The following is a 72,089-nucleotide window of genomic DNA, read 5'->3' as shown; positions in this document are numbered from 1 at the left end:
AACAACTAATGTAATAAGAAAAGACTCTAAAAAGGTGTATCAACAAGATGCACTCCCGACCCCTCTAGTAGCTCCAAACGATATGCAACCGGACCAATACGCTATAACACCCAAAACGGACCGAAGTAGCGATGTGCTAACTTTTGGTTTCGCATTGGACGCAAGGTCACCTGTCGATACGGTTGCACCCTTACAAACACCCAACTGCCAATGTCGAACTCCTACTCTCTATGACTATGATCATAAACTTGCTTCATGCAGTTTTGAGCAAATTTAAGATGGGCACGCAACCTCTTCAATGTGGCATCTCTATCCATCAAAGCTAAGTCCACCTCCGTCCGATCTGCAAATGCCACTGGATCATAAGCATATAATGTCAGAGCCGTGCGTCCATACACCACCTTAAATGGAGTCATGCCAATGCTGCTATGGTAGGCGGTATTGCAAGACCACTCTACCTATGGTAAGAACGCTAACAAAGCACCTCAAGTACTACTCAATGCCTCGATTGACCACCTCGGTTTGGCCATCCGTCTGTGGATGGTAAGGCAAACTAAAGTTCAATAGAGTCCCCTACAATATGAAAAACTCCATCCAAAAGTTGCTTATAAATACACAATCATGATTCGAGACAATCGTGCGTGGCATGCCATGTAACCAAGCAACATCTCTAACAAAAATTTCAGCCACTGACTTGACTGAAAATGGATGTGACAATGCTGAAAAGTGTGCATACTTGCTCAATCTGTCAACCACCACAAAGATAACAGAATAATCACGTACCAGCGGAAGACCCTCTATGAAATCCATAGAAATATCTTTCCAAACACGGTCCGGTATAGGTAAAGGCTGAAGTAATCTGGCCGGTTTTAATGTGGTTGCCTTAGCCTTTTGACAGACTTCATAAGCATGGACAAAACTCCTCACATCACGTCTCAATCCTTGCCACGTGCAAGTCTGTGATATCCTCCTATAAGTCCTCAAGACACCTTCAAGACCAGCCTCTGGAGTTTGGTGGAAGTGCTCCAATAATTTCTGTCGCAACTCATCATTTGCGGGCACCCGGATGCATTCGCGGTCTAGCAGCAAACCACCTCAGTTCTCCAACTCTGGATGGCACTCCGGATCGTCTATCACCTCTTGTAACAATCTCAAAATATCTGGGTGAGATGTACATGCATACCTCAGCTCATCAAGAAAAGGAAAAGTGGGAGAAGAATAGGCTGCAAGCTCGGCGGTGTCGGTTTGGCGTGATAATGCATCCGCCGCTCTATTTTCTGTTCCTTTCTTGTATTGAATTTCATAATCATACCCCAGTAATTTTGTGATCTATCTCTACTATGCTGGAGTGTGTATACGCTGTCCCATAAAGTATGGAAGGCTCCTTTGATTGGTTCGGATAATGAATCGCCTACCAATCAAATAAGACCTCCACTTTGTCACCGCATGCAGAATTGCCAACATCTCTCTCTCATAAGTCAATAATTGCTGAGATTTTTCAGATAAAGCCTTACTAAGATAGGCAATGGGACGTCCTTCTTGCATTAGTACAGATCTTATGCCAACACCCGACACATCACATTCTACAATGAACTCTTTGGTGAAGTCCGGTAGCGCTAAAATGGGTGTCGTCGTCATTGCTGTTTTTAATTTTTCAAAAGCTGAAGTGGCTTCATCCGTCCATCTAAAATAGTTTTTCTTCAACAAATAAGTGAGAAGAGCAGCAATCTTGCTATATCTGGTGATGAAGCATCGATAATATCCGGTCAGCCCCAAAAATCCTCGTAATCCTGTGGAGTTAATAGGAATAAGCCAAGTGGTCATGCATGCTACCTTTTGTGGATCCGCCGCTACACCTTCTGCTGAGATGATGTGGCCTAAATACTCAACTTGTGGTACTGCCCATAGGCACTTGAACTTCTTGATCTTCAGTTGGTTTTGCTTCAACAAATTCAGCACATTCTCTAAATGCCGCCAATGTGATACGATCTCACCTCTGGCTATGGAGCTCTGATACCGGCTTGATACGATCACGCCTTTTTGGTGAAGGGTCGATCTTTTCCAATTCTTGATCTGGACTAGATCTGGTACGGAACTTTGAAATAAGATCTCGAAATATTCCGCCGTTGGATTGATGTGAAAGTTTTATATGTTGTCACCCTAGAAAAGAGCTTTCCAACAAATCAAGTTTCAAGTGAATCGGAGTTGTGGATCTCGAGATACCATCCGTTTAGTGGACAAACATCAGGATGCTCTGTTTTGGATTCGTGGATGGAGGCACGAGATCCTAGGTAATGATGGTTGGTGGAGGACCGGCGTTAATGTGGTGGCACCGGTGAAAAGTGATGGTGGAAGGGTTGTGGTTGATGGAAGGATTAGGGCAAGTGTGGGATAGATTGGACGAAGGGGGAGAAGAGGGCCACCCCTAAGGGACTAGGGTGATTAGCCGGACGAGGGAGGTTAGAAGCGGCGTTGCCGGGGATTGAGAGAACGGGAGCGAAGAAGACAAAGGAGGCAAGGAAAAACTCAATCTCAATAATCAATAATCAATTTGGTTGCCTACCACATCCTTTTATAGGCTAACCAACAACTCAAATTAACCCTAAAAACACAATTTTCATCGACCGCGTTCGAACTCACTCCACCCGCGTTCGAACGCGACTTACAGAAAACTTATTTTAATTGGAATTAAACACTAAAATATGAAATAAAAATACTCCTAAAGTGAATCCATGCTCGAGACGACGTCGGTGAAGTCCGAATCGTATCAATCCACCACGCTTCCGCAACCTTGTCCTCAATGTTTGAAGTTTGTGAAGCGATCTTTGAACTCTGGCTTAAGTTCCTCCATGGTATGATCTTCTGCATTGGTTCCCCACATATCTGAAGATATAGGAAATGCTGGTGCTGAAAGAGAGGCAAGCTCACTTGTGTCCGGTTGGCGCGAAAGAGCATCGGCCGCTCGATTCTCGATCAGCAAGTTCCAAGTCAAGCTCGGTCCTATCTGTCGCCGCGAGTCTTTCGTAGGCACGCAAGATAGGGGTAGTGCGACCATAACCGCCTCAAAGGGGTTCATCCTCAGTCGAGCTTGGATACTTGTACTCCAACTAACCCAAGGTGGAATTCGGGTCCATCTACATTGAGTCAACTTGGTGTCGGGTGGTCGAACCACTTGACTCAATGTCAGTTCAGCAATAGAAATCTGGTGCATTCGATTGTGCTCGGGAGGTTGAGTTGGTGGATCCGAATTTGGTCCTCCCAATGACTCGAGTTAGGTTTAGCGACAGCCATTTGCAATAGTAGAGCTTGGTCCCCTACACAAGGAAAGCCCACAAGTGGTTGCAATGTTGGCCCCTGGTGCGGTTGATTTCCATCCAGCAACACCCTTCGTCCGTTCCTTCGAAATGTCAGTGTGAGGTTTGAGAAATAAAATGTTACGGGCCCCAAGCTCTGAAGCCATTGAGTCCCCAAAACAATGTCGGCACTTCGCAAGGCCAATGGATAAAGATCCAATGTGAAAGTTTGGCCTTGTACCTTCAATTCCACACCTCCACAAATAAAATCTGCTCGCAATGTGGTGCCATCTCCGATCATCACATCGAACCCTTCCATGGGTTCCGACTCGAGCCCAATCTTCCTAAGGAGCCTCTTGTCAATGAAGTTGTGGGTGGACCCGGTGTCAATCAAGATTCTCACTGTGGTTTTCTTGACTACCCCGTTTACCCGCAAGGTTTTTGGCGCAGCTATCCCCGAATAGGCGTGGAGGGAGATTTCGGCTATCATGTCCTCCACGGGTTGCTCCTCGCCTTCTTCTCCTTGATGTCCAGCCACATCTGCACCTTCAGCTGCAAACTCGTCCTCCGCTTCCTCCAATCCATCGATTAGCATCACCGATCCCATCGCTTTAGCGCAGCGATGCCCGGGTACAAACTTCTCATCACAACGGAAGCATAGGCCCTTGGCTCTTCTTTCTTCTACTTGGGCTGGTGTGAGTGCTCGTCCCGGACCTCTAGGTGCATACTTCACATCTTGGGATGGCTTCAAGGGTGCTCGAGGAGGTATCACCGTAGCAAAGAACCCTTGGTACTACGATAGTATTTCCCGCCGCTATGTTTGGTTGAGCTTGATTGCGGCTTCCTTGGCTCATCCAACTCTGTTTCAAGTGTATCTTCATGGCCCTATGTTTGTCTTCCATAAGCACCGCATCTTCGAAGGCCTCCTTTAAGGTTCTAGGCCTTAAAGCCCTCACATCGGCTTGTATGTCACCCCGCAGCCCGGAGATGAAGGTGCTGCGAAGTTGCTGATCCATCCATGGTGGATGACATCGGCTACTAATCCTCTCAAATTCTTCTTGGTATGACCCAACCGTGGTCTTTTGCACCGTCTTTGAGAGGAGAGCATCAAAGTCTTCATATCCCGATGCTCCAAATCGCCGTGTGATATCGGCGCAAAATTCAGCCCAAGTTTCGATAGCCTCAGTGGCATTGGCTGCTCGAAACCAATGAAGCGCCGCATCCTCAAGGTGGAAGCTCGCAAGCGTCACCTTGTACTCTTCCGCCGTTCCTTGGTATGCAAAGAATTGCTACGCCCTATACAACCAATCGATCGGGTCGCCACCTTTGAACTTGGGGAATTCGAGACGCACGACTTGTCCACGGATGCCATTGTCTCGTTCCGGATCATGTCCTTGTCTAACCGGGGGAGGATGCACCATGAAGGGTTGATGATCCCTCCTTCGGTTTTGATTAACTTGTTGTGGTTCCGGATCGTATTGACCCGCCCACGGATCTTGATCTCCAAGGCGGTCTCCATAGTGGTTCACCCGTCGGATGGGTTCACCTGCAACTGGACCTCGTGTAACCATCCTTGCTTGTCTCTGCCCATAGGGTGGTGGTAGCAGCGGCTCTTGTGGTTGCAAAGGCTGAACCGGTGGCGGTGGGTTCAAGGGGGTCGACTCGCGTTGTGGGGTCGTTGGTGCGTTCCCGTTCGACATTGCTTCTCTTGTCGCACGGATTTCCCGCATCATCTCCCTCATCATCTGGTTGTTGATGGCCATCTGCTCTGAAAGAGACCCCAACACGGCTTGAACGCTAGGTTCTTCTGTATTCTGATTAGATCGGGCGGTTAGCATCACCTATCCCAATGGTTTAGCGCAGCGATATTCGAGTACAAACTTCTCATCACAACGAAAGCATAGGCTTTTGGCTTTTCGTTCCTCCACTTGAGCAGGTGTGAGTGCTCGTCTTAGACCATACATTTAGTTAGGATATTTTCTTACTGCATTATAGCCAAACATCTTCATTGGATGTAATTGCCATTAATTATTAATTGGTATTTTACAAAATGTCACTAATTATTGGTTGCTTTTATCGACCTTTGATAAAATGCCATGAATTATATATACACCAGCATTTAGAAATGCCACTATATATTTAACAGCAATCAATAAAATGTCACTAAATGTTATAGCATATACCAATATTTTTACTAACTGTCAGTAAAAACTTTCACCGACATTCAAGTAGGCTACTACAAATATTGTAGATGCCACTATTTAGAGCTTTTAACAGCATATATTTTATGTTGCTAAATATTATAGAAATGTTGGCAATGCACAACATTGGCATGATTTTAAGCGGCATTTTGGAAAATGCAGGTGTTGATCTATAGTGGCATTTTGGCCACTTTTAGCGGCATTTCTTAACTGCAGGTATAGCCTGCATTTTTTTTGTAGTGAACATACTATCCATTAGATCAAAGGGCTAATTGATATAAGATGACCCTCCTGCCCCTAAATTATTCAAGTTAATATTATAAAGATTTAGAACATTTGAGAAATAGGTGCTCACTCATCGAATTTTGCATTTGGATTATCCTAAAATAAAAATATTAACCTGAAGATTTAAATATTAAGGAATTTCGCCTTTCCTTAATGATAACAATAGTTAATTTATGAAATTCATAGCTAAATTACAAACTTTGTCATTAAAGTATGACATATATTAATCAATAATGACTTTTATATTCAATGTCTTCATTAAAGTAAGTTGGCAAAGAATTTTGATGCATATGCTCAATGTAGTTACGAATATAAAATGTTAACTCACCCTATTATGTCCTTCTCTTCTCTCGTTCTAAACATTTGTATAGCTTGATAGAATATCAACGATAGATTATACATCTCTACAATGTCACTATCTTCAAAGATATCGACAAAAATATCGTAATTGTTTGAAGGGAATAAGTCCTTCAAATTGACTTTAAACTCACTTGAATGGATTCACATTACTTTGGAGAACTTCGACTTCAAATCTAATAATTGCATTGCCTACTTATACTTCTGTGAAGAATACGACTACCATTATAATGCAAAAATCTTCTCTTATTATCCAAAATAAAAGTACCATTATGGTGAAACAAAATCCTCACATTTCAGTCAAATAGATGTTCCATTTTTACAAATATAATAAATAAACAAGGTGAGATAAGATGATGACGACAAATTCTCAAATTGGAATAACATAAGAAGTTATACCAAGTGAATTCCATATGAGGCTATAAAACAAATTAAACAATATAACACATATCTATATTAAACAAATCGCAAATGACTAGGACACTATATACCACACTCTCCATTTTTATTATAAATTGACAAATAATGCAATCAATATAACAACAAAATACTAAAGTATGAAAGAAAATATGTTACCCGAAATTACATTTAACTCATGTAATTATTCAAATACTCATATTTCCCCTCAAAATCATAATCTAATTAACATAAGTTTTTACCAAATAAATTCAAGAAATGCATAAAAATGTTTTAAATGTCAAATCCTATTTCTAGGAAGTATATATCACAAAAGTTTAAATATTTAATGCAATAAATAGTTGACAAATCAAAGATTTAACATTTCAGTTCACATATCATGTTCAAATTTTTTTGTTGATACACTTAAGAAATTTTAAATTGACTTTTGAAAGATGTCATGCTCATTAAAGTCAAGAGAAAATAGATACATAAATATTTTTGTTAGCATATTATAAACTAAGTGGTTTGATCACATAAATTTTGAAAAGAAAATATCTAATTATAGTGTCTTAATCATTCGCTCTAGTAAAGTATTATAATATTAAATAATTCTAAAGTAGACACTAAATTGAAGTCAAATCGAACATAATTCACATACTCCATTTTTAATTCAAAATTACTCACTTTTCTGCCTTTTCTCCCCCTTGTTTTTTATGTCAAATAATAATTTTGATGCAATGACAGTTTTTATACACGAGTTATATAGTCATTTCCTTATAATGATGAAGCATTTTGAAAACATAGATGACTCATAAATGATGTAGATGTGCACATTGTCAAATTGGACACTTTCAAGATAGCTTTAACACTAATCATATGATAAATATTTTTTATTCATCTTTTAACTAGGAGAAATATTAGGAGGTGAAATTAAATTAAAAGGTCAAACAATAAATATCAACCCAATGGCTAAGATATCTAGAGAGCACTCCATTAGATAACGCTCATATAAAGATTGAATTAGAATAACTATAATGGATGTGCATAAAATGTGATAAAAAAATATATATAAGAGTAAGTTAAACACTTACAGATAATATGAAAAATGTTAATACAAGTGACTATGATACTAATAATAACTAAATAATATGGTTACTTTAATTCAATAAATGCATAACAAAATTTAATTTTAATTTTCTTATTCTTTATGGAATTTTATAAATCACACCTTATATTTTTATCTATTTTGTGATTCACATCCCGTCTTTGAGCTAACCCTTACTTTTTTACTTATAATTCTTATTTAACACCCTCCGTTAAGTTAAACGGTACCAGTAAAAAAACATTCCGTTATAATATATGAAATAATTATAAATACATAAATTACCTATGCCTTATTCAAAGAAGTGCGATGCAGGCGTTCGAACGCGTGATCGAACGCGTCTGTCGGTATTTGCGAACGCGATGCAGGCGTTCACAGTGCGTTCGAACGCACCGCGTTCGAACGCGCAATACATTCTTTTCTCCACGTTCACAACCCCGTTCACAAACCGCGTTCGAACTCACTCCACCCGCGTTCGAACGCGACTTACAGAAAACTTATTTTAATGGAAATTAAACACTAAAACATGAAATAAAAACACTCCTAAAGTGAATCCATGCTCGAGACGACGTCGGTTAAGTCTGAATCGTATCAATCCACCACGCTTCCGCAACCTTGTCCTCAAGGTTTGAAGTTTGTGAAGCGATCTTTGAACTCTAGCTTAAGTTCCTCCATGGTATGATCTTCGCATTGGTTCCCCACATATCTCGAAGATATAGGAAATGCCGGTGCCGAAAGAGCGGCAAGCTCACTTGTGTCCTAGGTTGGCGCGAAAGAGCATCGGCGGCTCGATTTTCAATCCCCTTTTTGTAGACTAATTTGTAGTCATACCCAAGGAGTTTCGTGACCCACCGTTGTTGGGCTGGGGTGTGCACACGTTGCTCCATGAAGTAGGGTAAGCTACACTGGTCCATGCGGATAGTAAATCGTTGGCCAATCAAGTAGGGTCGCAATTTGGTGATGGCGTGTAGAATCGCTAGCATTTCGCGCTCGTAGGAAGATAGCTGTCGCGACTGACTTGACAATGCTTTGCTCATATATGCCACGGGTCTGCCCTCTTGCATCAAAACTGCTCCAATACCCTCACCCGAAGCGTCGCACTCCACCACAAAGGGCTTGCCGAAATCTGGTAGTGCTAGAACTAGAGCTGTAGACTTAGCTGTCTTCAAGGCTTCGAAGGCCTCCGTTGCTTTGCCCGTCCATTGAAACCCACCTTTTCTGAGTAAGGAGGTCAGCGGGGCAGCAATTTTGCCATAGTTGGCAACAAATCGCCGGTAGTACCCTGTCAATCCAAGGAATCCCCTCAATTCCCTCTGATTAGTAGGAATCGGCCAATCCACCATATTCTTGATCTTGCTTGGGTCGGCTTCCACTCCTTTTACAGAGATTATATGCCCCAAGTACTCCACTCTTGACTCTCCCCAAAGACACTTGCTCATCTTAACTTTTAGCTGGTTTTGTCGCAAGATATTTAATACCTCCCGCACGTGCCGCAAGTGCTCACTCCAATTCTGCTGTATACTAGAATATCATCAAAGAAGACGAGCACGTACCGACGCAAGAGTGGACGGAAGAGGTCATTCATCAGCCCTTGGAAGGTGGCCGGTGCATTGGTGAGCCCAAACGGCATGACTCGGAACTCATAGTGGCCATCGTGAGTTCGGAACGCCGTTTTGTGTACATCTTCAGGGTCGACTCGGATTTGATGGTATCCCGCTCTTAAGTCAAGTTTGCTGAAGTAGGCCGACCCTGTGAGCTCATCCAGCAACTTCTCGATCACCGGTATTGGATACCGGTCCTTGACAGTAATTGCATTCAAGGCTCGGTAGTCGACGCAAAATCGCCAACTCCGGTCTTTCTTCCGAACCAGCAAAGACCGGCGATGAGTAGGCACTTCTACTCGGTTGAATAATCCCTTGCTCGAGCATTTCCTCCACCAATTTACTGATCTCTTCCTTCTGGACATGCGGGTACCGATAGGGTTGGACATTCGCAAGTTCCGCCCTGGAATGATTTGGATGCGATGGTCATGACGACGGTTCGGCGGTAGTCCTCGGGGTTCCTGAGAGATCCTGAAACTCCCGCAGCAGCTCTTCCATGTCAGAGGCTACTTCCTTTGATGGTGGAGGTTCTGGTTCAACAACAGCCATTTGCAATAGTAGAGCTCGGTCCCCTGCACAAGGAAAACCCACAAGTGGTTGCAATGTCGGCCCTTGCAGCGGTTGATTTCCATCTAGCAGCACCCTTCTTCCATTCCTTCGAAATGTCAGTGTGAGGTTTGAGAAATCAAATGTTACGGGCCCCAAGCTTTGAAGCCATTGAGTCCCCAAAACAATATCGGCACCTTGCAAGGCCAACGGATAAAGGTCCAATGTGAAAGTTTGGCCTTGCACCTTCAATTCCACACCTCCACAAATAAAATCTGCTCGCAGTGTGGTGCCATCTCCGATTGTCACATCGAACCCTTCCATGGGTTCCGACTCGAGCCCAATCTTCCTAAGGAGCCTCTTGTCAATGAAGTTGTGGGTGGACCCGGGTATAAACTTCTCATCACAACGGAAGCATAGGCCCTTGGCTCTTCTTTCTTCTACTTGGGCTGGTGTGAGTGCTCGTCCCGGACCTCTAGGTGCATACTTCACATCTTGGGATGGCTTCAAGGGTGCTCGAGGAGGTATCACTGTAGCAGCAACCCTTGGTACTACGATAGTATTTCCCGTCGCTATGTTTGGTTGAGCTTGATTGCGGCTTCCTTGGCTCATCCAACTCTGTTTCAAGTGTATCTTCATGGCCCTATGTTTGTCTTCCATAAGCACCGCATCTTCGAAGGCCTCCTTTAAGGTTCTAGGCCTTAAAGCCCTCACATCGGCTTGTATGTCACCCCGCAGCCCGGAGATGAAGGTGCTGCGAAGTTGCTGATCCGTCCATGGTGGATGACATCGGCTACTAATCCTCTCAAATTCTTCTTGGTATGACCCAACCGTGGTCTTTTGCACCGTCTTTGAGAGGAGAGCATCAAAGTCTTCATATCCCGATGCTCCAAATCGCCGTGTGATATCGGCGCAAAATTCAGCCCAAGTTTCGATAGCCTCAATGGCATTGGCTGCTCGAAACCAATGAAGCGCCGCATCCTCAAGGTGGAAGCTCGCAAGCGTCACCTTGTACTCTTCCGCCGTTCCTTGGTATGCAAAGAATTGCTCCACTCTATACAACCAATCGATCGGGTCGCCACCTTTGAACTTGGGGAATTCGAGACGCACGACTTGTCCACGGATGCCATTGTCTCATTCCAGATCATGTCCTTGTCTAACCGGGGGAGGATGCACCATGAAGGGTTGATGATCCCTCCTTCGGTTTTGATTAAATTGTTGTGGTTCCGGATCGTATTGACCCGCCCACGGATCTTGATCTCCAAGGCGGTCTCCATAGTGGTTCACCCGTCGGATGGGTTCACCTGCAATTGGACCTGGTGTAACCATCCTTGCTTGCCTCTGCCCATAGGGTGGTGGTAGCAGCGGCTCTTGTGGTTGCAAAGGCTGAACCGGTGGCGGTGGGTTCAAGGGGGTGGACTCGCGTCGTGGGGTCGATGGTGCTTTCCCGTTCGCCCGTAGTTCCCGCATCATCTCCATCATCATCTGGTTGTTGATGGCCAATTGCTCTGAAATAGATCGGGCGGTTCCACGGGTGGAAGTCCTTGCAATCGTTTCTCCCTCCTCTATTGGGAGAATCTCTTCTTCATCATCTCGCCGTGCAGCCATGGATCTGGTTGTTGTCATTGGAAGCGCTTGTCCGAGGAAAGGTGGCTCGATACCAGAATTGATACGATCTTCTCTTTGGGGCTAAGGCTCTGATACCAGCTTGATACGATCTGGCATAGAACTGTGAAATTAGATCCCAAAATATTCCGCCGTCGGATCGACGTGAACTTTTGGTATGTTGTAGCCCCAGCAAAGAGCTTTCCAACAAATCTAGTTTCAGGCGAATCGGAGTTGTGGATCTCGAGATATCGTCCGTTTAGTGGATGAACGTCAGGATGCTTGTTTTGGATTCGTGGATGGAGGCACGAGATCCTAGGTAATGATGGTTGGTGGTGGACCGGCGTTAATGTGGTGGCACCGGTGAAAAGTGATGGTGGAACGGTTGTGGTTGATGGAAGGATTAGGGCAAGTGTTGGATAGATTGGACGAAGGGGGAGAAGAGGGCCACCCCTAAGGGACTAGGGTGATTAGCCGGACGAGGGAGGTTAGAAGCGGCGTCGCCGGGGATTGAGAGAACGGGAGCGAAGAAGACGAAGGAGGCAAGGCAAAACTCAATCTCAATAATCAATAATAATTTTGGTTGCCCTACACATCCTTTTATAGGCTAACCAACAACTCACATTAACCCTAAAACACAATTTTCGCCGACCGCGTTCGAACTCGCCCGACCGCGTTCGAACGCACCGAATTAGCTCTTCTGGATTTGCGAACGCGATGCAGGCGTTCGAACGCGTGATCGAACGTGCCTGTCGGTATTTGCGAACGCGACTTACACCCGCGTTCACAACCCCGTTCACAAACCGCGTTCGAACTCACTCCACCCGCGTTCGAACGCGACTTACAGAAAACTTATTTTAATAGAAATTAAACACTAAAACATGAAATAAAAACACTCCTAAAGTGAATCCATGCTCGAGACGACGTCGGTGAAGTCCGAATCGTATCACAGATATTAGGGTTCCAATGGATTTGAAATGAATTCAATTAGAGATCAGGATGGAAAGTTATTATTAAAATGGTGGAGTAAGGTCAAATAGGGCAGGACGGTAATTAACTATGATTTAACTATGATTTACTGAGCAATATTTAAATTAATCTAAAGGGGAGGAGGAGGCTGACCCGAGGATTGAAGTGAGGGGGTTTTGATTGGCCGCTGACGCTCTAGTGATCCATTGACCACAGTGAGATCTTCGACGACTCGAAAAGAGGAAAGAGAGGAAGAGGTGGAAGAGTGAGAGAAAGAGAGCCTGTGAAAGAAGAAAGTATGAGGGGGTGTGGATTTATATATATAGAGATGAGGGGGAGAGTGAGGGGGGAGTGGAGTCCAGCTCAACTCTGGCATCTGTCCCACCTCTCGCAACTGACTGCGAGAGATGGGGGAGAGGTGGATTGGGTTAGGCGCATGCGCTGCGATTAGAGTGCACACACATGGCGTGTGCGCTATTATTTATTTATTTATTAGTCATGGGTGTTACAACTACTCCCAACAAAATAAAAATTTCGTCCTCGAAATTATGTACTAGAGTTATCTAATAAATATGGATAAGTGGACTGGATCTCCTCCTCAAGCTCCCGTGTAGCTTCCTCTACACCATGATTCCGCCAAAGAACTTTGACCAGTGGTATATTCCTCCTCCGAAGCATCTTCACGTATCTATTAATGATCTGAAGTGGCTGCTCCTCATAAGACGTCCTTTTTTAGCTGAATAGGTTCCTCCTTTAACACATGGGAAGGATCATGCAAATATTTCCTCAATACTAACACATATAAAATATTGTGAATTTGAGACAACTTTAAAGGTAGATCCATGCGATATGCAACTGACCCTATTCACTCCAGTATCTCATAAGGTCCAATGTATCAATGGCTTAATTTGCCCTTCCTCTCTAATTGGACTACTCCTTTCTCGGGCGAGACCTTGAGGAAGAATCTATCCCACCTCCGGCACCTCTCGCAACTGACTACAAGAGATGGGGGAGAGGTGGACTGGGTCAGTGCACGCGCCAAGCGCGTGCGTTGCAGTTAGAGTGCACGTGCATGGCGCCTGTGCTAATTTTTTTAGTCATGGGTGTTACACTTTTTCACCAACCGATGACACCTCTTCCTTGACAAGATCTCGACCAGCTTCTAACCTCTTTCTTTCCTCCTTAATGTCCTTTCTAATCTCTACTCTATAATCTATAACGAAGAAATGAAGCTCAAGCTTGGCTTAGCTTAAGTCGAGCTGAGCTTGAACCAAGCTTGAGCCGCTTATTTATTTTGACACCCCTAGTCCTAGGTAAAAACATTATTAATTTGGAAAAATAGTTTCACATTAGTAAAAAAATAGATAGTGATTAATTGGTACAAAATAAAGTATAGGAAGTAAAGTTATTTTATATCAAAAATACACGATGTAGAATGAGTTTAAGACAAATCCAATTTATGTTTTCAATAGAATATTGGCGTGCCAAATCTTATTCTCCTTGTAGAGACAAGCATCCTCTTTTCATAGTTAGGTAGTCCCCGAATACTAGTTCGTCGAGCCAAGCAGGAATAAGTAGTTACTTGCCTCCACCTTTAGGATCATCTGGAAAATAGAGAAATGCAGCTTAGTTTGTCAAAAACATAGTCCGCCGCAGACAGCTACTCATAATGTAACACCCAAACCCTAAACACGTGCATGGCACGAGCCCATACGGCACATGCGTAGCACCTGACCATTTGGTTGGTTACTAACAATCAAATAAACCTATAACAACATCATAATTTTATCCACAATATCTAAACCAAGAATAACTCAAGTCTAACTGTCGAAAGCATACGAATAACCCTACTTGGGCCCCACACAGGCCACAATATATCATCAAGAGCTTTTCACAATTACATATACACAACAGAGGTATATGCATAATTATACAAGTACAAAGTCACCTGTTAAAATATAAGACAAGGATACAGCTACACTTTGGAGGAGGTCTACTAATACATTAGATAAGATAACTCATCTGGCATATAACACTAATCACACTCTATTTCTCACTCACCAGCAAGACCTTTAAAGGAGAATCCTGCTCCTCTCATTCACCTGGGTTTTTGGGAAAGGAGAAAACAAAAAGAGTCATGAGCTAAAGGCTTAGTGAATAGACCTTACCCCGAATCAGTGATGCCAAACATAGAGTAAATCAAGTACTGGATAATATGAATCAGAAAGAGTATCATGTCATAAATGAGTAAATGAATGTGTCATCAATAATACATAAATGAAATATATATATAACGTGTCATAATTGATAATAATACATAATCATCGACAATGAATAAACAGTCACCACGTCATATGATCATCATAACTTTCTCTCAAATATGATATATGATGCATGTCGACCATGACAATGCTATGATATCAAATGCAATCATATATGATGTATATTGACTACTCAATAATTAGGTATGTCAGATAATAATGAAATCATATGCATTTCTTAACATCACGATCATCACCGACATCCCGGTATAATATCATCATACTAGACCACTGTGCACAGTCAACACCCGGTACTCGGTCTCAACATCATGCCCGAAGGCTCCGAGCATACTCTGACATCGGCAATGAGTATCTCAAATATAACCATACCCTGCCATCCGCTAAGGGTATCAACATCCATCTAGACCGGGCACCCCACATAGTTGATAGAAACCTCGTGAGGATAACTCGCCACATATACCCTGGCGAACGGCATGTGTCCGATTGTCTATGCGCACAAACTCCAAGCACCCCTAACCTTGGCGCCTACTCGGGTATCCTCATGCTTTCTATCAACTATCCTATCAATCATATTTCATGCTTTCCTTCTAAATGTCAGATCACATGCATATATCTAGTACGATAACGAGTCAATATATAACAGGAATTTAGATGGAATAGGAATCAAGAGAAAATGATGCAATGTAGTTTCCAACTATATCGTCAACACATGCATACTCATGCTAATCTATTACATGCATGCTCATGCTACAGATCAACTCGGTAAACAATCATAATAGTAGAATCATCTCTAATCATCTCTATATATATCACCAATGTACTCATATTCCAAATCAGCATAATCGAATGCATGATAAAATATGCTCGACTATAATCATCTCTAGATAAAATCATAAAATCATGTTGGAGACCAAAACATGCATATACATAAATATATAATATAACCTAATTTGAGAAAGGCGTCTAAGAGATAAGACTACTCACCACCACTACAAATACCAAACAACCACTTGTTCACGCTGCTACGATAACAATCAAACCTTGATAGTTAAGTCCACGGGGTCTTGAATAGGGGGGTCGGGAGCGGCGTTAGTGGAGGTGGCAGCGGCAGCGGGTAGAGAGAGAAAAGGGGTGTTTGAGAGAGAGAGAGAGAGAGAGAGAGAGAGAGAGAGAGAGAGAGAGAGAGGGAGATGAAAATGAATCTAAGAGAGAGAGAAAGAGCGAGAGAGAAGCGGTGGGGAGGGGGCGGCGGTAGGGGCCCACCGCGCCAGTTGGCTCGGCCAGGTTGGTCGGGCCGGCGCTTGGGGCGCGTGGCGCCCACGCGCCCATCTCCGCTGCCACTGCATGGCACGAGCTGTTGTGCCATGCAGTGCAGTTTTTTTTTTTTTTTTTTTAACTTGGGCTTGGGTTATTACACATAAGGCAGGACAGTTCACTTGGTCACCGACTATTAGAGTGCATTGTAGGTCTTTATTGGGTCATCCACTCGGATGCAGGTCAAGTGGGCACCCCCAAACCCAGCGTGGCTCAAGACAAACATGAATGACTTGTTTGTCGTGGGGATTGTTAGGGCAATGCAATGGGCCATCCTCTTCTCAAATATTAGTGCTTTTCTTCCAGATATGTGGGAGCCTACCCAAGGGATGTTTGCCTTACAAGTGGTGGTATGGGCGATCAACTTGGGTTTATGGATTACTAGGTTGGGTTGTAGTTGTTCTATAGTATTTTACCTTTTGCAATTTCTTTGTAGATGTGAAAATCTCCATGTTTTTCAAGAGTGACAACCTGTCTACAAAGTGGGCAACGATAGGGTAGGAGAGAATCTGAGTCCATTTTTTTACGGGATATAAAGATGAGATTGTATTAGTTATCCCTTAGCTCCCACATGATCTAATATTTGGTATGAAATTAATAGATGGGATTAAGAGTCTGGACTAGATGCCATATCTACTAAAAGAGGGAATATAACATCCAAATAATATGATATATCCTGAGTAGAGAAATAAGGACTTTATTATTATATTGCCCTCATATAAGAAATAATAAATTTAGATATATAAATAACAAAATAATATTTTAAATTACTTAAATTTTATTTTTCTTTATTTTATTTTTATTGTATTTATTTAAAGTATTGCTATATTAGAAAACTTCACATTTTATTTTGCTATTATTAAATACTTTTGTATTAACTTATTCTATTATTTGTATGCTTTTGGTTTTAATTCTGATTATTTTGAATTGAACATGGTTAATTTTGATAATTAATATAATATATTGTAATAATATTTAATGATATAATTTAAGTTTGAGATAATCACTAATAGTCTAACATAGTAATTGACATTACTAACTTTTTAATCAGGATAATAACAATGTTTTTTCCCACATTTTAAAATTATACAACCAAACATACTTTTGACTCTTCTATGGAATTTTAGGCAGAAGAGATCCATGCTGATCTCAGCTCCTCCAAAGAGAGAAGAACAGGAAGTCCCAAAAACAAAACTACAACGAGGAACCCGACACCTGTGCCATTCTCCTGCACACCTCTCTCTCTCTCTCTCAACCGCCATATACTCTCGCTGCGTCTGAACTCCTTGCCTACACCACGAGAGATGGGCGCATCGTCTTCTACCGAACAGAGTTCACCCCGATCACAAGAGCGGCAACAAGAGGAATCCTTGGCCGCCTCAACCGCTTCGCTTCCCGTTCTTCGTGCGGCTTTCTCCAAGCTTTCCCAGCCCAACTCCACTACACCAGTCACTTCCCTTCAGGTAATCTCTCATACCCAATTCCCGAACAAATCTCTTTCGCCTAAAGATGCATTCTCGCTTCAAATCTAACAATACCCATCTCGAATTTTTATCTCAGGAGGCATTCTCGGTGAATATCTCAGCCTTTGCATCTGAGTCGCTCCCAGTACCCGACGAGTTTCCGCAGCTAGTGCAGCATCTTGGCCCTTCCGTAGTTTCTCTCTTCTTTACTACTAGTGATGGAGACTCCGATTGGGTCGATTTCTTAAAACGTTACAATCGTTGCTGTGCTAGAATGCCGGTGGCGCAATCCCTTAATATGCTATATAGATTGTATTCATCGGCTTGTAGGGAAGCGGGCTTCGGTTGTAACTTGGAATTTGATTCGGACGAAGACGATGGTGGAAAGGTTGGTGGTTCATTTGGATCGAATGAGCTGCTCATGTTTCTGTGGATGTGCTGGATCATGATGCAGTGTCGGAGGATTTCGATGCGAATTAATGGGGAGAAGGATGTTTTGGTTCTCCCGGATGTGAAACCTTTGATATTATCTGCCATGGTGTCATGCGGCGTGGTTGGGGATGATGAGGGTATTTGGAATTGTAATGTTTTAGGTTTTGAAAAGAGTATTTCTGTGCAGAAGCTTCAGACCTGGGTTCTGACGACGGCTCCAGGTCTGGTACAAAGCCTATCGCATTATATCCGGGAAAAATTGCAAGATTGCATGGCTTCGGAGGTTTGTGGAATTATTCTTCACTGTCCCATACCTTTAGTAGAAAAAGAAGCCATTATAGTCTGGAAGATAGATTCAGTAAATTGCAGAAATATTATACCGATTGGGAAACCTATCAACTAAAATAGCTTCTAGCAAAGTATTTGAGATCTGCTTAACAAAAATAAATTGTTGAATTAGATGTTTTCCTATGATTATAGTCGAAACAAATGTCAGTGGATTTCTACACTTGAGTTTAGGCTCTTGTTCCACTCAGTTTGTTAATTTGGCTCATTTCAATTAGGTAAGCAAGTGTAAGGTACTTTTCAATAGCGAAGAAAGAAATGAAAATGCTTCTAGGTTCTGTATTGTTTAGCTTAGCTTGGTTTCTTGGTATTAATTGATGTATTCTTACATATACATTGTGGATGACTATTAGGCAACCAAGTCAAGCATTATAATGTAAAGTTAATTTCTGAATACACTGACTTACAGAATGGCACTTATTTGTAGTTTGAAGAAAGATTTGCAGATCTGTTGTAAGTTTTGAGTGACTAGTAGACTAATACATTTGATTTTGGGGAAATATTTGAGAGAATTAAATGATGAAAATTCTATCCGGAGAAAGCTTGTATTCTCTGTAGTATTATCATCAAGGTGCCATTAGTATGCAGGATAAGATCATAAGACCACATAGTACATATGCAGAATGTCGGTACATTTGGTGTTTCACATTTAATACCTTCCAGAAAACAAACCTACAAAGGTGTAAAATATGTACTACTAAAGTTAACTTAATGAAACTTGGATAACTTATCCATTTAACATGAGAGTCCTAATATATATTTAATAGTCTATTCAAGTTTTAGCTATTAGAATAATCTAAGGAAATTTTTGGTCAATAAGCTATCAAAATTAAGAAACCCCATTTATAAATTATGTCATAACCTGAAATCGGAATCATGACTGGCCATGTACTGCAATACATGACCTATGTGTCTGTTTTCAAAGTCTAATCATGTATTAGTTATGTTTTTTCACTAATACTCATGATTATCGAAATGGCTATATATAAGAAGTACAGTAATGCACTAAGTTTTATAATTTGCACACAGAATATAATATCTAAATTGCACACCGAAATATGATATTTAATTTGTACATAGAACAATACGTGATCATATAAAAAAATGAAATCCCACTCACCTGAGTCCAAGTGAAACAATGGAAATCTCTAGTCCACATGATGCAAAACGTGGTGGAGAAAGATGAAGAGAAAATACGAAGGAAAGGAATGGGGTTTCACACCTCCACCCTAAGAAAATGGTTTCACACCAAAATTCTTCAGAAAATAAAATCACATAAACTTTCATTAAGTTCCAAAGAAAATATAACGGGTCTATATATAGACCTATAATGGAATTAAGCAAAAAATACCCTACATAGAAAATAAATAAAAGACACCCTAAATAAATTAAAATCAGAACCAGATCCTTATAGGAGGGATCATCAACTGTCAGCGCCCCCTGCGCTGGTACACACGCCATCGCGTCCTATCAGTGATGCCCACATCATTCTCCCCGGGTGGGAGAGAAGTTGACTTCGTCGAGTGTGCTGCTCTGCTATTCTCATACTGCTCTAAGGTATTAGGATGATGCACCTCCAAATCATGACGATCAAGCCATGTGTCATCAGATGTAGGTCGTCCTTTCCAACGTACTAGATACCATTGGGATCCACCTTCTCTAGTTGAAATAATTTCATCATCTAAAATTTTATCAATTTCATCTGCTGTGTTAGGTGGAATATTGAGAAGTGGAGGTAAAGAGAGTCTCTTATAAACAGGCTCATGGGTAGGCTGAGTGTCTAGTGGATTATCTGGGGTAAAATCTGGACGTTTATAAGCTACTAGATCCTCAATATTAAAAGTAGAACTAATGTCGAAATCACTAGAGAGATCTAGAACATAAGCATTATCATTAATTTTCTTGAGAATTTTAAAAGGTCCGACACTTCGTGCATACAACTTTTTGACAGTTCCAGATGGGAACTGTTCCGGACGTATTCGGACCATCACAAAGTCTCCAACATTAAATTCTTTGAATCTCCTTCTTAGATCAGCTCGAATTTTATAATTAGTATTATTTTGAGCAATTATGCTACTGATTTCTTTATGCAAGTCATGAATATGTGATGCGAATGCAGATGCAGACTCAGACAACCTATGATAATGGGACATAGGAATGAGATCTATAGGTTGTCTAGGTTTGTAACCATATACTACCTCAGTTGGACTCAGACCTATGGACCTATTAATAGAATTATTATATGCAAATTCAGCAGTTGACAGTTTTTGATCCCAGTCTCTTAGATTCTCGCCGACAAGAGTTCTCAGTAGGTTACCTAAGCTCCTATTGACTACTTCAGTTTGCCCGTCAGTTTGTGGGTGGAAAGTAATTGAATACTGAAGCTTAGTTCCCATTTTGTGCCATAGGGTTTTCCAAAAATAGCTAGTAAATTTTACATCCCTATCTGATACAATAGTTTTTGGTAGCCCGTGCAACTTAACAATTTTGTCAAAGTAGATTTTAGCAACTCGAGAAGCGTCAAAAATTCGGGAACAGAGTATAAAATGGGCCATCTTTGAAAATCGATCCACCACCACAAGAATAGAATCATGCTTTCGGGTGGTCTTTGGAAGTCCAAGTACGAAGTCCATACTAACATCTTGCCAAGGACAACTAGGAACAGGTAAAGGCGTGTACAATCTTGTATTTTGCTTTCGCTGCTTAGCGAGTTGACATGCATGACATCGACTAACAAGTCTCATAACATCTCTCTTTTAGCTTAGCTAGAAAAATCGATGTTCCATAGCTTCAATAGTTTTCGCGTGTCCAAAATGTCCAGCTAAACCCCCAATATGCAATTCCCAAATTAAAAATTCTCTTAACGAGGTGCTGGGAATACATAACTTTCGAGATTTAAATAGATAGTCATCCTGCAAGATGAAACCATCTACTTCTTGTGTCGCTCCATCGCTTAATAAATTATAAACTTCCTAAAAATCCGGACATGATTTATATTCAGTTTTGATTTTATCAAACCCTATTACTTCCGCATTCATCCTTGAAAGAAGAATCATGCGACGACTCAATGCATCAGCAGCTTTGTTGTCTGCTCCAGACTTATGTCGCAAGGTGTACGTATAGTTGTGGAGAAATTCAACCCACCTGCTGTGTCTAGCGTTAAGCTTCTTCTGGGAGTTAAGATAGCGAAGATCTTCATGGTCAGAGAAGATTACGAATTCTTGAGGAAGCAAATAATGTCTCCAGTGGTGCAGAGATTGAACCACAGCATAAAATTCCTTATCGTAAGTAGTATATCGTTGTCTAACTTCATTCAGCTTTTCACTAAAGTAGGCAATCGAATGACCTTCTTGGCTCAAGATTCCCTCTATACCAACTCTAGAAGCGTCACAGGTGACCTCAAAAACTTTAGTAAAATCGGGGAGTCGCATGACAGGCTTCCACCATTTTCTTTTTTATTTCAGTGAAAGCTTTAGTAGCACTTGCTAACCACTTAAATTCACCTTTCTTGAGGCATTCTGTTATTGGAGCCATAATGGTACTAAACCCTTTGATGAATCGACGATAGAAGGTAGTGAGCCCATGAAAACTTCTCACATCTCTTATGGTACGGGGTTCAGACCATTCTTTAATAGCCTTGACCTTATCAGGTTCAGTAGACACTCCTTCAGATGAAACAATGAAACCCAAGAAAACAACTTTACTTGTCAGAAACGTACATTTCTTAGAGTTTGCATACAGTTGCTCTCTCCTCAAGACAGCGCAGACTTGACGAAGATGATCTATATGTTGCTCCCGAGATCGATTATAGATAAGGATGTCATCAAAGTATACGACTAAAAATTGTACCATAAAATGTCATAATATATGAGTCATCACTCTCATGAAAGTACTCGGAGCATTAGTCAAGCCAAAAGGCATAACCGTCCATTCATATAACCCATATTTTATTTTAAATGCAGTTCTCCATTCATCGCTAGGGCGTATACAAATTTGGTGATAGCCACTTTTTAAATATATCTTTAAAAAGATCGTGGCCCCTGCCATCATGTCCAGCATGTCATCCAAACGAGGAATGGGAAAACGGTATTTTACCATTATTCGATTAATAGCGCGGCTGTCGACGCACATGCGCCAGGTTCCATCTTTCTTTGGCGTTAACAATGCGGGAACTGCACAAGGAGTTAGGCTTTCCTTCAAAAAGTCTTTTCTCAATAACTCGTCAACTTGCCGTTTGAGTTTAGCATGTTCAGTTGGATTAAGTCTGTAATGAGGCAAGTTAGGAAGAGATGCACCCAGGACGAAATCGATAGCATGTTGAATATCTCTCATTAGTGGCAATTCATCCGATAGATCCTCTGGAAAGACATCGATATGATAGGTACCTATTTTGCCAATGAATTATAGGCACTTATATAAGCGGACTTCTCAATTTTCTCTAGTGCCAACTCAGGAAACTTGTATTGGCCCATGTTGACGTTGTGCTGACTTGCATTGCACTCATGCCATCTTTAAGTTGTACTGACACAATTACTTGTCATGAGGGTCTGCTTCTCTATGCTACGGACATATCATGCTGATGACCAACTGACATGGCAATCCTTGCATGCATGTATAAACATTCATTTTTGTCCAAGGCCTTCTTTATAACTTTGCCTGCCATAATTAGAGATTGCCTTCATGCCGTTTTTTCTTTACTAAAATATAACTTTGAATTCTGCAAATGTGTGCTTCTGTAGGAATAGAGAACTAACTTTAAGCAAATTATACTCTAGCTCATGTTGTTACTTAAATGCAGGAAAATGCGGACGCCTCTTTATTAGCTAGTGACAGTTCCTCCCTGGGTACCCACGATAGCTATATTTTAACACGTGGAGGAGCATGGGCAATCTCTCTCACTCTTAGAAGTACCTTGAGTGAAGAACTTCTAGGGGCCTCTTTTGCTGGAATGGACATAGAGAATCTTCTGTATAGGTTGGTTGCATCTTCTTATACAACTCTCATATTGGATATTACTTTAAACTTATTTGTAGTATCTCTATATTTATGATTTTTCTAAGCTTGAATATTTATGACCTCTCTAAGCTTGAATTAGTACTCCATGAGTGGAATGAATATTGTCATGTCCAGTATGAAATGTGAAAATGCTATATATTGCACGCACTGTAAGCTCATGGGACACCTCAGTGCTGTGGGACATGAATCCTTATTAACAGTGCGGCATTGTTACTGGGAATGGCAGCAATTATTGGAAATGTTGTGCTAATTAAGAAGTGATTTGTATCATTCTCATGATTACTTCAGCTGGTCCAAAGTAACCCCAGTTTAGCTTGTTGCCATCCTACATCAGAAAAATTAAGGTAGAGAAACTGAAAGTTGTCTTACAGAATTGAAAATCCGTGAGAGAGAGGGTTTAAAAATATGGAAATAGAAATCCTAAATCAAAATCAAATGTCAAATAAAAATCCAAATTGTTTAGAGAAACCGAGTCCGACTAGGTCTAGAAAAGCCAAATAACAATTAAACTTTGAAATCGAAACCAATTAGGAAATTTGAATCCTACTATATTAATAAAAACCGAACAAGTCATTTGGCATGCGGATCAGCGAAAGCTCATTAAACAGTATTCTAAATCAGGGTTTCCAAATCTCTGGAAAACACATAGGGTTTTCTCTGGAAAATCTCTGGAAAACACAGTTTTCTCCATAGTACGAACTAGCTAACTGTAAGAGTTTTCCTGAAACATTTAGAATGATAACAAATATCATTCCAAAATACTATAGGTATGAAAGGAAAGTCTGATTGTTACTTTTGGCCATGTGAACACTCAGTGTAAAGATTATCATGCCATGCAAAATTATTGGCAATCAGTTAGTTTCTTAATATAAAGACACCATTTTATGTCTGTCATGAGTTGAAATGCAGTAACCTCGAACAACAAGAATTCAAGAAGATCAACCTATTTCAAGAAATGCTAAATGTGAATGATTTGAAATCGGTTAATTACTTAATAAAGAGACACCACTTTTATCTGTCATGAGCTGAAATGCAGTAACCACATGGAACAACAAGAATTCAAGAAGATAATGAGTTGAAATGCGGTAACCTCATGGAACAACAAGAATTCAATAAGATCGACCTATTTCTAGAAATGTTAAATGTGAAACATCAAAGTGCGTGCCTCTCATCTGTTATATGTCACAGGATGTACATTTTAGACTAGCATCTGCTTGCCATTTGTGCTCAAAAAATTTTGTCGAAGGCATGAGCCTCTAGGTTTTTTTTGGAGGTCCTTTTCTTGAGACTGATGAAAGGCAATAAGGAATTACACATTTATTTTATAATTTGTTATTCATCTTTCTAGCAGATTGGGAGTTTCATTCTGATTAAACCTACAATTTCAGTGCCTATTCATGTGATTAAACGTCCAGCAATATATATGTTCTATTGCAAGTTTTAATAAATCCAGGAGTATTCATCTCTGTTTCTTGGTGATTTATTTTTCTTCCAGACATATAGTTAGGGTGTGTGCATGATGTGATGCCCACTGGACTGTAGGGTTTGAAATCTGCCTGATGAATAGACAGAAGCACCAGATCTCATGAGCCACAAATATCAAAAAGTGCTAGTTGTTTGTATTTTATAACTAAATCTTTTTTTTATAATTTTTTGTTCCTATTTATCTCACATTTCCTCACCCAGAAATACTTTTATTCTAGCATATGATGCATACATTCTTAATATGAAAATGTGAAATCCTACTCTTTAACTTAAAAGTTCAGACATGTTTTGCAGTTTGTAGGCCAAGTACCCAAGTACCTCATTGTACTTCTATCTTGTGCATTTACAGATCATCAGTCCATGGAAAAGGATTGAGCAGGTTCTGGTCTAATGTCGAAGGATACAATGGCTCCTTAATAATTCTACTCTCGGCAAAATCAGCAGATGCCCATGAAAGTGATCCTAGTGCTGGAAGATGGGTGATTGGTATACTAACTGAGCAGGGATTTGAGAACAAAGATACGTACTTTGGAAGAACTGGGTATCTTTATGCTATAGACCCAATTTTCCATGTACGTTCTCCTTCAGGTAAGTTCCATTTTTGCACTTCTATTTTCCATTTCTACCTTTTGGTGACAGAGGAGATATTTCTGGGCAGGAAAGGAGCAGAATTTCATGTATTGCCATTTGCATTCTACTAGGTTATACGAACCTAAACCGAAGCCTGTTGGATTGGCATTTGGTGGAACTTTAGGGAATGAGAGGATATTTCTAGATGAAGACTTCGCTAGAGTTACAGTCCGCCATCATGTAGTCGACAAGACTTACCAAACTGGTTCTCTGATTCCCAATCAGGTTAGCCATTTCCATTAGCCATTGCCTTCAACCGTCGCCATTAGCCATTGCCTCACAAATTTCATTCAACAAGATCTGTGAATGTCACTTTACAATGCAGGGTTTCTTATCAGCTGAAGCTTCAATACTGGAGGTTGAAGTCTGGGGTTTTGGTGGAGAAAGAGCCAAGGAGCAACAGAACGCATACAAGAAAAGGGAGACGCTCTTTTCGGAGCAGCGCAGAAAGGTCAGGATTCTAACTTTTTTCCTTGTATTATATCGATGCTTATGCCATAAGCAGACACAAAACTAGTGCGTTTATTCCTCATCCTCTTGCAGGTTGATCTGAAAAATTTTGCTAATTGGGAAGATTCTCCCGAGAAGTTGATGATGGATATGATATCTGATCCAAACAAGGTCCGTCGAGAAGATCGCTGATTTTGGTGGCACACCATCAACCTTTTGTTGTGAACTTGAAGTTGATCCTGTATAGAATTTTACGTCAGTCGGATCTTGTGTAAACTTTTTGCATTGAGGCACGTGAGCTGATTAAGGTGAGGCACGGTGCTTCTTGTGAATTAAAAGATGTAAATACATATATGACACATTATGGGAGATGAAAGCACAACAAATTTGTATCTTATATTTCTTACAGAACCCGACTGTGAGCCTCTGAAACAGATTGATCTTCTCTAATTCGTTTCCAGAGGAGTTGTATCTTATTTTCTACATCTCTTTGTACCATTATTGAGACTTTTTTTTCTTGGAGTGTATCTCTTCTTAAAATCAAGGTTTCAATTCAGTGATCTATTCAGTGCAGGAAGAGAATGAGAAAAGAATTAAAAACTAAAAAATAATAATAAAAACAATTCACTTAAGATCGTCAGATCTTCGATGGAGAACGTTGCCGGAGGTCGAGGTTGTTGGAGATCTTTTCAGTTGCTTGCGAAATAGGTGAGAAAGAAGAGAAAGAGAAAGTCAAAATAGATCGGGTATCGGCTGATAGCTGAAACCAGCCAGGATCGGAATAGGCTAAGGTCTAGATATACATTATACACTATATATATATATATATATATATATATATATATATATATATATATATATATATATATATATATATATATATGTTGTAAGCAAGTAACCAATATAACATATAGAGAAAAAAATTAATAGTTCACTACACTAAAATACTAAATAAAATAATCATTATTCACAGCAGCAATAACAATCAATAAGTTAACAAACATATTCACAATCATAACAAATCGTATGATAAAAAATATTAAAATCATAACAAATAATATACGATCAAATTTATCAAATTTATAATTATCACATAAGGCTTAGATCATTATTATTGAAAATATTCTTTATTTCTCTTTTGGCATCTTTCAACCTACCATACATGAATCTCATTAATAGCTTTCTTTCACTATCAACAATTTGAAGCAACTTTACTAAAGGAATAAACACTTTAAATACTAATGACATTTGCCTCCAAAATTGGTTATTGAGAATAGTAGAATAGACCCTCATTTTTTTTTCGTAGTTTTTGACCATTTGCAACTTAAAAATTCGTTGAAAGTAAATATAAGCTTTAATTTCTCTTTCTTCTCCAAAAAACTATGCAATGTAAAAAATGAAGTGGCAAATCTTGCAACCCCGAGTTTCACGATCTTTTTTTTTGTGTGTGAATTTGTGCATCAAACTCAATGTCTTGTGATGTCCATAAATGAAGACAATGACTTGCCTCCTATATTTGAACATTAATCCTTCATTCTTTTGATATTATCTCCAACATCAAATCTGTATAGTGGGCAGCACAAAATATCCAATATATATAAAGATATTTTAGCTTTAACAATCATGTAGTTGCTAAATTAGTAGCAACATCAGCATTATCAGCCACAACTTGAAGCACATTTTTCTTAACTAACCCCCAGCTCATAATTGATATATATATTCATAATGCTTCTTCCTCTTTCTTTTCAATCTATCCAAGCATTAGTAAAATAGAGCTACCATTTTTCTATGGTTCTCCAAATTATGATTTATTTTAGTCACTTGTTTCTTCAAAAGGTGGCTCACGTAACTCATGCATAGATGTCGGTTTAAATCCTAGACCATATGGACTAACTAATTCCATCAATATATGAAATGATTTATCAGTAATATCATTAAAGGGAATGCTACACTTATAAACTCAATAAGCTAAGTCCATTAGCATTCTATCTCTTTATTCTTTTGCAAAAGTATCTTTTATACTTATTTGTTCCATTTTCCCCTACTCATTAATTGAAACTGCAGGATCAAAAAATGTGTATTTGTCTAAAGAACCTCTACTCCTTGGCATTTACTTCCAACATCTAGAATTTCTATATCTTCCCTTTCTATAGATATGTTTACTTCTATCCTTAATTATGATTTCTCTTTTGATTTATCCTCCTTTTAATAACCTATTTTTCCTCATCAGTAGCTTTTAGACAAGGCATACTATTAAATATACCAATTTCTCTCATAGTAATATTCTCACAAAATCTACATTTCATCGTGTTGGCATCAATTTGATTTAGAAGGTATTCATATTGCCATCCTAGATCATTAGAGCCAATAGGCATAAAGAGTTTAGATGAAGTTGTCTAAGCCACAGACTTTGTTTGAGAGGAATTAGTGGTCATATCTAACTATCTAATTATCTATAATAAAATTAAAAAAAAACAAATATAATTGATAATTCATATTTCAAATTTAAAAATAGTAATTAAAAAGTTAACTAATTATATATTACTTGGATTAATTTAGTAAATCATATTAGCACTCTAATACCTAATTAACTAATTCAACAGAAATAGATTAACACTAAAAGTTAACTCATTATTAAAAAATAAATTAAGTGATTAATAGTGACATATTTTCCTTAAAAAGTATGCAACAAAAATAGAGAAAATTAAGTAATTAACCATCGACAGAACAATAGATTAGTGATCAACATTTAATAGATTAAGTGATTACTGATTAATAAATTAACAGAATAAGTGATATACAAATTAAAACAATTAAACAAATTAGTCGATAATTACTAATTTACTTTAATTAATATCTTCAACAAATAATTAATTTAATGAATTTATAATTTTTCTTATTGCCTAATATGATATATTAAGTAATAAGAAATTAAGAAATAAGAAGTTAAGAACTAATAGATTATGTAAGAACTTAAAAACAAAGAGGGGCACGTGCACCCTCTTCCCTCTCCTTCACCGCTACGTGATGAGAGAAGTGGCCAGGGGATTTTCGGCCACTCCAAATCCATGTCAGATGCGAAATAAAAATTCAAAACCTATCTTATAAGTTAGATGGCACCCACCATGGGATCGGACTACCGAAGCACTACTTGAGCGATCGGAGACCACTCTACGACTCACCAATCAGTCATCTTCCATCCTTCATATTCAATTTAAAGTTTAATAGGTTATAAGAGAAAAACCTAAGTTTAGGTGATGTAGCATCATCGATGATTTGGGTTGAACGGCTGCTTCAGGCCGCTACCATTCGTGTCCTGGAGCTTCACTCCATTAGCCTTGTGCCATAATTGCTCTCCCATTGAGTCATCATGGCTCAGGTGGTTGTAGAGGCGAGCTCCATGGCCGTCGACCATGAAGTGCTGAACATTGGTGTTGATCGCTCCTCGCGGATGTCTCATAGGAGTATGCGAGATCGTAGATATGGCATGGATATCTTGGACGTGGTCCACCAGTAGCGTCGTCACTACCGATTAGCTGACACATTTTCTCCCTTCCTCTCCTTTGTGAGAGAGAATGGCTTGGTTAGGATCTTTTGATCCCTACCCGTGTCGAGTTTTTTGGCAGAACCTAATCATATTAACTTTCAAGTTCAAGTTTGTGTTTGGATTTCAGATCCAAGACTAATCCGACCCAACCTTTGTTTGAGCCTGAGCCTAGCCATCTAGTAGAGAAATATGAGCTACAATGCAATCCAGCTACAGCCTAGTCTAACCTTTTGAGCTTAATTTAGCCCAATTAAATGAGCTTAATTTAGCCCAATTGAATAATCTAATTAGTTTTAAATTTTAGAATTATGATATTAGTTAAATTAAAATTAGCTTATTTATTTATTATTAAAAGTGGTGATTTTTAGTACGTGGACTAGAGGTTTTAGTCGTTTCACCTAGACTCAAGTGAGTGGGTTCACTCACATTTTTACATATTTTTTACATGTATTTCATACTTTTTACATGATGACATATTTTTCAATGCGCAAATTAAATACCCTATTTTTATGTGCAATTAAATTATTATATTTCTGTATGCAAAACATACGACTTAGTGCATTGTTATACTTCGTGCAAAATAATAATTTTAGTGATTATGAATAGTCTCGGCATAGATCACTTGCAACTTTCTGTGGTGACTCAAGTTTACTTGGAAGTCCACTAAGAGCCCTATTTAGATCACTATAGTGGCTTTCTTAGATGACTCTAGTGAGGTTAGAAAAGTCTTAGGTTAGATCAAAAGACTTCTTGAGGTGACTCTAATTTAATGGTTAGTAGAAGAACAAGGTGCATTTATCACATAGTGACACCTCCTGGTGATCATTAGGGAAAAAGATAAAGTGTGTTTATTATATAATGACACCTTCTGGTGACCCTAACTGGATCAGCTATCAGGAAAATATCTAAGCACTATCTCGAGGTAACTTTTAGTTAACATGGATTCATAGGGCATTAACCCAATTAACATAAATAAAATTATTATTATTGAGAAAAATTCAGTATGTTGGAACTAAGCATGTTATAAGATATAACTTACTCTATTATTACTTGTGCACATTATTATTATTGTTACTATGAGCATGCTTAGTGAAATTGTCATTTTATATTATTGGATTCATATTTATTTGACTTTTGAGTGGATTCCACTCACTGAACTATAGTTGTTAGCTCATTGGATCCCTCTTCTAATATTCCAAGTACTGATTAGTGTGGCTACTGAGCAAGATGCACCAAGATCCCTTACCTCCACTTAGAATTTTACTATTTTATCCCTTAGTTGTATTAAATATTTTATTCTAAACCATTTGTTATTTTAGTTTGATTAGGGACACATTAGTAATGACATTTGGTCTTTTACTTTATTGTTGGATTATATTTATTGGAGTTAGATATTCTTAATTAAAGTCTTGTTATCTTGGACTTAGAAAAATATTAATTAAGGCTTTGTGTATCTCAAGTGTACTCTATTGAGGTACACAACGAGTGATGACTCCAATTTTGGGTCATGATAGATTAATGATTAACTGATTAAGATAAATTAAAAAAAAAACCGTCGGCATGAGAGATTGAGAGATTGTGAGAGTGAGATTGTGAGAGGAGTTAGAGAAAGAGAGTGCGAGCGAGAGTGAAAGAGAGTGAGAGAGTGAGAGTATGTGAGAGAGTGAGAGTAAGTGAGGGGGGGGGATGATAGGTGACACCATACCTCTGTCACCAATAGTTGTCTGCTTCGTCGCCGTTGGTGCGCACTACCACAAGCCGCTGCATTTGTTGCCTCGTCACTCACTATTGTTAGCCGAGGAAAGGAGAGCCGGAGAGGACGATCGAAGAGGAGTTAGGGATTTAGGATTCTACTATAAGTGAGAAAGGAGAACAAGAGAGAGGGGAGCAACGAGAGAGGGGAGAGTTTTTATATAATGGTTCATGGGTTAGTTATTTTTACTGGGTAATCTAACCCGTTTTACATAATCATAAGTTTTTATCTAACCTGATAAGGTGGGTTGGTAGGTCAAAGTGCCAGCCTACTTTATCTGGTCGCACGGCCTGCCAAGGAGACAGACCGCCATGTATAAGCGCGAGGCAAAGCGATGAGGTGTTATGATCCATAATTGGACCAATTCGGACTAAAAATATTATGAAAATTTATGATTTATATAACTAAATTAGACTTGTCTTAAATGTTTACATCATGAAATAATTAAAAATAGTTATTCAATCCATCGAGCCTAATGTCCTCAGATGCGTTCCGATCTGCCCCAATTCACATCATGAGGTGACCGGTGCGACCGCCTTTTCCTCTGTTCAATACATTGCTTACACATAAGTAAATCCCCATTAATAAGTCATGGGTTTTAGCTTCCTATCTATGCCTCCTGGCGACCTACACTAGAATTAGGCTCGCTTAGGACATTTCTTTCTAATTTTGTATAAAGATTTGTAGTTATTGGTTAAGGAGAACTACTTGAATTTATGTTTCAAATTGGTATATCTAGTAAACTCTTTGCTTAATTATTTTCCTTTACTTTATAGTGTGCACTATAATTTTAATCATAATTAGATTATATAATTTTCTTCGAACACAGACATATCCACTATGTACAAATTGGGTATCAAATATATTCATATTTATTTTCTAAATGTATAAAAACTTATGATTATATATAGAAAATAGTAAATATATGTGAAAACTAGATTAGAAATTCAAATAAAATATAAAAGTTTTGATATCAATATTTTAAACTAAATGATATGCAAGATATTGATTTAGATATTATTCTCTAACCCATGTTCGATAAATCTCGGATATGACACTTTGCACCAGATAAGGAACCCATTTTCACCCCTAATATAATACTGCTGAAATACATATTTATAATATTATCAGGCTAAGGGAAATATATAATAAAGTATTTTTTTGTTATTTTTAAAATTAATCAAATGTACTTTTCTTATATGTTATTTATTTTAGAATATATATATATATAACAAAATAAGTCGCAACCCCTATTTCTATTGAAATTTAATTAGTGGTAATCTTCCACTAAAAATTCACCACAAGTTCAAAATAATCAAAACTTGTCCGAGCATATGGACCACAATACAAAAGATCCTCCCAACATCCACTAAAAAGAACACCCTATCAACATACCCACAACCATATAAAATAAAACATCCTAACATCACTCGATCACACTTTCAATTGATCCACCAAGACAACAATAAAGGTAGAGCCATAGACAAAATAAAAGAAGTAATGTCCAGCAGTGCTGCTTCTTTCTTCGTCCAGATTAATCACATCCTCTAACGAGAAGCCTTGCATCAGTCGGCGAGCCCGTTTCATATATTCTTCTCTCTAGATCTTTGCCCAACAGAGGAACAAGGAGGTCATCTTTTGCACAAAATGCATCAATTAATTTAACACAATTGATAAAGATCATATTATTCCTTTTCAGCCAAATACTCCACATTAAAGCACTTAGCCAAATAAACCACCACTTTTTTTTTTTCTTTTTCTAAGTTCAAATTATTTATCCTCAACCAGTCATTCATATGTTTTATATGGTTATAAATCCCCACAGCTATTTTCATTTGCCTCCACCATATTGGCTTCTAAAAAATAAATGATCTACCAATTCATCTCTTGAGTAGAAAACACAAGTAGAGACCCAAGTCCAACTTTTTTTAATTAGATTATCACTTCAGTACTCTATTGCTACACACTAACTAAAAGATGGCTCTAATTTTTTAGAAGAATCTTCATGTGCCAGATTTTTGGCAAAATTTTCAATATCACACTTTCATTGTTTAGGAACCTATACAAGAACTTCACAGTGAAGATCTCATTTTTCTCAAATCTCCATTTTACTTTATCCATTCCTCCATCCTCTCTACTGCAATATTCTTCTGCACAGTTAATCAATCGTTGCCTCTCCAAAATTACATGTTATTATATTAATTTGTGTAGTTTCATGTTTCTCATAGCTTTACATTTCAAATAAACATCCATCCAATAACTTTTTCATGTTTAGCAAGTAGAATGCCCAATGTTGCTATTCATCCATTATCCCATTCATAATTGCACTTGAAGAAGAAAAATTAAGATATATATGGTCGAAAAATCTAGCTTAAGAAAAATGCAACAAGGACCGAGGGAGGAGAAAGTGTTAGATGTAAGAATGATTATAGATGCATTAGTCTCTTTTAGCATACTAATATTGCGGGCATACATGATAAAGAACAAAACATGTCTTTTGGATTGAAGAATCAAAATACTGAGTTCTACTCATTTGAAGGGGAAGAAAAATATAATGGGATATCGCATTAGACATTGAAATGAATTCAAATGCTTACAATGCACACGGAAGGAATCATTTGGGTTACAAGAATGGTTTTTAACTAGGCACGATTTATCAGTAATCAAACCAAGTAAAAATCTCCAAAACAATGATACAACATTTAGTTGCCTATTTTTTATATCAAAGATTTCTATGAGGCTTTTCTTTTCATTTATTTTTTATTTTTTGAGAAAGATGGAATATCACATTAGTTTAATAAAAATAGGAAAATTTGCACAAAATATGCCGTTGGTTTTTAATTTTCTCACTTAGGCTTATTTTTGGTTTTCTTTATAGATAAAATATTTTCTATTTTTTCTTCCAAGTTTACTCTTCTGTCGTTTAAAGTCTCATTAAATAATGATGGGACACTCTAATAGAGAAACAAGTAACCCATACTATTTTTTCTCTCTTGTTCTTATGCCGGTAATTCTTCTTCTTCTTCTTCTTCTTCTTTTTATCTAGTTGTTGCTTCTTCTTTTTCATCTTCTTATTCTTTTTTAGTTGTTGCTTCTTTTTCTTCTGCTTCTTTTCTAGTTGCATCTCTTCTTCTTCTTCTTCTTCTTCTTCTTCTACCTTTAATTATTCTTTTTTTTATATAAGTTTGTCTAATCGCTCTTTAGTTGCGAGATAATTAGAATTACTTAAATAGCAAAAAGCTTTATAATCAATCTTTCAAAAACAGAAAATTGCTTAATTCAATTGTTTAGTTTTCCTTTAAAAAGAATTTAATCTATATTACAAATAAGTTGTAGTATCTAGTTATGAATACTGTAAATTAGCCAAATATTAGTATTATAAATATCACTAAAAGTTTAAATAGATTGTATCTATCTCACTCTTCTCATTCTCCTTTTTTTTCACTATAATTCATAATTAATTTACAATTTTTTAAATTAACTACAAATTTTGTAATAAAACTATAAATTACAATAAGAATATTATAGTTAATTTACGAATTTAGTTAACTTACAAATTTCATAGTTAATTTAATGAGCAACAATAGAAAAGAAGAAGAAGAAAGAGTATGGGTCACTTCTTTCTATTCATACATTATCCCATCTACATTTAATAAGCACTAAATAACAACATGACAAACTTAAAAGAAAAAAAGAAGAGAAAATGTCTGTTCTGCAGAGAAAACAAAAAAGGGTCTAATTAACAAAATCTAAAAGCAACTGTATTTTTAGTACAAATTTTCCATAAAAATATGAATTTATAAGTTAAATACAAAAAGTAAGAAAAAGAAAAAGAAACACAGTATTAAAAATCTCCCAAGATTTTAATTTTGCTTAAGAAAAGAAAAAGATTAAAAAAAACTAGTTGGAGAGAAAATTCAATATTTATTTCTTTCTAAAGCATCCACAGGGTAGAATAATTCTAAACCACGCTTCTTTTAGATATGCTAATTTTGTTGAACAATCTTACCAATGGGATAGTACTCAAATAATGAAATGAACTGATGGTATATGTCTATCCAGTTCGATCCCAGCACTATTGATTTAATTTGGATATCATTTAATAAGTTCTCACTTCACTCACTCTCTCTCTCTCAAAAGAAAAAAAAACATTTAATCTATCTTGGAAGTTTGTTTACTCTTGGAACTTTTCTACTTATAATATTTGGTTTCAAAAAATAAATAAAAAATAACCTTTTTAACCCACCAAATTAGTTTTTTTTGATTGAGAGAGAATTTAAAATCCTGTTATGTTGAACTTCATTTTCGAGCAATCAAATACATTCTAAGAGTGATTTGAGCTTCACTTTCTAGTAACTAAAATCATCCTCAAATTGTGTTCACTTGTAGAGTAAAGTTAGAATAGTTATTAATATTCTAAAGTTTAATATAAAAAAAGAAGAGCTAATACTAGCATAAATTATTATAATATTTAATTCAATAATAATATAAGGAGTAATAATTATATTTGATATTATATAAGATTGATATTAAGGTATAAAAATAATAAATTTGTATTGAAAATTAGTGATGTTTTGTACCAAATATCAAGAATATCCTTGATTGGATATATACTAGTAGTATATATTTATCTACATTATAGTTTAACTACGGATTTAAAATACTTTATATACCCACACTATGAGAATATAACTATGCATTGCAAAATAATGTAGAGTTATAAACCCACGTGAAGAAATAACTCTTTACTCTATATAAAATACTCATGCATTACAAGAAAATAAAAGAAAACTATGAGGTAATGCGAGGATATGAGTCCGCATTACAAGGAAATAACTCTACATTCTATATAAAATAATTATATATTAGGAGAAAATAATAGGGCACTACAAGATAATGTAGGGTTATAAGCTCGTATTGCGGAAAAATAACCTCTAACTCTATGTAAAATAACTATACACTACGAGGAAACAATTATGTACTACGGGATAATGTAGGATTATACACCCATATTGTGAAGAAATAATGCCCTACTATATATAAAATAACTAAGATCTGTGCGATATTATGGGCTTTTAAGCAACCCTCGTTATGAGAAAAGAGTATAGGCTTAATATTTTTCTTTCATTTTTGTAGAATTTAGTGGTCCAAAAAAATATATCTCAATTATAGATGAGATAATTAGTACTTAAAATAAAAGAGGAGAGAGAAAATTTAAATTATAGTCGAGATGACCGATATTTAATAAAAAAAAAATAAATGAGAGAGAAGGAATCTCAACTATATCTGAAGTGATGTGTAATAAGTGTAGTGAACAACGGGCTAGGCGGCGGATGACAAGGCTAAAAAATAAAAACATAATTCTATATGATATATATATATACTAATATATCATTTATAAAAATTTTAATAGTGCAATTCACAACCATAAAAATAATAGATTACAAATTTATAATTCAGTATGTATAAATATTTCATTAACTTCTTAATAGTAAATTATCACAATCTGAATAATATTAATAGTTGGTGGTTTGAAATGCATTTATAGTTGGTAGTTCCACTGCTGGTGGTGCAGGTCGTTTCCAATGTCAGCACGATGGCCTCTTTCCCACCGGTCAAAGCTCTTTCCCTCTTTTCCATCGGTTAAAGCACAAAGAAAGAGAGTTTGGTGATTTCCAATGTCAAAGAGAAAGTAAAGAAAAATAAAAAGAAGAGGAGGAGAAGATGAGGAAATCCACGGTTTGGTGGTTTCCTACCAGTTCCCACCATTGTTTACCGTCGCCATTCGACTCCTACTACGCTTGCCACCACAGCTTAGCGCCTTCGAGCCTTTGCTTGCCACCGCTGCTCGACACCTTCGAGCCTTTGCTTGCCGCCGCCGCACAACACATTAGCTAGCCACCACATGAGAGAGGAGCGATTGAGAAAGAGAGATGCGAAAGGGTTTGGTTTTTCTTTTATATATACTGGGCTAGTGGTTAGTTATTAAACCTGATCTACATTCGATCTGCTTCCAACCTGCTTCATTAGCTAGCGGGCCAGAGCGTTAGCCCACCTTATCGAGCCGCCCGGCCCACCTAGCGCTTCTTACTGCTAGGCTACCCACGATGGCGGCGGGCCGCCCCATGCCGACGCCAACCCACATAGCAGGGCAGTCAGAGCACCGCGTTGCCATGGTGATCGCCAAAACCAATTTTCAAAACACTGTGTTGTAATTAAGTGTTCTCTATTCTAGGGACAAAATAATAATTATAGGTTATTATTAAATTATATTTTAAAACTGCATGGAATAAGACAAGAGAAATGATAAATTACTATACTTTATTAAATTATTTAGTTACTATACCTAAATAAAAAAAGGCTTCTTTTAAAATAAGCCTATTCCGGAGGGCCAAGGGTTATTTATGGCTTTACCAGCAGCAATAAGTTACCACTTTCTTAAGACAAAATATCGAGGACTACATAATAAATTAGTTACTTAGGTAATCATGTAATTATTTTATTGTTTGATTATATAAGTAATTATGTCGAAGAAGAGAGTATTTTATACCCATTTGACTAAGAAAAGTAAGCCAAGATGAAAGAGATTACAAATAGTAGCAGACTCAAACTTACGAGATCACTACTGAAGAATTGGAGAGAAGAAATCTGATAAAAACAACTCAATTGTATATAGGCAACCATCATTTATTAAAACAGAATCACAAAACTTTCAAAATGGTCCAAGATTATCAATCAAATTTGTCTTCTAACATGCCTTCTTTTAGAACCCAATAATATATATAACACACACATACAAGCATATATAACAAAATCTTCAAGGAAATAGAAATCTAAATTACAAGTTAATAATCACAAGCTGCTTCTCTCCTCCTGAATACCACAAAGTCAAGACTCTAATAAGAAATAGATAAAAATACATGAAAATATGGTCATAGTAACCTCCCAAGAGCCTTAGCATCACATTATATTAAAGGAGATTTCAGATGTGCTGCCAAGTATGCTTCGTCATCTCTGCCATCTTCTCTCTGAAAATGTAAGTATACAAGGAAATAAGATGGGGATAAAAAAATTTACAGAATCATATGCACATAACTTTGTAGCTGAAAATTTTCACTGAAACAATGTGGATGGGCTTAGGGAAAAAAGAAATCTTTCGACTGTCGATCCACTAGTTTTGCAAACGCCATTAGTCTATGACACTTTTCTGTGACAAAGATTGAGTTTTCTTCATATGTTCCATATCAATATAGAAGCTGTTCTTTTTTATTGAGCATAGGACTTTGCAGGTATGGCCCAGTTAAATTAAAATGATTCAGGAAATAAAAAGAAGACTCCAAATTGTTACACTTTATATAAGCAGAAGATTTACCCAAGAAAGATAATTGTATACTAAATGATCAGAAAAACAAGACTGGTTCAGATCAGAGTGATCAGTTCAGTGTTCGATCCATAAATGTGAATCCAGAATGCAAGCATGCCTGCAGTTCTGCTCATAGCACCTTGGAGGCAGGACCCATCTTATACATTGTACTGATGAGGTGTATTACTATCCTAAGTATAAACCATTAACCATAATCTGCAACACATTCTGCAAGAGGTTAGATTGTACAATCATCAGTATTTTAAAAACTAGGTCAGCTAGCAACCATAGGTCCAAAAGTATCCATGCCCATCACTTGAACTTTCACTTGAACAGGTATATCGGGCTTATAGGCGGATACTGCAAAATGTGCAAACCATCAGTCTAGATCACCAAAGACACCAACTCAATGATATAAGTGCTTAAGTTGCCTATTTCCTATGGAACTTAACTACAACTATTTGATTATTTCTAACTTTTACAAATCATTTCTAATTCTCACACATCTACTCAATTATTTGATTTATTTCTAATGTTTACATATTTTTTGTCATTCTTTAGTTCTGGGAACTTAACTACAACACAGATTAGACTGAGGTGGGATGGAACAATGTTATGCCAGCTATGGGTCAGCAGCACAAGTGCACAACAGGTGCAGCCAGTCCATACTATTCAGAGAGTATGGAACTTAACTATTGTTGGATTATTTCTAATGTTTACACATTATTTCCAACTTCTGACAAAATGATTCGATGATTTCAAACATTTATGAATTATTTCTAAGTTTTTAGTTATAGGAGCTATAACTCCAATCAGAATTAGACTGAAGTGGGGATGAAACAAGGGCATGTGGGCTATGGGACATCAGCACATTAAGTGGTTGCATACTAGCAAGGCTAGCATGATCTAAGACACCAGCCAAATGATATATATAATTGTGTGGGTATGTGTATGTGGATGAAGCTTATGTAAGGCGATCATGTCACACCCCAATTTTAGGATAGTGGTGGTGAAGGATTACCAATGCCAGTCGGCATGGGGCCTGCCGACTAGCATGTATCTTTCCAATGGAATTTCAGCACGTCACACTATGACGTGCCAAAGATATTCCCACATGCCACTACATATCGAGCTTAATAAAGAAAAATTAAAAGAAAATTCAGATGAAACATAAATTGGAGCTTAATTGTTGTAATATTAAGTATTATCTGCTACATAGATGTTCATCTTAACCAAATATACATTATTTGATTGAAACTTCACCAATAAACATAAAATCATCAAATTGGAATTAATTGATCTAGAAACCAAGTGTATCTACTTTATAAGGGTTAATTCCAACTGTAGATTATAATTTATTGGTCAAAAATTGTAGACATAAGTACAAAATTAGGGTTTTCCTAAATTTTTGCCTCAATTTGAAAACAAACTGATAAATAAAGAATTGGAGAAAATCATCAAATTGGATTCTAATTGTTATATGATTTAAATAGATCTACTTTCTTTTTCTTGATAATGAAGTAAATCTACCTTCTAGATGACATAAGTTTTCACTTCATGGCATTTTTATGCCTTCATGATAACTCACATTCCTATTTCTACACAAAATTAGATGTGATACACCAATGTTTAAGACCAAACACTTTCATTTAGCCATTAAAACATATTTTAAGCTCTTGAAAAAAACGTAAAGATCTAACTAAATGTGTGCCAAGGCTATGCTAGTGGGCCACCAGGCGTGTTTGAGCCAAGATTCGAAAAATTGGAAGCGAGATAGGCCTCCCGAAAAAAATGATATATATCGGCCGTGTCGACCAGATTGATCGCATTGGTCGCTCGAATCAGATCAAGCTATTTTTAATTGCATAAAATTCAAAATATTATTTAAAAATGTAGGAATTTCTAAATTTTTTTTAAAAAATTAGAAAATTTAGAAAATAATAATTACTCAAATATGAAACTTACTTAAAACTACTGCAACGAAGGAGAGATAGAGCGGAAGAAATGAAAAGAAAAAAAAATTTGGCATAATAAAGGAGAGAAGAAAAAAAAACTACAGTGAAAAAATAAGAGAAATAAAAAAAATAAAATAAATCACATAGCCATAGTCGTTGGAGTTAGATTTGCATCGGTGGAGTTTGCCAAAGCTGTATTTGTACGTCGGAGAAGCAATGGCTATGATAAGGAGAGAAAGAGAGAAATAGTGGAAGAAAGAGAAATTGTCAGAATCAAAAAAAAAAAAAAAATTTGGGGTTGAGAGAGGAGGGTGCACGTGCAGCCCCTCCCCTCTCCCTCTCCGGCACGCGACGAAGCGCAGATAAGGGTGGATTTCATCTAATCCGAATCAGATTAGATTTGATCCTCTTCTAATCTATAAATTAAAACCCTAATCTCTTCTCTCTCGCTTTGCTTAACCATCTCAGTCCTCTTCTCTCTCTTCTTCCTCCCTTCTTTCGCTCCTTCCTCACCGTCGGAGTCGTCGCTGTGGGATTGGCCCGCCGGAGCGCCGCCTGAGCCATCAGAGACCACCACGCGACTCGTTGATAAGCTCTCTCCCATCTATAAAATTTAATTAAAGTTTAGTAGGGTAAATCGAAAATACCTAATTTGGGATTTCGGCTCCACCGGCAAATCTGGCCGGCCGGCGGCTTCGGGTCGCAGCCGCTCCGTCTGGAAGCTTCTTGCCGTTGGCCTCGTGCCGTGGGCATTCACCGTTGGAGCCTTGTGGCTCCGGTCGCCGTCGGCCATGGGATCGACCGTTGTATGCGATTTTTCCCCCACCTCGCGACGATGGCGGCACTGTATGGGTGTTGGGGAGCTGAGGGTGCGGCCAACGAACCGTCGCCGCAGTGGTCGCCGCTGGTGAGATCTCTCACTCCCCCTCTCTTTCCTTCTCTCTCTCTCCCTCTCTCTCTCTCTCTCTCTCTTCGGGTTGGAGAAGACAGACTCAGGCAACCCGAGTCTGGCTTTCTCCTATTAAGTGATTGGATTCGGGTTGGGTTGGATCCGAATCCAAGGAACCCGACCCGAACCAATTTAAATTGGATGGGCTGCGGCTAACCCGCAGCCCAATCAATTTTCTTTTGGTTGGGCCAAGTCCCGATTAACCTCATTTTGGAATGGGCAGCAATAGCCCAGCCCAATCCAATAGGTAAATTTCAACCCATTTTTTTTGTTCTTTTGGTTTTTAAATTTTAAAAATACTGTTATTACTCAAATTAAAATTTTGATTATTATTTATTATTTAAGGTGGTGATTTTTAGTACGTGAGCTAGAGATTTGAAATTTCGATTGTCTTGCCTAGACTCAGGTGAGTGGGTTCACTCACATATTTATTTATTATATTTCGTATCTTTGTCAGACCATGTAAATTCTCTGTGTGCAAATTATTTATTTCACCCTTACATGTAAAAATTTAATTGTTGAAATTTCTGTGTGTAAATTTAATTATTATATTTTCTGTATGTATTTAATTATTATATTCAGTGCATCACTATACTTCGTGCAAATATTGAAATTTGTGAAAAAAAAAATGAGATTAGTATTTGTACAACTTAGAGAACAGTCCCGGTATAAATCGTTTGCGATTTTCCGTGGTGACTCAAGTCTATCTGGAAAGTCCGGGGAAAGTCGTAAATTAAATCACTGCGGTAACTTTCTTAGGTGACTACAGCGGAGTTAGGGAACAGTCCTAAGATGAATGAGAAAATTTCCTAGGTGACTCTAACTTCTCTCAACGGTTAGAGGAAAAGACAGAGTGTGTTGATCACAAGGTGATACCCTCTGATGACCCTAACCGGATCAGCTATGAAGAAAAGTCCCGAGCGTCACCTCGAGGTGACTTCTAGTTGATGTGGATCCACATGGTTTAGAACTATTGAGACACATGGTAGTATAAATATCAAAAGATGTTAATATGTTGAAAACATACAAGGTTACAAGTTGTGACATCTCTCTATTGTTATCATTGTTATTATTTAGAGAGCATGTCTATTGCATATTGTTATGGATATTATTGCTTTTAGTTTAATTTATTCAGCATTAATATGAAGTAAAATTTATTTGGTTTTCGAGTGGATTCCACTCACTGAGCTATAGTTGTTGGCTCATGGGTTCTATTGTTTTTGTATTTGTTTATTTATTTCGGGTAATAGTCAGCAGGGCGACTGAGCGAGATGTACCCGAACTCCACCTCCACTTAGGATTCACCTATTTATTTTTACACTCTTTTTGATTTTATGCTTTAGATTATAAGTTTTTTTCATTTAGTTTAGAGACTCAAAAACATTAATATTGTTTTATCTTTATTGCAATTATTTATAAAATTTAATAAAGCACATTCTCATTTTATTTATTTTGCCATTGTACACGTAGAGAGTATTAATAAGGCTTCGTGCATCTCAAGCATATTGAGATGCATGGCCGGTCATGATTCCTATTTTGGGTCGTGATAGAAATAGTGAAGGAGATCGGCCCGGATTAGCCGATATGGATCAAGATCGGCCATACCCGATCCCAACCAATTTGAGCCAGTACCAACACGTCCTTTTTGCTCTAGATTTGTATTTAACTTTTTATTGGTGTGCATGACAATCCTCACAAATGGTCTTAAATCCCAATAATATAACTTGGAGAAGCATAAAAGCCTTTCTAAACTTTAGACCTTGTGCGAGACCAGATGCGGCAAAAAGATACCCAATCTCTTAAAGTCCTCTCTAATATAATCTCTCATCTATTCCTATAAAGTAATGGTTTTTAATGAGTTACACTCTCAATAAGATAATCCCACTCTACATAAAAATATGCCAACTGATAGAAAAATTAGCAAACAATAGTATATAACACAGTAACATCGAGCACAGATGCATGTAAAAGCAATTTCATAAAAATAAACATATTTCTTCATTTCATCTTGTGGTTCAAAATCTACTAGACATGAAAAGAACTACGAACCATACACATCTCACAACGGAACAAATCAATTTAATGAATGAGCCAGCACCAGTCAAAGTACTACCATGGATGCTTATCAGACAAATAAATATCCATATTGTTCCTATAAGGAGTCCTCGACCCGTGGCCACATGGCAATACTAGTCATCATCAAATTAACTTTTCCAAGCAGTTGATCTAAACTAGAATCACAACGTATGTCTATTACTTTTTGTTCTAGCCATTGAGAAAGATAAGTCACCATACACAAATATCAAACACATTTTTCTGTAAGCCTTTTAAAATCATTTAGTGCTTCATCGTATTTTCTCCCTAGACTTACTTATTTAGGTACTAGTTTCACCTTCACTAGTATAAAATATATTGATTTATTCTAGATGTCATATAGCGAACATTATCTCACCTCTACTTAGTAATTCACATACAAAAGAAGCATGAAAAATATTCAAGAAGCTAGTTTTACCAAAAGTTATATTTTATTCTTATACAACATGCCTTTGTCATGGAAACTTCATATCTTATGTTTTTTTTAAATGAAAATGATAAACAAAGATTTTCTAAAAGTCTGAAAATCAATTTAATCATGAGATTTCTAATTATCATTAATATGAAATAATACTTAAATAACTAATTTTATCAAAGTATCTATCTTTGGTAACATTGATATCATAATAATTAAAATTCTTATTTCTTCAAGAAAGCAATAACAAACTTAGACTAACAGTCTCTAATTCAAATGCTAGCTTAAGTAAAATATAAAAGTACAATATTTCTAATAAGAATTTGAAAAACTTTAAAAGAATATGAATAAGAAACTTACCTTAATTGCTACATTCCCACAATATTGATAATCCTAAAATCTTTAGCCTCTAGTGTGCTTCTGATTGTTTAAAACTATTTGGTATGCTTTTCAAGGCAAATTTGTATACATTCTACAAAGTCCTGTTGTTCATATATGCAAAAATATGGCCACACTAATACCAATGTATAAAAATTTCACCCTTGAAACTAGATTGCCTCCGCATAAGGTTCGCAACCGAGCTACAAATTGCTCTTCTGAACTTTGGGAGTAGTAGTATGTAGGTCATCCGAAGTGCTTCAAGACAAGTGCGGAAGTAGACAAGCACTTTCAAAGAGGGATCCTTGGATAGATTGAATACTTTGTGAATACCTTTGGATCCCTTATATGTAGGTTTAGTACATCCTCGATTTGTTAAGTGAATCCCCTATGAAAAATTCATGTTCAAATCTGAAAAATTAAGTTCCTTTTCAGATCTGTGCACAGGGTTCGAACCGCACAAGTCAGGTTCGAACCTGACTCATTTTCCTTTCAGTGTTCCATGTGCAAAACTGTGCGAAGTTTTGGAACGGCAACATAAGTAATGCTTGAGTTCTTGATCAATCAAAAGAAGGAGCCTACCAGAGTTTCAGGAAGTGGAATGGATAGATTTAGCAATGACTATGGATGGATAAAAGTCTAGACTCTACTTAAAGAGGGAGAGTTAATGCCAAAGACAGATATTCATAATTTAATAGGGGTTCATCACCACTGTGAATTGTTACGATCTAACTAAGGATTGCAATCAAATCAGCCTTAGCAATAAATAAGCCCCTTGCTATCCTTCTGAAAACAGTGCGCACCAAATATAGGGTTTTATATGGTAGACGGTAGATGAATTAAGGTCTAGGATTGATGTAGATGATGCGGAATGTGGATAATGGCTCTGGTAGAGTTGCACATGATGGCGGAATGTGGATATGGCTAGGATTGATGTAGATGATGGCGGAATGTGGATAATGGCTCTGGTAGAGTCACGATGAAGAGGAAAGCCATGAAGAAGAGAGGGCGTCAAGAGTAGGGGACTTTATAAATGATAGAAAGAAAGCTAGAAAGGAGAGATTTAGGGAGATAAATTCATTTAATAAACATGCCAAACATACAAACTGGAAGACCTTATTTTTAGAGAATGAAATAAAAAAGTCCTAACTTGAATAAGAAACATGGTTTTCAGTTTCGACCAATCCCGATCCCACCCCAAAACTCAGTGGGATCGGCTGGATCGGCCAATACCCGATTCAGATGGGCTAAGTATCAATTGTTTTAGCCGAAACGAACCAAATCGGGAGAGAGAAAGGGAGAAAGAAAGGGAGGATAGCAAAATAGAAAAGGAGAAAGAGAAATAAGAGAGAGAGAGAGAGAAATAGAGGATAGGGAGCTCATCAAACAGAGGCTGACTGAGCCGAATCTACGTCGGAGAAGTTCGTTGGACGTTGATGGTGGTCAAAACTACACCAGAGAAGCATCACTTAGAAAAGAAAGGGAGTAGAAGAGGAAGATAAGAGTGCGTAGGGGAGAGAGAGGAGGGAGAATGATAGGGAGGAGAGGTTTGAAGGATCGGTTTTTTTTAAGTGATAGTGAGTGAGAATAGAGATAAAGAGGAGATAAGACAGAGAGTTAGTGAGAGAGTGGGAGAGAAAGTTAGAAGAGTTAGAAAAAAAAGTTATTTGTATGGGGGAGGAGAGAGAGTGCATTGACCGATAGAAACTAGATAGGGAGAGAGAGATTGAGATTAAGAAATATTATTTTTATTTTTTAGAGTTCATATATAAATAATTTATATTTATATCTTATTATTAGTTTTTCTAAAACTTTTATTATTTTTCTATATGATACAGATTGCTCATGGTTAATACCGTCGATATGACCAATATGTATCTTTTTTTTTCAGACGACCAATTTTAATCCCGATCCCGATACTTAGAACCTTGATAAGAAATAAATAATTAAACCTATCTAAACTGTCTTTCATATCTCCTTTGGATTATAACCATGGTTTAAAGGATCGGCAAATCCCAATCCAGATCGGCCTACTCAGACTAATCTTTTTTCACAATTTTTCTCTTTCTCTCTTTCACTATTTCTCTCTTTCTCTCCCTTTCACTATTTCTCTCTATTTCTCTCTGTTTCTCTCCCTGCCATAGCTATTGTTTCTCCAACGCAGAAATCCAACTCGAGCAAACTCCACCGACATAGATCCAACTTCAACAACCTCAACTATGCAATTTTTTTATTTATATTTCTCTCTCTTCTCTTTTCTTCACTGTAATCTTTTTCTTCTCTCCTTCACTATGATTGTTAGAACCAGAAAGAAAGAAAGAAAAAAAAAAATTCGGGTTGAGAGAGGAGGGTGCACGTGCAGCCCCTCCCCTCTCCCTCTCCGGTACGCAACGAAGCGCAGATAAGGGTGGATTTCATCTAATCTGAATCAAATTAGGTTTGATCCTCTCCTAATCTATAAATTAACCCTAATCCTCTCTCTCGCCTCAACACCCTCCCTCGCAGCCTTCTTCTCCTCCACCGTTTTCTTTCTTTTCTTGCCGACGGAGTCACGCCGTGGAATCGGCCTACCGGAGCGTCTTCGGAGCCATCGGAGACCACCTCGTGACTCCTTCGTAAGCCTTCTCTCACCCCTCAAATTTAATTAAAGTTTAATAGAGTAAAACGAAAATACCTAATTTGGGATTTCGGCTTCACCGGCGACTCACGGCGGCTTCGGGTCGTTGTTGCTCGTATGCCAAAGTCTTGAAGTCTTCATGGGTTGAGGTGTGGAGGAGACGACTCCAGGGCCGCCGACCATGGAGTCGAGCCGTCGACCGCCATCTACGGTTCCTCCTCCACCTCTCATGGTATGCTGGGTCGCGAGTGTAGAAGAGGTTAGGGTGCGGCCGGTGGTTCATCGTCGGCGATGACCGCCGGCACCTTTTCTCATTTTCTCTCTTTTTCCTTTCTCTTTTTCTCCCTCTCTCTCCCTCTCTCTCTCTCTCTCCGGTTTGGAGAAGACAGACTCGGGCAACCCGAGTCTGGCTTTCTCCCATTAAGTGTTTGGATTCGGGTCGGGTTGGATCCGAATCCAAGGGACCCGACCCGAACCATTAATTGGTGGGCTGCGGGTTAGCCCGAGCCCAATTCAATTAATTCGGCTGGGCCTCGACACAATCCGATTTAGTTGATTTCTTTTTGGATTGGGCCGGACCAGCAGCAGCCCAGCCCAATCCAATGGGTAATTTTAAACCCATTTTAGTTCATTTTGGTTTTTAAAATTTAAAAAAATATTGTTATTATTCAAATTAAAAAGTTGATTATTATTTATTATTTAAGGTGGCGATTTTTAGTACGTGAGCTAGAGATTTGAGATTTTGGTTGTCTTGTCTAGACTCATGTGAGTGGGTTCACTCACATGTTTATTTTATTGTATTTCGTATTTTTGTCAGACTATGTAAATTTTCTGTGTGCAAATTATTTATTTCACCCATATGTGTAAAAATTAAATTGTTGCAAATTCTGTGGGCAAATCTATTTATTTCATCCGTACGTGCGAAAATTTAATTGTTTTATTTTCTGTGTGCATTTAATTATTATATTCAGTGCATCACCATACTTCGTGCAAATATTGAAATTTGTGAAAAAAAAAATGAGACTAGTATTGATACGACTTAGAGAACAGTCCCGGTATAAATCGTTTGCGATTTTCCGTGGTGACTCAAGCCTATTTGGAAGTCCAGGGGAAAATCCTAAATTAGATCACTGTGGTGACTTTCTTAGGTGACTCTGGCGGGGTTAGGGAACAGTCCTAGGATGAATGAGAAAAATTCCTAGGTAACTCTAACTTCTCTCAAGGGTTAGAGGAAAAGACAGTGTTAATCACAGGATGATACCCTCTGATGACCCTAACTAAATCAGCTATGAAGAAAAGTCCCGAGCGTTATCTCGAGGTGACTTCTAGTTGATGTGGATCCACAGGGTTTAGACCCATTGAGACATATGAAAGTATAAATATCAAAAGATATTAATATGTTGAAAACGTGCAAGGTTACAAGTTGTAACATCTCTCTCTATTATTATCATTGTTATTATTTAGAGAGCATGCCTATTGCATATTGTGACGGATATTGTTGCTTTTAGTTTAATTTATTCAACATTAATATGAATTTAAAATTTATTTGGTTAGTGAGTGGATTCCACTCACTGAGCTATAGTTGTTGGCTTATGAGTTCTATTGTTTTTGTTTTTGTTTATTTATTTCAGGTAATAGTCAGCGGGGCGACTGAGCGAGATGTACCCGGACTCCACCTCCACTTAGGATTCACCTATTTACGTTTCTGCTCTTTTGATTTTATGCTTTAGATTAGACATTTTATTTATTTAGTTTAGAGACTCAAAAACATTAACATTGTTTTATATTTTTATTGCAATTAGTTATAAAATTTAATAAAGCACGTTCTTATTTTATTTATTTAATTTGTCATCTCAAGCATATTGAGATGCATGGCCGGTCATGATTCCTATTTCGGGTCGTGACAATGATAGAGTTTTTTTTTCTTTTCATTCTTCTACAATCCTTTTTTGCAGTAGTTTTAAGTTAGTACTATTTTTAGTTTTTAGGCTTCATATGTGAGCAATTATTATTTCTCATTTTTCTCATTTTTTTTAATTTTTCTGCATTTTTAAATAATATTTAGAATTTCATGTAATTAAAAGTTGCTCGATCTGATCCAAGCGGCTGATCTAGCTGATATGACCGATACTTATCATTTTTTTCGATAGGCTGATCATAATCCTGATCTCGATTTTTCAAACCTTGATTGTAACTCTGTTATGCCAAAAATAGAGTCTAAATTGGAAGATAGTCCAAATACAAAAGTTGTAAATCATAATGCCACTAATCTAATCCATCTGACTTCATGTTATTTAGATATCATATTCTCAAATTCAAATCAAACTTGGACCATATCAACCCATCACGCTTCCGTCCACTTTGCTCTTACACAATTTTTGCTTGGGAATTCTTAGATCACTCAATAGCCTCTGGATCCAACTCGTTCAAACAAGACATTAGCTCACTTGTATCGGGTTGTTGCGACAGCGCATCCGTAGCTCAATTCTCCATTCTTTTTTTATAAACTATTTCATAGTCGTATCCAAGTATCTTAGATACCTATCACTGTTGTGCCAATGTATGTATTCCGACCCAAAAAGTAATGTAAACTCCACTTATCAATATGGACAGTGAAGCAGCAATTGATAAGATATGCGCGCTACTTTGTATCAATGTATTGAAAAGCAGAAAAGGCGACCGCTCCGCCATTCCGCCTGGCACTCGTAGAAGGCGGTCTGTCGCATTGGCAGGCCGCCTGAGCGCCAAAAAGCGCTAGCAAGCCGCGCGGCCTGATAAGGCGGGTTGGCGCTTCGGCCTGCGAAACCCGTCTTATCGGGTTTTTCTATAATGGATCGGATTATCCAATATTGACTGAAAAAAAGCCTAACCATTAACCATTAATATAAATCGTTCTTCTCTCTCTCTCTCTCGCTGCTAGCTGCGCCCTCTCTCTCTCTCACTAAAATCCCTAAATCCCTAATCTCTTTCTCACTGCGCCCTTTCTCTCTCTCTCTGCGCCCTCTCTCTCGCTGCGCCTTCTCTCTCGCTGCACCCTCTCTCTCGTTGCGCCCGCAATCGCTGCAGAGGTATGGGCCTCTCTCTCTCTCACACAATCTCACTCTCTCTCACTCTCTCCTTCTCTCTCTCTCTCTCTCACTCCTCTCTCACAATTTCACTCTGTCTCACACCGAAGTAGTTAAATTTTTTTTTAATTTTCAATTCTGTCTAAAGTAGTTAAATCTTAATCTGTTAGTGACTTAGTGATTATCTGATAATAATGATAATATGTTCGTTAATTAGTTAATCACTTAATCTGTTAATGATGGTTACTTACTTAATTCAGAAATTAATTTAGTAATTATCTGATAATATGTTTTTCAGTTTTTCTCTATTTCAGTGTTTCTTATTACTTAATTCCTCTAGTTAATTTAGAAATTAATTGAAGTAGTTATCTGCTATTCTGCTAATATGTTGAATACTTGAATGTTAATTAGTAATTAGTTAATGATTGTTAATTACTTAATTCATAAATTAATTTAGTAACTATCTGATAAGTGATAATATGTTTTTCAGTTTTTTTCTATTTCTTATTAGTTATTACTTAGTTCCTTATTTCTTCTATTTTTTCTCTAATTCTATTAATTAAGATTGTTAATTACTTGATTCAAAAATTAATTCAGTAATTGTCTGATAATATGTTTTTCTCTGTTTCTTATTTCTTAATTCCTCTAATTAATTCAGAAATTAAGATTATAGATTAATATTTAACAGTGAGTTAACTTTTAGTGTTAATTTGTTTCTAACATTTCTCTCGAATTAGTGAATTACTGGATTAAGTTATTAAGTATTAACTAGAGAGTAAATTAGTAATCAATATTTAGTAAATATCTTACTATCTGTTTTATTGGAGGTAAAACAGTAATTAATTACTATTTTTAAATCTGAAATGTGAATTATGAATTAATAATCATATTTGTTTTTTGCCCAATTTCATTACAGAATATAGGTAGTTAAATATGACCACTAATTCCTCTCAAACACCGTTTGTGGTTGGGTCAACTTCTTTTGAATTTTTTATGCCTGTTGGCTCCAATGACCAGGGTGGCAATATGGATACCTTCCAAATAAAATTGATGCCAACACGGTGAAATGTAGATTTTGTGGGAAGGTTACTAAGGAAGGAATTAGTAGATTCAAGAAGCATATTGCTCATGTTAGAGGTGATGTTACGCCTTGTCCAAAAGCTACAGGATGAGGCAAAAAAGTTATTAAAAAGCATATAGAGGGGAACAAAAAGAGAAAAGAGGATAAATCAAAAGATGAAGCAAAATTAAGAGCAGATGTAAATATATTTGGAGAAAAAGAAGATCCAAAAATTTTAGAAGTTGGAAGTAAAAGGCCAAGAAGTAGAGGTCCTTTAGATAAATACACAGCTATTAATCTAGAAGTTTCAATTAGAGAGTAGGGAAAGATGGTACAGACAAGTATAAAAGATACTTTTGCAAAAGAACAAAGAGATAAGTGCTAATGTACTTAGCTCATTGGGTTTATAAGTGTGGCATTCCCTTTAATGTTGTTACTGATAAATCATTTCATGTTTTGATGGAAGCAGTTGGTCAGTATGGTCTGGGGTTCAAGCCGGCAACTATGCATGAGTTATGTGAGCCACTTTTGAAGAAGCAAGTGGCTAAAACAAATAATGATTTGGAGAACCAAAGAGCTGCATTGAAGAAAAATGGCTGCTCCATTTTAACTGATGCTTGGACAGATCAAAAAGGAAGAAGCATTATGAATTTATGTGTCAATTGTGAGCTGGGGGTTAGTTTTCTACGTTCAGTTGATTATTCTAAAGATTCACATACAGGTGAATACATTCATAATAGTGTTGTTGAGGGTATCAAGGAAGTAGGAGAGGAAAATGTACCTCAAGTTGTAACTGATACTCCTGCTGCTAATTTAGCAGCTGCACGGTTGCTAAAGCAAAATTATCCTCGTATATATTGGACATCTTATGCTGCCCATTGTATAAATTTAATGTTAGAGATGATATCAAAGGAAGGATTAAGGGTTCAATTGAACGTGGAAGGGAAATCACTGTGTTCATTTATGGACATCACAAAACATTAAGTTTGATGCGTCAGTTTACACAAAAAAGGGAGATTGTGAGACCCGGGTTACAAAATTTGCCACTTTATTTCTCATATTACAAAGTCTTTTAGAGAAGAAAGAAAAATTAAGGCTTATGTTTACTTCCGATAAATTTTTAAATTGCAAATGGTCAAAAACTACGAAAAGAAAGAGGGTTTATTCTACTATTCTCAATAACTAATTTTGGAGACAAGTGTCATTAGCAGTTAAAGTATTCACTCCTTTGGTGAAGTTGCTATGAGTTGTTCATGGTGAAAGAAAGCCACCAATGGGATTCATATATGGTGGGTTGAAAGATGTCGAGAAATAAAAAATATTTTCAATAATAATGAGACATCTTCCAAGCCTTTTCTAGATGCAATTGATCACAACACAAATGGAAAGCTTGATACACATCTCCGTGCTGCTACATATTACTTAAATCCATACTATTTTTATAGAGATTTTGTCAAAACCAAAAAAAAAAAAAAAAATAGAGGTGGGTGCACGTGCTCTGCACGTGCAGCCCCTCCCCTCTCCCTCTCCAACACGCAGCTGATTTGGGGGGATTTCATCTAATCCGAATTGGATTAGATTTAATCCTCTCCTAATCTATATTTAGCCCTAATCCTCTCTCTCTGGAACCGTAAGCCCTCTTTTCTCTCTCTCTCTCTTCCTCTTTTCTTCCTCCTTCACCGACGGAGTCGTCACCGTGGAATCGGCCAGCCGGAGCATCGCCGGAGCCAGCAGAGACCACCACACGACTCCCCCGTAAGCCCTCTTCCACCCCTCTAATTTAATTAAAGATTAAATAGGTAAATCCAAAATACCTAATTTGCGGAATTCGACCTCGTCGGCAAATCTGGCCGGCCGGCGGCTTCGAGTCACAATCGCATCGTCACCGAAGGCTTCGTGCTTCAAGCCTGGTGTCGGAGATGTCTTCTACGAGGCCCTCGTGGCTCTAATCGGCGTTGGATTTCGCATCGGCCATCGGTGCTGAGTCTTCCTCCACCTCGTGAGGACGACAGAGGAAGGGTGAGAGGGAGAGGAGAGGTTGAAGGTGGTCGTGAAGGGGTCGCCGGCGAGAGGTCGCCGACGGTCACCCTCTCCCTCAGCCATCTTCTCGGGTCGGTCGCGAGGGGGGGAGAAAAGGGTTGGCTGGGCTCGGGTTTCACCCGAGCCAACCACCTTTTCCTTTTAAGTCGGGTTCGGTTCGGGTTTGGATTTCGGATCCACAAACCCGAACCAAATCACTTAAGTTGGTGGGGCCGCGGGTTGGCCCGAGCCCAATTCAATTAATTCCGGCCGGGCCTCGGCCCAATCCGATTTAGTTGATTTCTTTTGGATTGGGTCGGGCGGCGCCCCGGCCTCAATTGATTTGGGCTTATTTTAGCCCAAATTAATTATTCTTAGGTTAAATTGTATAAACATTTTTAATAATTGTTTTGATTAAAAAAAAATGATATTGTTATTTATTATTTAAGTTGGTGATTTTTAGTACGTGAGCTAGAGATTTGAGATTTTGGTTGTCTTGCCTAGACTCAGGTGAGTGGGTTCACTCACGTATTTATTTTATTGTATTTCGTATTTTTGCCAGACCATATAAATCTTCTGCGTGCAAATTATTTATTTCACCCTCATGTGTAAAAATTTAATTGCTTTATTTTCTGTGTGCATTTAATTATTATATTCAGTGCATCACCATACTTCGTGCTAATATTGAGAATTTTGAAAATAAAATGAGACTAGTATTGATATGACTTAGAGAACAGTCCCGGTTTTTCCGTGGTGACTCAAGTCTATTTGGAAGTCCAGGGGAAAGTCCTAAATTAGATCACTGCGGTGACTTTCTTAGGTGACTCTGGCGGGGTTAAGAAACAGTCCTAGGAAAAATAAGAAAATTTCCTAGGTGACTCTAACTTCTCTCAACGGTTAGAGGAAAAGACAGAGTGTGTTGATCACAGGGTGATACCCTCTGATGACCCTAACCGGATCAGCTACGAAGAAAAGTCCCGAGCGTCATCTCGAGGTGACTTCTAGTTGATGTGGATCCACAGGGTTTAGACCCATTGAGACATATGATATTTTAAATATCAAAAGGATGTTGATATGTGGAAAACATGCAAGGTTACAAATTGTGACATTTCTCTATTGTTATCTTGTTATTATTTAGAGAGCATGCATATTGCATATTATGATATTGTTACTTTTTGTTTAATTTACTCAGCATTAATATGCAGTAAAAATTTATTTGGTTCGAGTGGATTCCACTCACTGAGCTATAGTTGTTGGCTCACGAGTTCTATTGTTTTTTTTTGTATTTGTTTATTTATTTCAGGTAATAGTCAGCGGGGCGCCTGAGCGTGATGTACCCGGATTCCACCTCCACTTAGGATCCACCCATTTACCTTTCCGCTCTTTTAGATTTTGTGCTTTAGATATAGAAGTTTTATTTTAGTTTATTTTAGTTTAGAGACTTAAAAACATTAACATTGTTTTTTTTTTATTGCATTTTAGTAATAAAGTATTTTTTTTTAATAAGCAAATTCTCATTTTATTTATTTATCTTATCATCGTATACGTAGAGAGTATTGTTAAGGCTTCGTGCATCTCAAGCATATTGAGATGCATGGCCGGTCATGATTCCTAATTTGGGTCGTGACAGATTTGGATGAGATGGAGACTGACTTTAATGTAATGGATGGTGTTCCTAGTTGTATTGAGAACTTTTATCCAGATCAACCATTCAAGTTCATATTTCAAATGTGAAGATGAAAGCATATAAGGATGCCACTGGGATATTTGTATTGACTAAGCTAAATTAATGAATTTTATTATCAAATTGATTTAGTCTTTGATTTGATGATTTCAGATTCATTCAAAGAAGAGAAATAGATTGGAAGTGAAGAGACTAAATGATCTTGTTTATGTACAATTTAATGCAAGAATGAAAGATTGAAAGATAGCGAAAGCGAAGGATCCAGTCATTTCAAAAAAAAGAAATAATGCAAGGGAATGGTTAGATAATGATAATGTAGAGCAAGAGGTCTTTCCAGGTGAAGGGTTAACTTGGGAGATGGTGACAGAAGCATCAAGAGCCGAAAAATATTTAAGATCAAGGAGGAGTAGTAGATCTACTCCAGCTACTACTAGTAGCACTCCTTCCACTTCTCTAGATTAGCAATTAATTGAGTCGGATGAAGAAACAGATGATGAGGATGATGTTGAGCTAGAATTTGATGATGATTCCGATGATAATCTTTTGGTAGATGAAGTTCCTCCCATAGATTGTGAAGAAGATTAGAAGAAGGCCTTTATGTTATAGTTTTAAACTTGTTATGAACTTGATAATTTTGAATTTTTGATTATATGTTATTTGTTATGGACCTTATGATTTTAATATGTTTTATCATATTATTTGTTATGATTGTGAACTTGTTGCTAGGAACTTATGGTTGTGATAATTTTGAATCTTTGATTATGTATTTATGTTATTATAATTGTGAATTGTGGTTATGTTATTGTGGTTGTGAATTGTGATTATGTTATTATGGTTGTGAATTGTGATTATGTTATTTAGTATTTTATTTTAGAACTTATTGCTATTTATGTATTTATGTTATTATAGTTGTGAATTGTGATTATGTATATTATATATGTTTATTTATTTATTTATAATTTTTTATATTAAAAATGCTAGACCGTCTTGTCACCCGCCTTGTCACCCGCCTTCCGCCTAGGCACTAGGTGGTGGGGTGACCGCCCGCCATCCACAGCCGCCTTTCAAAACATTGCTTTGTAACAACATAAATGATGAACAATATCTCTCCATCATATGTAGATAGTTACTGAGATTTATGCAAGAAAGCCTTGCAGAGGTAGGCCACAAGTCAACCTTCTTGTAAAGCACAACTCTAATGCCAATCCAAAAAGCATTGCATTTGACCACAAATGTCGTCAAAAAATCAAATAATGCCAAATTAGGAGCAGATGTCATAGCAATCTTCTACTTCTCAAATGCATGCTATGCCTTGTTCGTCCAACTAAACATTCTTTTTCACTAAGGATGTCAACGGGGCAGCAATTTTACCATGTCCTTCTATAAACCGACAGTGGTAGCACATAAGACCAAGGAAACCATGTTAGCTCCCTCGGGTTCGTTAGTAGAGGTCATCTCACCATGTTCGCAATTTTCTCGAGGTCTGCCTCAATTTCTAAGGCTGAAATATCTAAAATAATCTACTCTCTGCTGTCCTTATATGTGCACTTAAACATCTTTACACATAACTTGTGTTGGTGGAGTACTAATAGCACCTCCATGCAATGTTTCATGTAGTTATACCACATGGGACTATACACCAAAATATTATCAAAAACTACAAATATGTACTGATGCAATAGAACCGGAATATATCATTCATGAGTTCTTAAAAGGTCGTCAATGCATCATCCTGTGTGCAAAACGCCATCTTGTGCATATGCATGAGGTGTACTGAAATTTGATGGTATCATGCCCTTAAATCTAACTTGGAGAAGTAGGCTGCAGCTAATAACTTATCGAAGAACTCCTCAATCACCAAAATAGAATATCGATCCTTTGTACTAGCAACACCAGCGAGGAGTATGCACTTCAACTCTGATGGATAATACCACTAGCCATCATTTCAGTGTCAACTTAGTGATCTCCTCCTTTTGGATGTTCAGATAGTGGTATGGTCGCACATTTACCAATCCTACATCAAGCACGATCTCAATGCATTGATCGTGAGATCTCGCGAATGGCAAACCCTTTGAATCTTCAAACACCTCACTGAACTCCTATAATAGGAAAGCTAGATCAATGGCCAAAATATTGACAGATTGATTCATCGAGGGACCAACCATCTGCATGAAATAGCTGCTACATAAAACTATTCAATGGAGGTAAGACTGCACTCGAATCCTACCGATATCCTTCCAAGTGCACTTCCTTGTCGCCACTTTGAAATTCCATGGTTAACTTCCCGAAATCAAAGCATACCTCGTCGAGCCCTTGAAGCCACTTAATACTAAGCACTCGCTCGGCTCATTGAAGATAAATTCATTCAGTAAGCATGCCTAAGATACAAGCCACTAGGAGGAGAAGGCGACAAGGGAAGAGGACTTTCTAGATGATAAAGAGAAAGCTAGAGATATGAGAGATTAAGAGATTGAGTAAAATAAATTTATTCAATAAGCATGCCTAAGGTACAAGCCATAAAAAACCCTATTTATAGAGAACAGAGAAAAAGAGTTCTAAACCGAATAAGGAACAAATAATTAAACATATCTAAACTATCCTCCATATCTTCCTCAGACTGTAACTTCATTCAAGCACAAACTGTAACTTCATTCAAGCACAGATAGAGTATGAATCGAAAGAAGGCCCAAATATGAAAGTAGTAGATCATGACGTCATCGATCTAATTCATCTATTTCATATTATTTGGACATCATATAAATATCTTATAAATATTTTCTCGAAACTATGCAAACTGCAATTTTCTGCGATTTAGGGATTTAAATTAATTTCTTACTTGGACTCGACTTGGATCATATCGGCAACTGAATCAAGCCCTTTAGATTACAAATATATCCAAATTGGCATCTCTTATGGTGAGTTGATAGCTTCAAACTCATGTTGTCGTAATGGATAAAATCATAAAAGTACTTATGATTTTTTACATTAATAGGAGAAGTAGGATTTCCCCAAATTTTAGCCGATATTTGAAACCAAGATTGCAGAAATTAATCGCAGGTGAAACATAGATGAATGTCATTGATTCATGAAATTGTCTTATGTTTCAGATTTTGTAAATAATAGATCTAATATGTTTCATACTTATCGAAATTAAAGAGAATATAAGAAAGTTCGTAAGGGATGAACTACTGAATAGCTATGCAAGCTCTTCCCTTGCAACTCTTCATCAATTTCATCACTCTACAAATTCCTCATATACTTTAGGGATTGAAAGGTCAGAGAATTTCATGTTTAAACCTGGTTTTAGTAAAAATCTGGTTATATCTTCATGTATCACACCCTTGGACGTCAAATCTATGAAAATATAAATCTTAACCTTGCTAAGATTGTGCTCATGTAGAAATGAGAGTGAAAACTCTCTTGAGAACTACTTAGAGGATTTTGATGTGTGACTTGTTAAAGTCTAAACAACTCTCAAAATTTCTCCTCTACTCTCTTACATCTTTTGCACTTAAATTGAGTTTTCCATGCCCAACTTCTTTCCATTGGCAGCAAGTGTTGATGACAACGATAGTCGTGACGAAACGGCACAGGGCGTGCCAGCGACATAACAACACATGGCACAAGGGGTGCCACACGGGCACCCCTCCTAGTGGCAATCCACTCGCTGCCGAGCTTCCGTTGCTACCAACCTCGCCGCCGTCATTGCCCGTTGTGCTGGAGAGTTCCGTCGATGAAGGCATCGTCTCGTCATCGCGTCCCACGTGGGAATGCCCTAGCCCCAACCCTAGCCCAAGGAGTTAGAAGACCTTGAGTGAGTCGAGGCGGGTGAATAAAGAGTTAAGTTGCAGATCCGAATCGACACGACGACGCCTTCATCTCCAGCAGCAAACGATGGGCGACGACGAGGTCGAAGAGTGAAGTGCCACTAGTCTCTCTCCTCTTTTTCTCTCTAACTCTTATGACACGGGATGTGCCATGGCATAGCCATCCATGGTTGATAAGACCACAATCCTAATCAAAGAAATCACAACAAAAAAATAGATAATAATAGAATAAGGATGATCACTTTGAAGGGATCAATCTCCAAAGCCCGGCAAACTATATTAACTCTGATAGATTAGAGTGATAAGGTCGACTAAAATATATAGATCACTATAAAGCAAACAGAGACTCCACTAGGAAAGCTAAAATTTGAGAAAAGGAACTCAAACAAGTAGACTTTGACTGGGAAAAGTAAAATATGAGAATAGGAAATCAAGGAAATATTACAACTAATTCCTAATATATAGAATAATTGGTATTGGATCATTCCCCCACCCATAGTAACAACATTGCCCAGTTGAGAAGGAATAAACTCTAGAAATTGAGTCACAAGACTACAAGTGACATCCTCAAGGTCTCGAACTGGTTCGATCCTCAATAATATATTTTGCTTACAACGATGTCCCCTATGCCACTTCTCATCACAATATCGACAAATACCTTTCTTTGTTCGTTCCTTCAACTCCAGATCAATTAGTTCTTCAGCTGTGTTATAATAACTTTGGTCCCTTTCATGTGTCGACTTGCTTTAAGAAATCTCAATAGGTTTAGAAATGGTTCTCTGATGTCTATCAGCTCTTATCTATCATCTACTTCTCTTGCAAACGCACAAAGGAAATCGTGGCAAGCATAGGCCGACCAATGTTCCCACCAACTGATTTTGACCTCATGACTAATTTCCAGATTTAGCTCTTCTACTAATGTTCCCACCAATTGATGTTTTGAACAATCTTGGTTCGGTTTGCTAAATGCTCAAACTGGCTTTAATATTCTAACATGGTCAAAATGTGTTGAATCTTCACAAGCACCCCATAGATATTATCATAATCACTTGGTCCAAACCTAATTATCAACTCATTTACGAACTCTTCCTAGTTAGGAATACTACAGTTTGATTTAAACCAGTCATACCATTGGATAGCCTCACATTCTAAGTTGATAGAAGTGATTTCCACCTTCATGTGTGATGGGGTTCAATAGAATCAAGTATAACATTCTGCACGTGAAATCCAACTTGTTGGATCTTCTCTTTCCTAACATGGAAATCCTATATTCATCCACAAGAGGTGGTGATCACGATCTAACACAGCGACATCAAGGGAATAGTAATGAGGGTCTTCATGACTAGGGTTTGTCATCGTCTTTTTCCTACAATCTTCTAGATTGTCTTGTTGCAACAAGAACAGATCTGCAACTATAGAACCCATCGGATTTGACGTAGATCTGTTTCAGTCCTTCAACAAAAGCAATAGCTTACCGAAAAGCAAAACAAGTTTCTTGCTAATATTATCTACATCAGTTTGAACCGATTCAATACCCTCCTTGCTTTTGCAGCAACTTCTCTTGTCGATTGATTTTTTTCATCACATTCCACATTTGATCTTGTCATAATGATGGCATAAGATCAATGACTGATACTAAATGATAGAACCATGGTCCTAATTAAAGAAATCACAGTAGAAAATAGAGAATAATAGAAAAAGAATGTTCATTTCAAGGGGATCGACCTCCAAAGACTAGGGCAAATTACATTAACTCTGATAGATTAGGGCCATAAGGACTTACAGACTCAATATGTCGATCTCTAGAAAGCAAACAATTAGACTCCAACTGGGAAAGGCAAATTCCGAGAAAAGGAATTAAAACAATTAGATTCTGACCGGAAGAAAACTATGCCAGAAGGAAATCAAGAAAAGGAAATAAAATAACTAATCCGGAATATATAGAATCATTGATACCACATCAACGCCGCAAGACAACCATTGCAGGTGTTGTGCAAACCACTCAGCATCAAAGTGTTAAACTCAATATTTGAGCAACATCTAAATGAAATCGTGTAAGTGCCTTGGCAATGACCAATATCATGTAGCTTTCAACAATTTATAGGTTGGCAGAAGTATCCACATAGCCTCTAGTGCTTGTCCAAAATTGTCAGCCTGAATGTACATGAGGCTGCATGAAGATCCTTGATATGAACTACATATGTAATTTATGTTCAACCATATGTAGTTTCAAAGTTCTAAAAGGAGGCCATCCAATGCTAATAGCTAGGTAGTGTGTAATCATATGCATACCCTAAAAGAATGAAGAAAATAGAAACATGGTTGTGAATTTATTCCTATCTAACAAGTCCAACTGTGAGATATCAAGATAATAGATAAAATATGCAAACTTCATATCTAATATCCGAAGTGTATGGGTATATATTATATAGGTATATAATAATCTACATTTGATTGCTCTTGTTAATCGTAATGCTGAGGAAGAATGCTTATACACTCAACTATGTGTTGTGAAGACAAGGAAACGCATAAGCAATAGTCAGATCCATGTGAAGGTTAGAAACCATATTTTAGAACATTATGGACTTCAATACCTGATGTTTGGCATAACACAATCTTTTATCAAGATTCCTTCTATCAATGACTATACTGTGACATTTATATTGATTTCATGCTCTCAATTTGATACCACTAAAAGATTGTATATGTCTATCAAAGATCTTTATCATCTTTGTTAAATATAAAATATAAAACCTCTACCCATCTAAATCAAGTCCACTTTTTAGACTCAGCAAAATATCTCAGCCATGAAATGAGGAGTGTTAGAATAGTATAGATCACCGTTCTCTAATAATTTAAGCTTTTAGAGTAGTTGATAAGCTTTAATGGTATCGGAGCATAGATCTTTTAAAGGATAACATAAAAAACTTTTAAAGTAATTGGTGAGCTGGAGTGCTAAATATGACATAAAAAACCACCGTTCCCTAGTAGGAAAAACTTTTAAAGTAGTTGCTGAGTTAGCTAGTTTTATAGTGAATGTTACAAACCTAGAATTAGTCTCCAAATGAAATAACTAAACTCTCTAGATGATCCGCCAGAGTAGTAATAAGAAGGCAACATGAGAAAGAAGTTGAAAGTAAGTACTTCTATCCTATCGGAGTTTCAAAAGATAACAACATAGCATCTGCAGCCTATAATTAGAAATATGACAAATGAAAGTAAATATTTCTATCCTGAGTTTTCACAAGATGATAGCATAGCATCTGCAGCCTGAAACTAGAGTATATGGAGAAATAAAATTTACCAGCAGAATTATGAGGAGAATGAGTCCCATTGACTTTCAAACTTTGCTTTGCCTGAGATGCTGATCTCTGCATACGTGGAGAGGAACCCTGCTTCCCATCTCCAATTGGTAAGGAATGTCTTTTCCTTGTCTGATTATCTTGAACATCTGGACTTAGTTTTGGAGAAATACTTGCTTGGACCTTAGCCCTTGCAGATTCTGTGGCTTGCATATAACTCGGCAGGGGATTGCTGTTACTGATTCTAGGCTCATGATCAACATGATCGGTCTTAGTCATTCCAGATGAGTTATGCCTCTTTGTGTTCTTTGAATCTTTTGGCAAATTTTCCATGCTACTTCTTCCACCTGAGTCGGTGTTGGGACTAGATAGTGACCTCTTGCTTGCTGGATGAGATCGTTGCCTCTGATTAGGCACATTTTTATCTCTTTTCTTCATTTTGGCATTTACAGAGATCTGACTTGATGGTGTTCCATGCAAATCTGAGACTGTCATATGGCTTCTCGGAGTTCCTTCAGGTGATGACCTATCTTGCTGGTCTACCGACTTTTCCAGTTGATGTTGCACATCTAGTGTGGTACTTTCAGTAGGTTGTTGTTCAACATCTACTAGGTCATTGGCAGTAATCATGTTAGTAAATCCATCGCCTTCCTCCAGCTTTCGTAGCTGGCCTTCCAGAACACAAGGGCTCTTTCCTTCAGCATGCATATTTACAAAATTAGTATCATTATCAGCATTACAACTAACAGTAAAGTTCTGCTTCTCCAAAGCTCCAATTTCGAGGACAATTTCCCCCCCTTCATTTTCAGATCTGTCAGGCGAGTCAAGTGTTGAGGAGATAGAAATTTCAGTTCCACATTCTGAAGCAGCAATGTGAACTCTTGGACCATCACCCACTGAGCTCTCTGACAAGCTCATGCAGTTATTACTCTTTGTTGAAGATTCCACCTGCGAATGTAGGCTATATAACCTAGACTTGCTTGTACTATCTTGATATGCAAAATTCACAGGCCTATCAGCAGTAGAACTTGAGCTCAGTTCTTCAAATTTCAATTGGGCAGCAGCAAATGCCGGATTACATGGTTTTTTTAAAACAAATTTCCTTCCATCATTTTCATGTGGTTCACAAGGTGCCACTGAGGATGTGTAAGTATCAGATTTATCAGAACAAGTGTCTAGTATTTGTTGTGATGCCACTGAAGCCGAAGTTTTGTCAGCAGCTTTTTCAGTCTTTAAGTGGTTCTCCTTCACTGTAGCTGCAGCTTCATTCTTGAGAAATTTTCTTTCCTGGTCACCCTTCATTGAGAAACTAGAGCAATCATCAGGAATATATAATGGAGAGTGATAATCCAGCACATCAGTACCTAAAGTTGGTGGCATCACTTCGTTGTCAGTCTGCACTACAGAACCACAAGAAACTAAATCTGAATCAGATGGCAAAGTGGCATCTCTACATGGAACCGCATCAACTGCTTTGTTATCAGCAAATTCAGTGACTTTTCCCCGTGTAACATATCCTTGATGGGGCAAAGTTACAGTTGTCCACCTTTCAAACCATTTCCATACTGAATCAGATTTTGAAGGATCACATTTTATGTGCATGGTTTTTGTCCTTGGCATAGACTCCATGATCTTGTAGAAGTTAAAATAATGTAAGTTTACAGGATACTGAAGAATAAGAACCATTATCTATAGTACAGTGAAACATCAATTTGTCATACCTGATTAGCAAATCCATTCAAGAATAGAATCTCAGTTGAACATATTTTATTTGGTTCCTCACAAGAATTTCCTTTTGCCTGAACACACAAACGAGAAACATAGTAAATATAGAACAATAGAAATAAGAAAGAAGGCATTTTACAATACAGTAATTGAGGACAAAGTATATGAATACAAATCAGCTCGCTAGTGAGGACATTCATGCCAAATGGCTTGGGTAATGGTCAATTAAATTTGTTGTAAGCAATATGTTAATCTTTAAACAACATCATTTATCTGTTTATCTCCAAGTAAAATGGATGGACTGCAAGAATTAACGTTGTTTGAAGCCAGGAGACAAAGAAACAGGATAAGTGTAAAGATCTCCAACCGAGATAACCAGAAAACTCTTGCTGAGGATGAGAATCTGGTATAAACAGAGGGAATGAGATGTTTAGGTAGCCCACAGGAATTGCCTTTTTTTTTTAATTGCCATCTCAGGATAAAAGAAGCTGCCTGTTATTCAAAACATATGACATTTTCTGCTGAGAAATAGAATAATTAGAGTGACTGTATACAACGATGAACTTAATATCCTTTAGCTATAAAAGGTCAGCAATTATAAGTGAAGCCAAATTTTAATGACAAGTTAAATTCAATTTTCAATATGTATATATCTGGAAGCACACCTGGAATATATTGTTCTCCAGTGCAGCGGACTTTTTGATAGCTGATTGATGTGCTTGACGTGCCCGTACAAGTGCTTGCATTTTGATTATTGCATGGAGACAATGCAATGTTTCAACAGCCTGTCTCCGTACCAAATGTCCCCGTACAGCAGCTTGTATCTTCACAACACTTTCAAGCTTTTGTTGCTTTCTCCTAGCCTAATAATTTTTAGATAAGATATTAAACAGAAAACAATGTAAATAAAAAGAAAATAGTTAAAGTCTGAGTATAAAATACCAAGTATCCCCTAATGCCAGCCTGAATGAAAACAGATGCTCGCTCAATGTCATTTTGATCAAGAGGAGCACTACTTGCAACCAAATTAGCTTCCTCTTGATTTACTTCGGTGGTAGGCAATAATATTGTTTCATTGGGCTTCTCTTGTTCATGAACTTTTTCTGGAGCAGAACAATACTTGGGTGAACAAACATTGTCGGTGGTGAGATCTAAATTTTCCTTGTTACAGCTGACAGGAAGGGGTTCTGAGATCACACTGTTGCTTAACACTCGATGTCTGGTTGATCTCTTTCGAAAACTCCACCTGTGTTTATCTGATATAGCTTTGGTCTGAAAAGTAATGGGAAAAATTCATGAACCACTGATAGATGTATGTCACCAGATAAACAACCAGGTATAGTGTCAATAGGTGGATTATATAACAAACTGCTAGAGCTGTACTTTTTTTTCAAATAGTTGCTTCTGATTCAATATGATTGACAATTGGAAAGGTTCACCTTCAAAAATAAATTTATCAAACTCAAACGTAAAGATAATGTAGATTAAAAGGCTAGAAACCTAGAAATACTATCTAAGATCATCATTCAAAAAGGTTTAGGATCTAAAGCTAGACTTATCTGGCATTCACAATTAAATTCTGCATATATTTTAATCTACATCACATTTGTCCTAGTTCATTTGATAAGATAGTGCAAGATTTCCCTACCACTGATTATCAATATTCAATAGAGTAAATTCAATATTATTGAGAAGTATATACAATAGTATCAGCTGTCATCCAATAAACAACTGACCGTATAATAAATTAGTTGCTGTCTATGGCATGTAAGAAGAGTCTCAGTCATTGTAGTGCTCTTTTGACAAAAGTATCAAAAGTGTGCTACTTTCAGGTATGAATGTCAGTGTGGTTTTTGTGTGTATATTTAGACATAGAAAGTGAGGGTTGGAGAATGAGAAGTTTTCTTGTTAAGTTATATTTTTCTGTGAATATTCTCCTTATAAAACTTACAGCTCGTAGAATATGTAGTTCACAAGTAAATGACCCAGTTAGGAAGTTATCAAGACCTGGTCAATTCAAAAACATAATAGACAGGAGATACTACTTTACTTTTATAAGAAACTAATAGTTGCTTCATCAAGAATAAATCCTCATTATGATGTTAATCTGTTATGTTTTTATTTTCTTTTTCTACCAATTGGAACACTAAAAAGGTAAAAATAACCAATAACCACTTACTTCAACAAGTGACATTGATATAAGCATTCAACTGTCATAAAATAGTTGAAACAGTCAAAAGGAGTTAATCTGCCAGATGTATCAGCAACTTGTAGATGCATATTGCATGTAAATCACATTTGATGCATGGAAAAAATCGAAATACAAGCTAGGTCAATTATTCAAGCTATAGAATATAATATTGTAGTTCCACATAGGAAGAAGAGAGGCTGGAAAAAGGAAATGGAAAGCTGGTTCTTCTTAATCTTTCTACAGATAATGTTTGTCTCCAGATGTTCTGTACTATGCTTAGACCAGAGCTTGTGTAATAGAAATTTCAACCACTTAAGCAGCTTAAATAGCAGTCCCATTCTGCATGGATGATTCTCAAAACCAGTTTCCCACATTGTTTCCTTTCTCAGTATTTCCAAGAAAAACCAGTAGTAGAATGTTTCTTTACCTCACCTGTATTAACCTAACTGAGCTCCTCCATCTGATCCAGCAGATTGAAGAGGCATGTACAACAACAGTACAGCCAGATCTAAGTCTACACTAACATGCCTAAGGCTAAAGCAGAGTAGATAAAAAGACACTAGTCCGCAACGCAGAGGTCGAAATGGTTCACACGTCATTTCTTTAATTTGTCGATGTAATTAAGAAGCATGCATTCGAATGAACACACTTTTCCAATCAAAATTTATCATAAATTACTTTCAGGAGGAATTCGATCTAAATTTTGGAACACTTGGCGTCACTGTTATAGATCAGAAGAACACCGATCAACTGAATTAGTACCTATCTCCAAATCCAACACACAATCGAGAAGAGAAGAACATCAACAAAGAGAAGCAAGCAAACAAACACTTCAATACACCAACAGCATTTGCATTAACACTCTCTAGACCTACCGTAACAGATCTGAGTACAGCTCAAACCAAGTAAAGATCCAAACATTTCGAATTTCCAGCTTCGCTCCACCAGATCCATCAAAGAACTCGCCAAACTCGGAACAAATTTCACAACAAACATAGCAAGAAAGAACAATAATCCCTCAGAAGCAGCAAGATGAACCATTACCTCTTCGAGGTCAATGTCATCAGCGGCGGCCGCCGAGTCCGTGCCACCTCCTCCTCCAGCGCCGGCGCAGAGGAGGATCTTGAAGCAGGAGCTCTTCTCTCTCCCCATCTATCTCTCTCTCGCTCTCTCTCGCTCTACCTGCTGCTCTTCTCTCTTTCTCTTCTCCGACTCTCTCTCTATTCTTAGTACTTGTATATTTAATAAAGCTTGGCGAACTTCCTACAAAATTGTACCGCAGGAACTATGCTACGATTTAAATAAGAAGGGTGAAAATGTAAAGTTGAGACTAGTAAGTAATAAAGTAACCACTAAGCACTAGTAACTAGTAAGCAGAGCCTACACTGCGGTTAATTGTAAATTTCTTTTCTATCGGGCACTGTTTTGGGAAATGTGTACTCTATTGTTTACTTCGTCGGAGCGGTGTCTTCCCTATAAAAGCGTCGGAATTTAAACTCTTACCATTAAATCCGCTTGAATCCCCCGTGCGTGGCGTCCGGCATTAATCCTTCCGCCCGTTTCTTTTCGACCTTTTAACCATACTCAGATTAAAAGGAAATTCATTTTTAGTTAAAATTAAATCTCACACCTACCCACCTTCCGTTTCTTATTATACATGGAAGTCGGTGACGGAGGAGAAAAGGATTACAAGCGGACGGTTAGGCAATCCAGTTTAATATCGGGAGATCTTGCGAGATATCGTGGTTTTTCTCAAGATCATATGACCTTGCCCGAGCCCGCAAGATCCCAGTCCCAGTAGTGGTTTTAGAAAGAAAGAGACAAATGCCAAGTAGGACTACCATCGTATGTTCCTAAAATAGTGTGAGTTTGTAGTGAGATCAAGGTTAACCTATGAGCCTTCTGACCCGGATCCGATATACGGATGTCTTAAGAATTAGATAAGTTTAATTGGTAGATGATTCCTTTATATGAGATAAATCTGTATCACAATCAAGAATTATGAGAAAAAAAGAAACACACAAACTAAAGATCACGTGGCTCAACAGTCCATCAAAGTAAAAGTGTCACCGAGAAACGTGATATTATTAAAGCGTGTTGGAAAAAAAAAAAAGGATGCATCTTATGAAGAGAGAAAGTAAATATGGTTTGATTTCATTATGAGTTCCATAAGAAAAAAGTTAAGATTGGAATAAATGGATGACTTATCTCTCGAATGGAATATTCTGGCATAAAAGAAGTTTTTATTCTAATTTAAGTTTGCATATTTGGATAGAAAAATTAGGATACATGTTAAATAAAAAATATGGATAAGAACGATAGTTAAATGTAATAACTGAGATAAGGGATATAAATAATCAAATTAATCTTATTATCATTTTTCTAGGGGTCATTTGTATCAAAACTGAACTTAATTCTTTTTTTTTAGCTCCATCCATTTTCGATTTGCAGATAAGTCATTTTCTATTATTTTCTTCCAAATTTGCTCTTCTGTCATTTAATGCTCATTAAATGCTGATCGATAATGTAAGAATAGAGAGAAATGATATGTACCCTCCACCTCTTTTTCTTTTTCTTCTTCTTATGTTTAAGTTGCTATTGTGTCTTCTTTTTTTTTTCTTGTCTTCTTTGTTATTTCTTTTTCTTGTTTATCTATTGCTACTATTTTCTTTTTCTATCTCTTAATTCTTCTCTTTTATTTTTTTTCTATATAAGCCTCTCTAATTGCTCTTTAATTAATATAATAAGAGATTAATTATAGATAGTTTAAATAAATAAAACTCTTTAATCAATACTTTAAAAGAGAACTTAATCTATGTTATGAACCGACCTGATCCAATCTATAACAATTCTAGACCTATTTGAGGATATGATTTTCAAAGAGAATTTCGGAGGATCTAGCCGTTGGATCTTGCTGAATTTTAGATATGTTGTCGCCTTGAAGAGATATTTCCAATAAATCTAAGATCACAGGGTTTAGATGGCTAGATCTTGAGATATCGATCGAAAAGTGACCGAAGGTCGGATAAACCCAAGCTTATTAGTCCTTCAATGGCTAGGTAGGTGCTAGGAAAATTCTTTTTGGAGTGAAGGGGATAAGTTATTGCAGAAGAGGGGGATTAAGAGATAGAGGAGGCCAACCATGGACTTGCGCGGTGGAAGAAGGGAGGTGGGAGAGGGCACCAATAGCTACAGCAAGAAGAAGTGAGATAAGGCCAATAATGTCAATCCAATTATCAGATTCACTCCAATTAGGATTTTCTCCACTATTTATAGAGACTCACCTTTTTGACCCAAACAATCAAAATAAATTCCTAAAAACCCCACGTTCTCGCCACAACACGTTCGAACGTGCTTGATTGCGTTCGAGCACACAAATTTTGATATCTATCCTTGCGAACGTGTGTAGGCGTTCAAACAAGCCTGTTCAAATGCGGGTCACTAGCGTTCGAACGCCCCTAGCAAAAAGCCTTATTCTCTCAAGCAAACATAAACTAGATAAATAGGTTCATCCCAATGAACCTAATGCCGCGAGTGGACCCAATCCGATCGAGTCATATCAATCTATGTTGCAAATAAATTACAGTATCTACTTAAACTATGTAGTTCATATCTAAACTAGGATTTCGCTACAGATAAATTTTAAATCTTAAAAAACTTTGAATACAAAAATTCTAGATCATAGTCATAGATTTTATTCAATTGGTTTCGTAATATTTGAATATCATATGATTATCTTCTAAATATTTTTTTCAAAACTATTCAGAATTAAAAATTTCATAGTTTAAGTACAAAATTTTTATTCAAACTATAAATTTTAAACTATGAAATTCTAATTTTGCGCAGTTTTTAAAGATATTTAAAAATGTCTATATTATGAAGTCAATTGCATAAGATCAGTGATGTCATAACATAGAACTTTTGTATTCAAAGTTTCTTTAAATTTGAACTCTACCTATAGCAAAATTTTAGTTTAAGTACGGAATTCATAGTTTAACTATAAAATTCTGATTATTTAACTAATCATAATTATCTCACTACTATCTTTGATTAATCCCATAATTTTTTTCATTCTTTTTTTTCTATGTAGGTCTCTATAATTATTATTTAATTAATACAGTATGAGACTAAATCAGAGAAAATGGTGAGATAATTATAATCAGTTAAATAACCAACAACTCTATAATCAATGTTTAAAAAGGGAGGATTGCTTAATTCAAATTATTTGGTTTCCTCTAAAAAATACAATATCTACATATTATACAACAAATTAGTAAGGTAGCATTATCATAAATGTCTCTAAAAATTTGACTACAGTAATATCTATAACACTTTTCTCATTCTCTTTTTTTCCTGACCATATTTCATAGTTAATTTATAAATTTTTTAAATTAACAATGAATTTTGTAAAAAAAACATCTTTGAATTATAGTCAAAATTTCATACTTAAACAACAAATTTCGTACTTAAATTAGAAATTACTCATACTTAAACTAAAAATAGAGAGAACTAACACATACCTTTTTCTTCTCCTTGTTTTTTCTTTTCTTCTTCTTCTTTTGTGTTGTTGCTTCTTCTATTTCTTTTTTCTTCAAATCTCTCTAATTACTCTTTAATTTATACAGTAAGAGACTAACCGGAGATAGTAGTAAGATAATTAAGATAAATTAAAAAAACTCTTTAATTAATATTTTAAAAAAAGAACTTAATATATATTACAAATAAATTATAATATCTACTTAAATACTTGCTTTCTTCGTTCAATAGCCACCACTAGTCGTAGTTGGGAGGGCACTTTCTCTTCCCGGCAAGCTTGATAGTAAAGCCAAAGACACTTAATAAAAACTATGAATTATAGTTAGAATTTTGTATTCAAAATATATCTAGATTCTGACTCTATTTGCGGTAGAATGAAGAGCAAATCCAATGTCGAGTTTGTTTCGTATTTTTGGACATGTTTCTTTATTTTGATCTCTTTAGGGGTCTTTACGACATGGGTTAGCCTATAAAGCCTATTTTGATTAAGCATTGATTATTTGTTGAAACTCTATCTCTCTAGTCTCTATCTTCCTCCAAGTCTCTAGAACTCTATTTCTCCCAAATTTTCTCGTCTAACTTCTAGATCTCCTTCATCTGGTTGTTTCCCCTCATCCCTGAGACCAACCCCTTTTTCCCTCCTTGTCACTTCACCCTCACAACATCAACAAGTACCTGTACGCACTCTACTATCGTTTACCATGTAACTTTACCCCAAGTTATCATCTATCAAATCATGTCCTTTGCCCAAATCACCACCACCAACACATTTCTCTTGTTCTTCTCCTCAGTTTACTCACATGCCCAAATCTGCCACCGAAATCATATTCTATATCTTGCCCTAGCCCAATCACTCATAATTTCCAATTTTTATGTGGAGACCAATCAAACACCTATACATTCTTAATCGGTTCGTATCAATTGGTATTAGAGCTACCTTTCCTCAAATCACCATGGCACATACAAGATCTATGGCATGTGGAGACTTGGCGACGGCCAACTAGCTGCTGGCCTAGATGCTACGACACATGGAGTTGATGCAAAAGAGTCAAGAAGAGAGAGAGAAATTCTGCTCAACTATTCGGCTACACACACATCCCGTAGAGGTTGGAACTGTGAGTTCCTCCACCAATGGCTCTGCCTATTGTTGTTCCACCCATCCAGGTATAATCCCTGCACCATGAAGACCCATTGTTGCCCACCCATGAGTCGGCCATGGTAGAACCCATACTGTAATAACCTAAGTTCAAAAAAGATTCTATGGTTGGGCACAACGCAACTGGCCACGCTGTGGCTAGCCTTGTGCCCAACCTGCTACATGCAAGGGGGGCTGTAGTGGAGGTGCTACACAGCCCCTTCGAGCCCCCACTACAATGGCATCGCGACAACACATGGAGGTGGGACCAGGCCTGCCTGCCACTCCGTCGTCGCCGCACCACTACCCTTGCCCTCCCTTTCTCTCTCTAATTTTCTCTCTTTCTCTCATTCTCATAGTTCTTTCTCCCTAGTTCTCTCTCTCTCCCTATAGTTCTGCTGCCCCCCTCAAATTATTGAGAAGAATCGTCGTCAACCCTCTTCCCCGCCGGTGAGCCTCCCTTCCTCTTTCTCTCTTTCTCACTCTCTCTTTAGCCTTCTCTTTCTATCTCGTTATCCAACTTAGGGCCATCAAAGGACTGAGCCGTTGTCAAGAGGTTAGTCGTTGAAAACTTAGTATTACAATAAACAACAATTGAAAAGATAAAAATAATTATAGACTATATGAAGTCGGCATAAAGTAGGCAAAAGAGTTATGCGGATAAAGAGGAGACATGATTTAGAGTTTCAAGTTGGAGAC

The 72,089-nt window shown here is 37.4% G+C and overlaps 2 protein-coding genes and 1 long non-coding RNA gene across 4 annotated transcripts; 1 reads left to right on the top strand and 2 right to left on the bottom strand.

Moving 5' to 3' along the window:
- The first annotated feature begins 17,071 nt into the window (after positions 1–17,071).
- On the top strand, positions 17,072–26,293 carry LOC140801443 (uncharacterized). Its single transcript, XM_073156564.1, has 7 exons — positions 17,072–17,417; positions 17,515–18,132; positions 22,993–23,168; positions 25,045–25,283; positions 25,354–25,550; positions 25,651–25,776; positions 25,869–26,293. Exons 1-7 carry the CDS (start codon positions 17,259–17,261, stop codon positions 25,965–25,967), a joined length of 1,614 nt encoding a protein of 537 aa, XP_073012665.1. The 5' UTR covers positions 17,072–17,258; the 3' UTR covers positions 25,968–26,293.
- Positions 26,294–36,523: 10,230 nt separating this feature from the next.
- On the bottom strand, positions 36,524–36,990 carry LOC140801289 (uncharacterized). Its single transcript, XR_012111405.1, has 2 exons — positions 36,842–36,990; positions 36,524–36,706 (listed from the first exon to the last, which is right to left on the bottom strand). It is a non-coding gene; the product is annotated as an uncharacterized lncRNA (long non-coding RNA).
- A 795-nt stretch (positions 36,991–37,785) lies between these two features.
- LOC140800755 (protein IQ-DOMAIN 32) lies at positions 37,786–66,981 on the bottom strand. Of its 2 annotated transcripts, none has more exons than XM_073155587.1 (6): positions 66,764–66,981; positions 64,471–64,800; positions 64,194–64,391; positions 63,525–63,602; positions 61,806–63,435; positions 37,786–38,103 (listed from the first exon to the last, which is right to left on the bottom strand). In XM_073155587.1, the coding sequence occupies exons 1-6, from the start codon at positions 66,869–66,871 to the stop codon at positions 38,084–38,086; spliced, it is 2,364 nt and encodes a 787-aa protein (XP_073011688.1). In that variant the 5' UTR covers positions 66,872–66,981; the 3' UTR covers positions 37,786–38,083. The 2 variants fall into 2 exon arrangements, with proteins under 2 accessions (XP_073011688.1, XP_073011689.1); XM_073155588.1 differs by lacking the exon at positions 37,786–38,103 and adding an exon at positions 60,142–60,655.
- Positions 66,982–72,089: the final 5,108 nt, after the last annotated feature.

Source organism: Typha latifolia, chromosome 14 (assembly GCF_019914945.1).
Source record: "Typha latifolia isolate L0001 chromosome 14, TyphaL0001v2, whole genome shotgun sequence".
NCBI classification, from domain to species: domain Eukaryota; kingdom Viridiplantae; phylum Streptophyta; class Magnoliopsida; order Poales; family Typhaceae; genus Typha; species Typha latifolia.
The sequence above is the reverse complement of the archived record's forward strand: the minus strand, read 5'-3'. Positions and strand labels throughout refer to the sequence as shown.

Excerpts from the sequence above, each read along its gene's own strand:
- LOC140801443 (XM_073156564.1), top strand. The coding sequence starts at position 17,259 with ATGGGCGCATCGTCTTCTACCGAACAGAGTTCACCCCGATCACAAGAG. Across the intron at positions 25,284-25,353 it reads CCATGTACGTTCTCCTTCAG|GAAAGGAGCAGAATTTCATG; the intron begins GTAAGTTCCATT and ends ATTTCTGGGCAG. Across the intron at positions 25,777-25,868 it reads TTTCGGAGCAGCGCAGAAAG|GTTGATCTGAAAAATTTTGC; the intron begins GTCAGGATTCTA and ends ATCCTCTTGCAG.
- LOC140800755 (XM_073155587.1), bottom strand. The coding sequence starts at position 66,871 with ATGGGGAGAGAGAAGAGCTCCTGCTTCAAGATCCTCCTCTGCGCCGGC. Across the intron at positions 63,436-63,524 it reads TGAATGGATTTGCTAATCAG|ATCATGGAGTCTATGCCAAG; the intron begins GTATGACAAATT and ends AACTTCTACAAG. Across the intron at positions 38,104-61,805 it reads TTCTCCTCATAATTCTGCTG|AGAGAAGATGGCAGAGATGA; the intron begins GTAAATTTTATT and ends TTACATTTTCAG.